General features: G+C 39.0%; 5 protein-coding genes across 6 annotated transcripts; 4 read left to right on the top strand and 1 right to left on the bottom strand.

Annotated features, from left to right (window-relative positions):
- Window positions 1-17,491: 17,491 nt before the first annotated feature.
- Window positions 17,492-46,827, top strand: myom3 (myomesin 3). The gene is made up of 25 exons (XM_022764236.1): window positions 17,492-17,537; window positions 19,537-19,664; window positions 22,763-22,946; window positions 24,142-24,316; window positions 24,519-24,640; window positions 26,834-27,021; window positions 30,209-30,335; window positions 33,028-33,209; window positions 33,401-33,515; window positions 34,266-34,422; window positions 35,192-35,298; window positions 35,724-35,768; window positions 35,927-36,063; window positions 38,396-38,540; window positions 39,450-39,509; window positions 40,233-40,300; window positions 41,417-41,527; window positions 41,879-41,966; window positions 42,216-42,254; window positions 42,540-42,645; window positions 45,215-45,378; window positions 45,509-45,545; window positions 45,760-45,782; window positions 45,891-45,946; window positions 46,161-46,827. The coding sequence occupies exons 1-25, from the start codon at window positions 17,492-17,494 to the stop codon at window positions 46,428-46,430; spliced, it is 2,880 nt and encodes a 959-aa protein (XP_022619957.1). The 3' UTR covers window positions 46,431-46,827.
- A 1,288-nt stretch (window positions 46,828-48,115) lies between these two features.
- On the top strand, window positions 48,116-49,388 carry LOC111235784 (fatty acid-binding protein 10-A, liver basic-like). The gene is made up of 4 exons (XM_022764333.1): window positions 48,116-48,320; window positions 48,551-48,723; window positions 49,036-49,125; window positions 49,289-49,388. The coding sequence occupies exons 1-4, from the start codon at window positions 48,254-48,256 to the stop codon at window positions 49,337-49,339; spliced, it is 381 nt and encodes a 126-aa protein (XP_022620054.1). The 5' UTR covers window positions 48,116-48,253; the 3' UTR covers window positions 49,340-49,388.
- Window positions 49,389-50,639: 1,251 nt separating this feature from the next.
- On the top strand, window positions 50,640-56,069 carry LOC111235715 (serine/arginine-rich splicing factor 10-like). Its single transcript, XM_022764227.1, has 6 exons — window positions 50,640-50,813; window positions 52,709-52,813; window positions 53,738-53,841; window positions 53,957-54,125; window positions 54,944-54,994; window positions 55,074-56,069. The coding sequence occupies exons 1-6, from the start codon at window positions 50,749-50,751 to the stop codon at window positions 55,345-55,347; spliced, it is 768 nt and encodes a 255-aa protein (XP_022619948.1). The 5' UTR covers window positions 50,640-50,748; the 3' UTR covers window positions 55,348-56,069.
- Window positions 56,070-56,258: 189 nt separating this feature from the next.
- pnrc2 (proline rich nuclear receptor coactivator 2) lies at window positions 56,259-60,205 on the bottom strand. The gene is made up of 3 exons (XM_022764228.1): window positions 60,021-60,205; window positions 59,287-59,505; window positions 56,259-59,047 (listed from the first exon to the last, which is right to left on the bottom strand). Exon 3 carries the CDS (start codon window positions 59,022-59,024, stop codon window positions 58,554-58,556), a length of 471 nt encoding a protein of 156 aa, XP_022619949.1. The 5' UTR covers window positions 59,025-59,047; window positions 59,287-59,505; window positions 60,021-60,205; the 3' UTR covers window positions 56,259-58,553.
- Window positions 60,206-66,482: 6,277 nt separating this feature from the next.
- Window positions 66,483-71,136, top strand: LOC111235750 (cannabinoid receptor 2-like). 2 transcript variants are annotated; one of them, XM_022764275.1, is made up of 4 exons: window positions 66,483-66,566; window positions 68,129-68,178; window positions 68,434-68,528; window positions 68,679-71,136. In XM_022764275.1, exons 3-4 carry the CDS (start codon window positions 68,459-68,461, stop codon window positions 69,767-69,769), a joined length of 1,161 nt encoding a protein of 386 aa, XP_022619996.1. In that variant the 5' UTR covers window positions 66,483-66,566; window positions 68,129-68,178; window positions 68,434-68,458; the 3' UTR covers window positions 69,770-71,136. The 2 variants fall into 2 exon arrangements, with proteins under 2 accessions (XP_022619996.1, XP_022619998.1); XM_022764277.1 differs by having other exon boundaries at window positions 66,489-66,566; window positions 68,129-68,172.
- The last annotated feature ends 331 nt before the right edge of the window (window positions 71,137-71,467 follow it).

Below are 71,467 nucleotides of genomic sequence, written 5' to 3'. Positions count from 1 at the left end.
CCTATCCTGATGATATCAACAAAGGCTAACTGGAGTCAGGCGCTTCCAAACCTGGAGTCCAGCCAGTGAAACAAGAGCTCAAAGGGTTACAAAGTCATCTCAAAGAGTTGAGATATTCATCAGTTCACAGACAAACTGTCTATAAATGGAGATGGTTTTAGTTCTTTGACTACTCTCCTCTGAATTAGGTGTCCAGCTGAGATGACTCCATATGCCCAATGCAAAATGATCGGTGTGGTAAAAATGAACTCAGAGTAACAGCTAAAAGCTTGAAATAACCATTAGAACTGATTAACATCTCTGTTCATGCATCTACCAAAAAGCTGGAAGCTGGGTGATGCAGTAGGACAATGACCCTAAACATCAAGGTAAATCTACAACAGAATGACTTCAAACTAAGAAAATCCTGTTGGAGTGACCCAGTCAGAGCCCAGACCTTAATCCCGAAGAGATGCCGTGGAATGACCTGAGGAGAGCCGCTCACACCAGACATCCTGAGAATATGTCTGAGCTAAAGCAGGTCTGTAAGAAGAACAGTCCACAATCCCTCCTGTGCACGTCTGATCCATAGCTGGTGGAAGTGCTTGTTTGAGGTTACTGGTACCAAAGGAGGTTCGACCACTTATTAAATCCAAGGGTTCACTTACTTTTTCCACCAGCACTGTGAATGTTCAATGGCTATGTTCAATAAAAGACATGAAAGATTATAATTGTGTGATATTAGCTTTGGGACAGTGTTTATCTACATTTGTGACTTAGATGAAGATCAGATCACATTTTGTGACCAATTAAACCAGGTCATTCCAAAGGAGTTCACACACCTTTCTAGTTATTGTATTAAATACTTTGTGCTCTATTCCACCAGGGAAATTCTGGAGGAAACTCTGGCTGCTGAGGAAGAGTATTACAGAGACAAGTGGACCATGTTTGGAAACGAGGCTGAGAAGGTGGAGGTGGACGTGATCAGGAATCAGCATGTGTTGCGCACACGAGTTGACAAAATGGCCCTTCGCAAACAGGTACAAGTCAAGTTTTGGCCTCAGCTCTGCCTTAACACACTTATACATGCAACCTTATTCATTTTATTATCAACCATTATGTTCACTGCAGCAGGAAATTATTGATTTAAAACTTGCAGAATCCTAGGCCTCATATATAGTTGAGAATCACTTATTTAAAATAACTTTTAGCACAATTAGTGTATAACATTTTCAGTATGAGAACTGACCCACTAACTATATCATGAAAGCCCATGTAATTACATTTTCTTAGCATCTGTTCTGTCTGATTATTGTGTCTGGTTTATCATATATGAACTACCTGGTATTTAAAGGATAAATTCCCCTGTTTGATAAATAAACTATTCAAACTATTATCTGGCATTAACAATTCCAATTTTTAACAAGTTGTATGAGATAAGTATGAGATGAAGGCTTAGCTTCAATTCCAATCTTCAAGGTTTGTTATTTGGACTCTTCATGTTTATTTAGACATTTGCCTTCTTAATTCATGCATGCTGAATTAAATACATACAGAGCGAGTGTCTGCAGTTTCTTTGAGATGAGCAGTAGAGTGGATTTTTTAAAAACACAGCATGGAAAACAAGGTCACATTAATGACCTAGTTTAATCAATTGTGATTTATCAGAGATAAAAATATGAATGCTTCGCTGGAGTGTTGCTGCAGTTCATAACCACTATCTAATTATTCAGGGTTATTCACAGTTTACAGTTTTTTGTGTTTCCTTACTTTACTTGTTTCTCTCATTCTATTCTAATGACTTGTGAAGCACTTGGATGCTCACTGTAGAAAATAAAAAGACACAGTATATATTTATCAGTATGTTACTTTTCGTCTTACCTGAACTATTATTTATAAACTTTGCCTTTCCTGGAACTCTCTCTGCTCCAGGCAGAAAAAAAGGCATCTACCCACATGAAGTACCTGGAGCGTCTGAGTCAGAAGGCCCCAGACTTTCCAATCCCTCTCAGGGCTCACACTGTCTGGGAGGGCATGACAGTCAAACTGTCCTGTACCGTCCAGGGCTGTCCACCCCCGAAGGTCACGTGGTAAGAACTCAACTCTCTGCAGCACTCCATTCTTTTGGCCTCCATTGCCCTACTGTGAATCCTTTTAAAGAAATTTCTCAGGAAATTCTATTGCTGGGGTCGTAGTACAGATTGGTGTCATTTTTAATTTGGTCTCTTGCTTGGCTTGAGTGGGTTAGAGCAGAAAACGTGTCATGGCCAAAAGTTATAACTCTCAGGGAACAACTATATATGGTGTATAATGATATGCGCTCCTGATATATCATTCTTTAACAAATAACTTCCTGAGCTGAAATGATCAGCTGATTCACCAAGCAGTCAAACAACAAGAGATTAATCAACAACAAATTTGATAAGTTATTTATGTAGCAAAAATACAAAATGTTCTGGTCTCAGCTTCTTGATTGTGATTGTCTGCTCCTCCTCTTTGTTTTATAATCACTGCAAACTGAATATATTTGGGTTTTGGACAGTTGGAAGATGCCACTTTCAACGATGGGAAATCAGCAAAAAGCTGAATCGATCTACCATAAAAAAAAAATCAACAATTATCAATAATGAAAAAAGTCCTTAGGTGAAGCCCTATATTGTATCATTAATTCAAAAAAAAAAGAGTCATGACACTACAGTTCTGAACCATGACTTGAATACCAGCCTCCATATTAATATGAAATTACCTGTGTTAATTCAAGCAACGTGCCAAACTGTCGACCTTGATACTTGAGCTGCTGAGAGACTAGCTGATGAAAAGACTGTGTGCTCGGTATTCATGAAGCTTAGCTGAGATCCAGATAACCTGCGGCTCATGGGTTTCACCATCCCATATGGGACCCATCAAGCTCAATGAGGTGCAAAAGGCTGCCCTCAACAATGCCGCGCACAAGACAGAATGAGAGATCAAAGGCCCCCTCTGGCTACCATAGACTCAGCCAAACTAACATTTGATTAGTCAAAGATGTGCATAAGTCATCAGTAGGCAAGCACATAAACCACCCAAGTGTAGCCTGTTATTCAATGTTGCTTTGATATTTTAAAAAAAAAAAAAAAAAAAAAAAAAAAAACTAAACTTTTAATCACGTTTCAATCTATTTTTAACTTTTCACTTCAGGTATAAAGATGGTGCGCCACTGAGACTGTCTGACCAACCGTGGAATTACAATCTTCAACAAAAATTTGGTCTCAACTCACTGGAGATCAGAAGGTAAGTCACCAGCTCAAATCCCTGATTGCAGCTGAAAATCTGTGCTTTAGAAAACTCTATGATGTGTGTGTGAAGGTGCGTGGATAGCACGGCCTCGGCATTGAAAATTAAAGAATTAAACATTTAAGAAGCTTGTGGATAAGATTAGGGAATCATGTTGATATCATATAAAACGTGGCTGTCAAACTGAGAAAGAAATGCTGGTGCAGTTTTGTATGTTTTCTCCATCATGTTGTACTTTGGGGGGTAATTTAACAGCCAAAAGCAACAAATTGAAGTAGGTTAGTGCAAAACAAATATGCAGTGAGGGCCCCAGCTCTGTAACTCTACAGAAACATCCTTTCAGCTACAACTTCAATGACTATCACCTTTCACAGGCAAATAATTAACATGAAATATCTCTACAAAAGGTGCTCTACTGACGATGCTGGCGAGTATAAAGCGGTGGCCAAGAGTCACCTGGGTGAAGCAATGACCTGTGCAACACTTGTGGTGAACTGTGAGTAGTTTCTTCTTTCATATCGGCTCCAACTTGATGGAAAACTATTATTAATAATACAAAGATTGGGTTACAATACTACTCCCTCCCAGGATTGAAATCTTACACTTCAGTTTCCTACATTTAAGTGGTAATTGGACACTGAAACACTAAGGAACAATATCTGCAAAAGAAATCATCTAAAGAGCTAATATGGGACAAGAGGCCAAAACAGCATTTAAGCCACAGGATTTCCCCCAGAAACAACTGGTCCATTGAAACTCAACACACAACCTAACACCTTATATAGTGATGACCCCCAAATGGCCTTGTTGGCTTCATAAAGGTTCAAGCATAAAGAGACAATCCAACCTACTGAGTCATTTTGTACACAATTACTAATGACATAGAATTTGTTTTAATGAGTAATGTTCCATATGAATATATTCTTCCTATATATAATACCACAAAAAGATAAAATTATCAGATAATCAGATAAAATCATTTACTGTAGATGGGAAAAACAGCACTAAGGGAAGAAGTTATGAGGAGTTAAACTGAGTTAAACTGTGCAGCTTTAAGTACTAGCCATATTTCATACTTATATAATAGATCTAGGAGTACTAATTATTTTTATGTTACATGAAATGTATAAGGAAACTGTCTTGAAATGGCACTTACTTTTACTTTACTTACTTAAAACACATGCAATCATAACATTGCATTCCACATGAGAAGTCAGTGAAAGGATAGTGCACACAAAACTAAAGTGCAAAGTGACCAAGAGCACTGACCAAACCATAAACCAAATTACTGATTACACAACTACACACACACAGTAGCAGCACAACAAAAACAGCACCCTAACTCTTCCACAATTCAACACCATTGACAATGTTCAGAAAACAAACAAAAGCAGGCAGGTGCAGACGTTCGCTATGCACAAACTTGCAGCAACAAAAATCAAAACAAAACCGCTTCCAAACAAAAAATAAATAAATAATACTCTGACTCACCACTTGCTGAAGGCAGTGGATGCTGGTGCTGAAGAGCCTCGGGACAATATCCTTCAGTCAACGGTGCTCTTGCGGGTAAAGTCTCTCTTGAAGGCCAGCTAGTAACGGTGAGTCCGTACGGATCCTGATGTTCAGTGAAAATGGTCCCGAGTCAAAACTTTAGAGACAATCTTTGGCATCTTTCTTGACACAATATTCCAGGAAGTCTCTGTCCTTATACCATCACAAGTGACTGGTTTTAACTTTTGTATAAATATTTTGGCAGACGCTGTAAATAAAACGTATCCCAGGTGTAACATGGCAGCAGGGAAGCCCGCGGGGACGGAGGACTGCAGCTAACAAGCTTCACCTGTCCGGCGTTAATTAGCTGTTTCAGTGTAAGCTTCAGGGGGCAGCGACTCGGCTGGTTTTCCTCACTACCTCCGCTCCACGGGGCCAGAAGTGTTTCCACAGGTGCATCTACAATGACTTCCCAACTGTGAGTGTAGACTTTGAGTCACGAGGAAACAAAATACGATAAATAACTGACGAAATTAAAAGTTAACTGAAGTTCAATTATTTTCAATTAGCTGTTCAGTGAAGTAGAGCTAGTAGGCCCACCAGTGTTGCCACTGGGTTGGGTTGAAAAAAAAAAAAAAGAAAATAGCGGAGTCGTCATAAAGGTAGCACAATTTTTAATTCCTACTCGCGGGGATTTCTGTTCATCATTGATTCAATTCCTAAAAGTCTTCGTTTGACAAGAAACGGGAAGTATTATGTTGCCATGGATTCACCAAGTTAACAAACATGTTGGGCCACAAATTAAGCCCCTTTGTGTCGCCTGTATTTGTTTACATTTAGAAAGAGTTAGTACGCTGAATTCCCTACTGCCAGTTCCAGGTTGCTATGTGCCATTGGATGTTCAAAAAACTATCAATGAATACTTTTGATACTGAAGAAAACTTGATGATAATCAGGCAAGCTCTGGAGTTCTAAGGAGCGCCTTTTGTCCATGATTTTTAAGCTTGTTCATGAAAGCCATTTCACTGTGATCCTTCAACAACAATGGAGAACTGATTGACCTAATACAACTTAACTGGAACCATGCTTTACAGAACTAACACGTCTGCCCAGTCTGTTGTAACAAAGAAATAGTGGCCTACCTTTTATAAAACTTTAAAAACCTAAATGCAATATTCATATGGATATAAAAAAGTCCATTATTTGAACTGAAAACACAAGATTAGAGCCCGTTATCACTCTCAAACTGACTATAGCTCTAAAGTCTGTTTTAGATACAAGAAATAGTCTGTTTGAACTTATTTATTCAGCCAACAGTAATAGTTTACCTATAATGCTACTGATGTCAAATGTAAAATTTCAAAATTGCAGATAAAAACAGATGTGTTAAGTTCCAGGTTTTGAGGGCTGTCCACATGTGTAGCCCTGGGACACTTACACTATTCCCCTCACTACTAGGCCCCTGGTTACTGGAACAAGAAAGGGCCCGGTAAATGGTATTACCATTTGTCACAAGAACTGATCTCATATAAAGCTGAATCATGTCCCAGGGATTTTCCTACCATATTCTAAGCTAAATGCTTGGTCTCCCGTGGGGTTTTATAGCAGAGGTGAGTCACTTACACTGTTGCTGAAATTACAGAAATTAATTAGCTTTTATGGAATGAAACATGATTCATTAGAAAAATAAATTACTGTGCAATTATCTTATCTCAACCATATTGGTGTCAGCATAACCTACAGTATATGTCAGCCAATAAATAATGAGATATTGCAGTACGGAAATATGTTTGACATAAATTTAGAAGTGGTTTTGGCCATAGATAGCTTGTCCATCAGACAAGTTTATTTTTCAACTGTCTGACATTATTGTATGTGTTAAAGTTTGAAATGTGAATATCAGATGAATATATTGTCAGATTTTTATCACTTTTTTTTTTTTTACTTTTAAATATCAACATCGGTAATGGCCTCAAAAATCCAGTATCAGTCTGGCTATTAAATGAGCATTTCAACTTTTCAGACATTCATTAATGCCCTCTGGGTGCTGACACTGTCTTGGCCAAATAAGATCACATATCCTCCAATCTTGTCATCGCTGAAGACAGATATATTTTCTTTTTTAAAAGCGCCCAAAGGCGATGATTTCTACTTTGAATGCTATTTTCTGTTTTTGTCACTCATGCACGGTGTCGTTTTCTAAACCCATTATCCTTGTTTCTATTTAAATGTGATATTTGAATGAGAATCAACACCAGACTAGAATGATCAGAAAAACAGATCCCATTACAGCACTCATGCATAATGAATTACAATGAGGACAGTGGGTGTAGTGGTGACTAATAACATCTACAGTGAGCATCATGGCCTTACAGCTCTGGCAGAAACATTCATAATAATACTGTGGGGTTTTTTTTCCTTTGCACCTGTTAAATGACCCACCCTTTCTTGAAAGTGCTCAGTGCCAGGCAGTAAAGTTCCCTAACACTGTAGATCAATTAGGTGGTCAGGGCTTTAATGAGACACTTCAAGGCTTCTCCTTGCCATCTATATTTCACAGGCTTTTTTCGGTTGTTAAAAATAGATTAAAGGGAGTATTAGATGTGACTTGCATAAATGTGACATCACTAGATTTGATTTGTCTGCTCTCTCTCTCTCTCTCTCTCTCTCTCTCTATATATATATATAGATATATATATATATACGTATATATATTTCTTTCTCCTCCAGTTTCACAATATCATTCTCTGTTTCTGTCTCCATCTGTGACCCCCCCTGCCTTTCTCCAATCTGTCGTGCTCTGTCGCTCTCCGATTCAGCGCATCAAGGAGCCGTGGCTGGTTCAGAGTGCTGGCAGACCCCCGGTAAGTTTCACGCCAAGGCCTAATGAAAAGTGTCCCCTTTCATTTTCCTCTGCCACCCTTTGAAGTTCTTCCCTCCACCAGTAGACGAGGGTGGGCTGGGTGGCTTTGAAGACTGGGACACAACACTGAGACATGGGGATGGAAAGATAAGGGGATTGTGTTTGTATTTCTGTGTGGTTGTCCGTGGATGTACGAATGTAAGTAAGACTGTGACAGTTCAGTGATTTTTGGACCCAAATGCGGACACACATGAGGGCAGGAAGGTGCAGGGAAGGTACTTCATAATAGGCAGAGCAAAACACACAAGGGCAGGAAGCAAAACAACAATAGACAAAACATGAGAGATTTCAGAGTAAAACAGGAAGCGTTAAAAAAGTCCAAGATTGACAGATTGTGACAAAGACAGAGGATAGTTATTATAGAGGTAGAGAGACTTCCAAATGAGCAGACATGACAGTCACGTATGTGTCATTCGAGCAACAGCATGGGATTTATTCCGTTTGGTCCAAGCTGTGATGCATCTCATATTGGCTGTGGGGATTCTTTGGTTTAGATCAGCCTCCATCTCGTGTAAGGAGCAGGACATTTTCATCCAGAACTTGCTCAGTATCTGATCAGGCCTGCTGTTCATAGCTCTACTGGAGCTATGCTGCTATTCATCTTAGAATGAAGGCACAGTTTTCATTAGAAAAACAGCATTTGGTTATTCAGATGCACTAAAACAACCTTTCAGGTTAACCTGACAAGGACCTCCAGTGGCCATGTGAATTATAACTGTTGTCTGTCAGAGTCAAAGGTGGGAGAAGTGTGATGTTGTCGCCTTGCCCAAATCCTCAGGGTGGATGGATAGGTGAGCAAAGCATGAGAGTGTGACAGGGGAGACAGCTGTTCACGTCCAATCTCCTGTTAGCAGTCAACATTGATTTCTTTTGACAGTGAACACAATAGGCCAACTTAACTAAGTGGTTCTTTCTTGTAATCATGACTGTGACTGTTCCTTAACTTAAACTAAACCAAACCAAGATCTTTTGCTAATCTTTATCAAATAGTTGTTTAATGAAAACCCTAGTCTGGCTCACTAAAACTAGCAACACAAGAAAGATTTCAGCCCAAACCCAATCAAAACTTAACCACTGCACTGTCATATAAATCATTTTCCTAAAGGTCGTATCCATTTTGGAGGTCACTAAGTGATGTGAACAGATCAAAGATAAAATGACAATGACAATTGTATTTATTTTTTAAGGGAGTATTTAAAATTTGGGTCTTATTTTTATAGTTTAGCTATACCATTCCTGTCAGTTATTGATTCTGATTATGACATCTACTCACCAAGTTCACTGCTAAATGTGGGCAAGCAGAGGCTTTAATCAGACAATATTTTAAAGTCATTGTTGAAGCATATAACCTGCAGCACTGGTATTTGGAAGTAAAATCAACCTTTAAATTATTTTCCTAATGTTATTGCGATGCATTCTGGTTCATCTTGGATACGATTGTAATTGTCTACCTATGCAAACTTGCAGTTTTTGTAAAGAAATCAGTGAATCACATATATTTTGGGTGTGGTCACGTTGATTTTCACACCCAAATTAGTGGATTACATAACTGGATTAAAGCAGAGATATGTTAAATGTTAGTCTGGTAGCCTGACCACTTGTTTTGCTTACCCTATTGGATTCCTTTGCAAAGCTATGTCTCATTGTTACATTAAAATCGAATCAAATTAGAGGCTGCAGTTTGTGGTGCTGTTGAGCCGTATTGCTTTATAAAGAGAGGTGTATTATAAACAGCAGAACATGTTACATATATCTGATTAGGACAGATAAATATACATTAAACTTTCTTATGCCTGGGTTGCTTTTTTATTCTACATTATATTTTGTTGGTTTGATCTTTGAAGTCATGATTGAGTGGACACCCACATTTTACAACTACTCGGCTGCTTCTTCAGAATTGCTGTGTAGGCGCCAGCCAATACATACTCCACACACTCGGAAATAAAGTGTCAGTCATTTTGAATGAAGCTTCATCAGTTTGTAATGGAATCAGAGCGTCATCGCTGTAAAGATGTGCTTATTTTTATGTAACTGATAATTGATGATCTTATATGGAGCATATCATATTTTCAAGTGTGGTGAATTTATCACAATCACAATTGCGCTGAGGGAAGCAGGAGTTTGAGCGTTTGAATGATGGGAAACAGAGATCTAAGTGGTGTGTTTTAATAAAGCTACGCCACATTCCTGCGATAAAGTGGCCTGCTAAGCAGAACTAGATCATTATAAGAAAAATGTCACAGTCTCTCAGACTCATCCCTGAGAATGGGATTTGACAAGACCTCCTGGCACCAGATCTGTCACTTTCAGACTGTTTGCTTCAGTGCTTTGACAAGTGAGAGAATGGTAGCAGAAAGACTAACTTGTCAGGAATTGTTCACTTTCAAAAAAATAAGATCAGCATCTTTAGCTTTTCTGCTGTCCGCTGTTATTTCCTCCAGGGAATGCCTCTCCTGACTGTCCTTTGTCTCTGTGCGCTCTTGGATGAAGCAGAGGGTCTTTGTGTATTATGGATATGTCAGTCTGCATGAAATGGTCTCTTTTAGTTAATTAAGCTCCTATGGTTTGCTTTGTTCAGTTTCACTTCCTGTCACTAAAGTTATTGAGTAAGGAAGAGCTTGTTACTGCCAGCTTGCAGAGAACAATGAGAAACTGATTTCATAGCACAAAGGCACTTGATGGTATAGAGACATCAGAGACTTTTTTTGGTTTAGGTGACAGATCTTGGGAAATGATGATGGAATGAGCTTTTCTTTTATAATCAGGAATCAGCATACTGCTTCCTCCCTGCCACTTACCTCCTGCACATCCTCTGCTTTCTGATTCCTCTCCTCTTTACCTATCATGCTCCTTGCCTCTGTAGTGATCCAAAAGAGGTTTGCTCAATTTTCTACTGCAACATCGACCCAAAATTATTCCTATCTGGAATTGTTTTTTTGTTTTGACTGACTTTTCAGAATCAATTTTTATCTCTGCCCTGTACCAGTGAGGAAAGTGAATATGTGTACAGTATATTGATGCATCTCTCCTTTTCATTTTTCTTTAACCCTTCTTTTTACTTTTAGTCGACCAGTTTTCTTTTTGTTTGTCATTTCCTTTTTACAACATATTTCTTTCTTCTAATTTTACATCATTTCTCATCCTTCCCCTACCTTTTTCCTTTTTCCTTTTTCATCCTCACTCTTACCTCCCAACTTTGTTCTCATCCTCCTCCGCCTCTCTCTAGCCTTGAAACTTGAGGAGGAGGCCCAGTTTGGCACCTCCTTCCTTCCAACATGGGTGAAGGAGGGCGACAGCCTCACCCTGCAGTGCACCTTCACCTCAGCTCTGCTGCCCTTCCAGCAGGATGTCAGCTGGTTCAGAGATGGTAGGTACTATAAGAAATGAATCAAATGCGCCTGATATTTTTTTTGGCAATTTAGATAGGTGTTGTAGGTTTCCTTTTTCTTCATTTTCCAGGTATACAGCTGCACCAGTCCAGCACTGTGGAAATTAAGTCGGTCAACAATAAGGCCTCCATCACTTTAAGGGCTGCACACAAGGAGCATGAAGGTGTTTACACCGCCCGGCTGAAGACCTGGGATGCAACCCAGGAACACAGTGCTTTTGTCTATGTCAAAGGTGAGGTTTCTATTCAAATTGATATCCCTATTCTGACATTTTATGAACACATTAGAATCCATGTATTAGTGCTTTTGATGTGAATACTTGATCCTTTATTTATTTAGCTTTTAAAAGGGAATAATTATAAAGAAAAATGTTTCCCAAACATCAGTTTTTTTTTGCATACTGAATTTCTACTGGTATTAATTGTGTACACAACAAAATGTTTGGTATGTTTAGTTCAGTTTTGAACCTTGGAAGTAGAATCCTAGTCTGTCAAAACGATCTTAACACATGATTCATTTACTACTTTCTCTGGAGCTTTCAACTGCATCTTATTGTCTACATCAGCAGGAGTTTGCTAGGTTGTCATGAGGACTGAAGCTTCTCAGGTCACATGGCAACTGAGCAAACTCCATCCTCTGATGAAAATGGTGACATGATTGAAAGCCCAGGGAAAATATACGTTTCCACTTCATTGCTGAGAGTTATGTTAGAAGATTAAGAATATACAGCCAGCCTCCTACTAGCTTAGCTTAGCATAAAGACTGAAGACAGAGGGGAACTGCTAGCCTGGCTCTGTCAAAAGGTAACACAATCTGCCTACCAGCACCTCTAAAGCTTCCAAATTAACATAGTTATTAACAAAGTTATATGTAGTTTGTTTAGTCTAGCAAACATTGCACTGGTAACATCTGATGGGGATCCAAATAAATAAATGAATAAACAAATGTCAGCTGCAACCATTACTACATATTGCAGATGCATTACTTCACCACTACTATAGCTGTTGCTTTAGGAGCAGGTGTTCTTTACTTTATACATCTGCTCATGGACACTATGTCCCCCTTGTAAATATCTGTCAGATCATATCAGAAACTCTTCAAATACTAAACATCCCCTCTAAACAACCTGTCAGCTTGCCTTCTAAGTGATGAGCTTAATTCTGAAATGATCCATTTTGTGTGTGAAAAAACCTGACGAATGCTCAGGAGTCACCTTGAGACCCTTGTATACAGAAGTTCCTGTGATTTTGAGGATAGAATCATCATTTGCTGTTCCAAGCAGGATAAATTGTATTTTGACCGAAACCTTTGCTCAAAACACAATTTGCATTCAGCAGATTTTGACTCTACTTTAATTTCCTGTCAGCAAACTATCCTGATTCATATGGGGAAATTACACCATCAATCATGCTAGTCTGCAGTATCTTGTACATTGTTTTCAGCATGCAAATATAACACAGAATAACTCCCCCTTGACTCATCAAACATTTGAAATGTGTCTGCGGAGCTCTGCAGGCATGAAAAATGACTTATAGTAGTTAAATAGTTGCAGATAAATTTCTGCAGGTCAACCAGTTGATTAATTGACTAATTATTTCAGCTCCAATAGTGTGCAGTGACCTGTTGCTCTCTCTACTTCCTCTTGTCATCACCTTCACTCTCTGGTCCAAATATTGTTATTTAACTATCTGTGATTGCATGAGTTAGATTACTCACTCCCTCATCACACCTCTCCATCATCCTGTCTTGTTTCTACATCTCGCCTCATCAATTTTCCACCTCATTTCTACCTTGAGTTAATGACTTCTCCTCTCTAATAGACTGTCTCCCATCTGTCCTCAGATGCAGCGGCTGCAGTGGTGGGAGGTCCTGCCTCTCCTCTGTCGGTCCAGGTATCTGACGTCAACAAGGACTACGTCTTCCTTACCTGGCAGCCGCCTAGTGCTGATGGAGCCTCACCTGTGGAGGGTTATTATGTGGAAAGGTGTGGATTAGTCTGGTGAAACGAAACAGCAACTGAGACTGAAGGTTGATTCTTGACCTTGAAAACAGTACTTGACAAAACATTCTCACCACAAGGTCCAGATTAGTAGCTGCTCAGCAGCTTTTGATCATATGATACAATCTTCCCAGATAGAGATTCCTCAGTTGTCATAGAAATTTAGACGTTCAAAGTTCAGTTTTTCTGAGTATTTGAACGACTTCTCTTCCTCACTTTTCTGTCAATTAAGACTAATGATCGATCGAGATGAGGGTAAAAAATATGTCTCTATTTTATCCACTCCTCATGATTTCATATGCTCATTGAGAACACACTCTTTCAATAATGCAAGACTTTCAACCAATAACAGCATCTGTACCATCTGGAGAATGTCTGACCAGAGTTTGGGTCAGCAGAGAAATTTAAGATTAAAATGTTTTTTAAAAAAGGCAGAAGAAAAATCTAACACAGAATAATAATATTAGCAACTAATGATTAGTTTCATGATCAATTAATCTGCAGATCATTTTCATGATTGACTGAGCAATCATTTGATGTATAAAATGTCAGCTTAGAGTGAGAAATGCCACCAAACTGTCTGAAAACCCATGCTAAGGCAAAAACTGTTTTATTTTGTCTGATCAGCTGTACAAAAACTCATTATTAATATTTACTTTGCCATCACATTAGACAAAGAAAAGCAGCAAATTCTCTCAAATGAGAAGATAAACCAGAGATTGATTCGCATTTTTGTTTGATTAATCTGATTAATTTATTGATTTATTTATTTTTTTTAAATGGAGTGACTTAATTTCAGCCTTATTATAATTCATTTTATCACTTGATTAATTTTATATACTGTATATATAAAATACATTGTCAAGCCATCCAAAAATATACATTTTACTTTGATTAATTCCTCGATTTTTATTATTTTTCAATTTTTCATCTGGTCAGTTGGCTGAATAGGATAAGTATTTAATGTGTTTAGATTATTACTCTTCCTATTCCTGTTACACTAAGATCACATTAATTAATTGACTTATTTTACATTGAAATTAGACCAATTTCCTGTATTGCAAGTCAACAATAGACCTACACTAAGACTACAGCACTGAAGCTCTGTGTGCTGCTGGCGCGGAAATTGGATTGGGAGAGATAACGATGGTGGTGGTGGCGACCAGCAGTGGTGTAACATCCCTCTGGCAGAGTTCACAGGAGATGGATGGTACACATGGTAATTATCAGCCCTCAACACTATGTTAACAGCAGAGTCAAAGACTCCCACAGGAGAACAGGTGCTGCATTTATCACCAACACCAATCAATCTGGATCATCCTGTACGTGTGTGTTTGTGTGTGTGTGTGTGTGTGTGTGTGTGTGTGTGTGTGTGTGTGTGTGTGTGTGTGTGTGTGTGTGTGTATATCAGTGTGTGTTGTGATAAGTGTGTGGAAACAGCAGAAGAAAATATGTTTGCATTTCTGTAAGTGTCAATGTTCATTACTGCGTAAGTGTGTGCATTTTCATGTGTGCGTGTTTTTGTTAAATGGTATTCAATTGTGTTTTTATGTGCGTTTTTGTGCTCTTGCATATCCTCTTTATTCAGTGTAGAAGATACAGCTCTACTGAATGTTATTGGTTATTGGGTGAGGAAAGAAAAATGTAGCATACCTCCCAGTTCCCTAGCAACCCCTTATGGTTAGAAAACTGCACTCTTTTCTGTCTTTGTTTACTGCAAGTGGCAACAGTTTGTTATTGATGTTGTATAATCTGAGCTTGTAGTCTATTTTAAAAATCTGTTTTCTAGTGTGTTGGGAGGCCCATTATTTTCACATGATGGTCTCTGGTCACAATAATAGGCCTTGGTGGGGTATTTACTGACTTTGATGTGTTGTTGCGCAGGCTTAAATGTTTAACAATTGGTTTTATAATGTTGCACCCTGCAGACTGCACATAAAGTGGTTTGAACATTATGCATTTGGTTTACCTCTTCAGATGTCTTTCTTTCTTTCTTTCTTTCTTTCTTATTGCATAAATGTTGCATCTGCAGGATTGATTTATCTCCCTTTTTCTTTCACTCTCTCTCAGATATGACCTAGGTCAGGGCGAGTGGGTGCGCTGTAATATGCATATTCAGAAAATGTGCCACTACCCAGTGTTTGGGCTGAAGGAAGGCATTCTGTACCAGTTCAGAGTTCGTGCTGTTAACAAGGCTGGAGCCGGACGCCCGTCCAAGGCCACAGAGCCCGTCCTCACTGCAGACCCCCTGGAACACACCAGGACCACGGGTAACACATTATACACACTGACAGTCGAATTTTCATATAAAAGCACAGCTGGAGAAACACAAAAGCGGTTCAGTTCAGTTCGTTTGTGTGAAACCAAAACAGACCAACTACTGGATTTTGTGATAGAAGATATGTGAGAAAGCTACACCACTGTTAAATCTATATACTGATCATGAACTCTCAAGAAATCTATACATTTATGTAGTATCACCTGGTAACCAAGGTAACATGATCAATCAGAACGTGGGAAGCAAAGTTAAGCATGTGTTCAATTCTGTGTATTTCTATCAGTTCCTCATTTAAAACCAGACTGAAAGGCCTCTTTTCCCTCTCGATTCCACCTGTGATATATGAGATCCACTTGCAGTCTATATTGCTCATAATGAATAGGTTCTCTGTGTCCATGTATCGCTAATAATCCAGGATGACATTCACCCGCACTGTCCAATGAATGTGTCACCTGTCAGTCTGTATAAAATGATATTTACAGCTCTTGGTTCATTTGTGAAAAGCAAGTGTTGAAGGGGAACTCCACTGAGTAGCACTGCATACATGTAGCCTTCGTGAAAAAAGTCGTACAAAGCCTTTTGTGGCTCCAGAGGGAGTTGCGATAAGTGACATCCTTGAAGCAGCATTGGTTGGAGCTGAAGACTAGTTTGAAGTTTGCAATCGAAAGTAACACTGTGTGGGTGTGGAGTTTGAAAAAAGTGAGTTTGCCAGACCTCTGTTGCCCTCTCCTCATCTCTGCTTAAGGCTAGCAGCTTGAGGCCTTTTTGATCCTTTTTTTTTTTTAACTTCCATTGTGAGTCCAACAATGTTAGAGCAATGCTAAAATGTTGGAGACCTCTTTTAACATGACCTGTACCAGAACTAAAAGGTATAAAAAGGTAAAACCACTATACCACTGATTTATTTACATGTCATATTCAGATTCAGCCTAGACATTGAAACTATAGTGAACGGTGTCAATTTTATGTAATGTTGCTGGTATGATGTCAATTTGACTAACAACAGATCTTTTCTCTGGCTATTTTTGCTTTGGAAGCATGCACATCAGTGTGTCCGCAGTGTGACGCCTTGTGTCTAATCTAACTCTAATCCATTAACATGGCCGCCAAAATGAAAACACAGCCGCCACCCACCCGCCACACAGTCAGTGTGTTCCCAGCCTTAAGAGAGATGGATACATCGCGATTCCTCAGCCTTGCTGCTAATGAGCCCCAGTGGCAAATCATGGTAATGCAACAAAAAAAATCCCCTGCAGGCCTTTTTTTTTTTTTATCCATGGAGGTTTTATATTTGCGAAACTTTCATTTGCATGACATTTGCGAGTCTCTGAAACGCCACTATTTTTTTCAAAATAGTCTACAGGTGTTCAGTTTGTATTGAGGTCTGGTGACTGTGAAGATTAAAGCATCTTATTCACAACGTTTTCACACTCATCAAACCATTCAGTGACCCCTTGTTCAGAGGCATCTGCACTTGTTCAGTCAGATATTTTTTAATTTGCCACTCATCTCCTTCTGTAAACAGGAACAACAATTTGTTAGCAACTCATTTGTTCTGTTAATTCACCTCGTCTACCTCAGTGTTGATGTTCCACTTGCGAAGAAATTAGCTCTAACAGAGAAAACAGATGTATAGGTGTGTAGCTGTAAATCGCAGGGTTTTGCTGTCGTCACTGCGACAGCTTCTTAATTGTATCCTGGAGTGGACCGCTTGGTTACTTAGAATATTACTTTAGGCGATAGGTTTTGTTAAATACTTCAATCAGTGGAGGGATGAGAATGATCCACTGAGATGTAAAGTAGATAACTTAGAGTGTGTGTGTGTGTGTGTGTGTGTGTGTGTGTGTGTGTGTGTGTGTGTGTGTGTGTGTGTGTAAAGGGGAGGACAGATGGGCTCTGGTCAGATGCTGTGGATCATTAAACACAGATGAAGGACAGACATAAGACTGACTTGCCTCCGGCCTGCTCTCCACCCTTCCATGTCGCTCTCTCTCACCTCTTTGTGTGTCCCTGGCTTGTGGCTGTCTTACCAGTGGCTGCTCCTCTAACATTAACACTAATAGTGTTATCATGGGCTCTCATATAACTTCATTACCCTGGTATCTCTTCCTTCTTTTATCCCTCACCCCCCCCTCTCTCCTCCTTTCTCAGTGATTAAAATGGATAGAGGGAGGACCATCACCATTACAAAAGATGAACTGGAAGGTGAGAATGCTGTATTTTTATTCCAGTGTATAATTTTGTCATAAAAACGTGCCATTTGAACATCGTCGTCACCCCTGATGTCAAACAGCATCCGTGTTTTACTGGCACACAGGGTGCTGCCTCCTCGCCTGTAGGTTGCCTCAGGCTCGTGGCTTAATGCATCTTCATATTATATTTAACTATGAGCTGCAGTAATTGTATTGCTGAGGCGATGAGCATTTGTTCCATTTACAGAAGTGAAAAGAACGGACAGTCCCTGGTGGTGTCCTGGTAAATGCACATAATATGCCCGAGGTAGTGTGAATGGTTGTGAAGAGGCTTGATAACCTTGGCAATGTATCTCACAGACAGAGCGATAAAGGAACAGGGATCTGTGTTTGAGAAGGCAACCAGAAAAGAAATGTAGCACAGGAAGCGCGTTCATATGTTTAGGTTTAGGGTGAAAGAGAAAGCATACATACATTACTACTATACAAGAGGTTACATATAAGTAAAGTGACAGATGCATGTTTTTGTTGTTTTGTCTGTGTATTTCAAAGACACGTGATTTGAAATTAATCAGCATCTATGTGGTTAAAGTTAAAGGGATCAGCTGTAATCAGAGGTGTTTAGATGAGCATCAGAGGAACAATGAAGGAATTACAGCCCAGTTTATAGACAGTGTCTCATTTAAAGGAACCAACATTTATACAACAAAATAAAATAAATTTAAACAATTTCATTATTACTTATTGGCTGTGTTAGTTATTTTTGATGCATTACAGGAATAGTTCATCATCTTGTGGAATATGCTTATTCACCTTATTACTGACAGACACTCTCATGTCTGTCTGTTAATATGGAGCCAGAGCCAGACGGATGATTAGCCTAGCTTAGCACAAATACCCTGGAAACACATGGAAACGGCTACCCTGGCTCTGTCCAAAAAAAAAAAAAAATCTCTACCAGCACCTCTAAAGCTCACCAATTAACACGTTATGTCTTCTTTATTTAATCCATACAAAACCAGAAATGTGAAAATGACAAGTTATGCTTTAGTGGCGGGTTCCGTGCTGTAACTATCTATTTTATGCCAAGCTAAGCTAATCGCCTCCTGGCTGCAGCACCGTACTTAACGCACAGATATGATAGTGATATCAATCCTCTCATCTAACTCTCAGCAAGAGAGCAAATAAATGTATTTCACAAAATAAAGATATAAATCACAACTTTAGGTGGTCGAATACAAACATCCAGTAGGCTATTTTTTGTGTCAGCACACAGGAAAACATAACAACATCATGTTCCAGCGTCCTGTCTTCACTTGCCTGTCATGCCTGAAGGTCTAGCACTGAAACGTCACAAACGAATGTATCATTGCGAGTTACACAGTGTGCGGACTGAGATTTTGTTTGCTTCTTTAGATCCATTCATCCTTCTCCTACGCGCCTGTCTCATGAAAAAGATGTGCAAAGTATTCTTCTGTTCTGGCCTTGAATAACTCTCAGGTTACTTGATTCTTCATAACAATGAAAAATGCTTCTCTACTTACAGACTACACTCACACAAACACGCAGGCGTGCAGGCTTTACCAGATCAGCTCTGGAGTTCTTGTCTGATCCACGCTGCAGCTCTGCTAAACTCTTCAGGGAATACAGACAGAGAGAAAAACCTGCCGAGAGAGAGGGGCACAAAAATACTAGACTTCAGACTGAATCTGAACACTTCCATTGTCTTGGACTGACTTGGAGTGTCACTGAATGTGTGGTGCCTTTTCACCATATGTAATATGTATTAGGAATGGAAGTTAAATTAGGGCAGTAAGGTAACTCTCTCCCACTCAAATCCAGCAGACATAGCATGAAGATTCCCGATGCCAAGATTTTAAGACAAAGAGAAGCAAAAGCAAAAACTCAGCCAGGTCTTTTTGGACTCTGCGTTCATTCTCACTGACTTTGTTCTAATTTCTGTCTTCATGGTCCTCCACCTCCTCCTCTCCCTCCTCCTCTTTTCTCTGAAGGTCAGGTCAAAACTCCTTTCCCTCCCACAAATGTCCATGCCTGCGAGGTGAGCGACACCTACGTGGTACTGAGCTGGACTGAGCCTGAACCCAGAGGCAGGGAGCCGCTCACCTTCTACGTGGAGCGGGTCAGTCTTTCCTCCCACACATTTACACACACATACACAAATGTTCATATTGCAATAACTCTGAGTACCTTTGTTGACTAGAGTTATCCCAAAGCCCATCAACTCAACCCTAACCCGTTTTATCCTAAAGGACTGTTCCCAAGGTTTTAGGACGTAAGCTACAAATCACATTACTGCTGACTATTTTCCAACACACTGCAAGGAGTGCAGTGCAAGGGGAAATTAACTTGCAGAGACTTGAAACTGGTTTGGAACAGGTAATCCATCACATGTAGTCCAAATTTACATTAATGTTGAATGGTAATGGTGTTTTGAAAGCGCCTTCTTTCCTGCTGCGTTCATGGAAACTCAGACATCTGAACTCAGCATATGATGAAATAAGCAAACATTTCAGGAGGACTTTGGTGATTTGTTGTCTCAGATCCTGGTGCTTTCTTGTATAAATCTGATTACGTCATTATTTTAAAACATTCCCCTAGAAGTTTCAGTCTCTATTTGCACAAATCGTGCAGCGACATGTCTGTGAAGGTTCATCTCAGTCATCTAGGTTGTATAATGTCTGGAGAGACCTGAATCCAAATCACTAGGCTGGATTGTTTAAGTATTTTTGGGCATTGGAGTCTTTTTTTCATTTTTCATTTCACATTTACTTGAGCATCTAGGTAGCTATAGATATTGTACAAGTCCTAACCAAAAGGCCACTATCATGACCCTGGCTTGGAGTTTTGACATTAAACTCTTGTGTCTTCAGTTGCTTCTTCGGTTTGTTTTCAGGACTGAAAAAGCCTGAACAGCAAAATGTCTTAAATGAAACCTCCAGTGATTTAAATTCAAGTCTCTCCAGACATCAGACCACCTGGATCACTGAGATAAACCTCCACAGCCATTTCTTAAAACACTCCCTCCTCACAAGTGCATTACCTCACCAAGATAACTGTGACCAAAAATAGAACAGACTAATTGATTATCCCTCTCATGCAAGTTTTAGCTCTGTGCACGTTGATTTGCAGACCATATTGAAATAATGAACAGAGAACAATTGCAGCCTTGAAAGTGCGAAATTAGTCTAAGAATTTATGGTGGCTTTGGAAAATGGGCAGCAGCAATGCATGATTTTTAGTTAATGGGCTAAAACATGCAACCCTTACTTGTATTTTCTCCAAATCCAAGTCCCTAAGTATCCCCTTAAGAATAATCTATAATCAATATTTTGGGACAGAACTACTTGTAAGTGAAAGGGGTTGCTCTTGGTGATAAACCAAATTGTCACACTTGAGTTTGCAGTTCCCTTTAGCTCTGTTAAGCATTTTAACATCTTTGCTTTTACAAGCAGCAGCTTTACTGTTCCAGTTCATTCTCTCTGAGCTCTCATAGTGTGGTTTTGTAGGTGCAGTGGGCGTCTGTTTTACAGCAACAAAAAAAAAAAAAAAAACTCCAAAAATCTGCTGTACACCATCACACACATACCTACAAAGAGATATGAAAAAGTATTCACTATATTGTATACAATAAGGTAACGATAAAGCCCTCTCTCACACACAAACACACACATACACAGACATAAATATATTCAAACACAAGCCACCACTCTAATTAGTAATACATACACTTCCACTTAACACAAGGATCAATGTTCTTGCATCGTCAGTTCCTCCACTCGCTTGTTGGGTTTGTTCGGTCCGATGCTGGAACATGAGCCAAATTAACAGCAAGCTCCTGACCATGGTACTAATTAAAGAGACAGGAGGAAAAACACACATACACACACACACACACACACACACGCACACACACTTATACCACTGTGTTGTCAGTTTAACTGTGAATTTGTGGACTCATTAAAGGCACACAGACCTTGATGTTCCTCTTTCATGCCATGCACTTAGGCATTAGGGGTTAGATTTTATGGCTTGAATACTTATAAGATTTTTCTTTTTTTTTTTAGTGCACTAACTGAAGATTTAATTCTACCTGGATCTGAGATTTGAAGGTTTTGTGGTTTAAAATTTGTAAAAACTACAGTATGTTCTGGCTTTGACTTATGTAGCAATATTTCAATTATGCATTCAAAGTAATGTCTGTAAAGGAAAATACAGCTAAAATGAAAAAAAGGTGTGGTTGTTTTTTCTCCCTCAGGACTAGATACAAAGTTCAGAATGATGCTGAAATAACAAAAGTTTTCTTCCAACATACCAAAGTGAGAGGACTGCCCTATTCTTTACAACAATAAAGGGCCTCCGCTCTCCAATATCAACCCAGACACACAACAGCTTCTAGCTCCAATAATCAGAAAACTGCCACAGGAAATAGATTTTTATTGGACTTTTATAACTTACTGAGGTAATAAAACTGTCAAATCTGTCAAAGGCATCTGAAATTACTAAAGTCTGCTGCTTCACTTCCGCTTATATAATGAAGGGAACATTCAAATATCCCTTTCGCCCTTGAGCAAGCACTTTATAATCACTGATCTCTTTGACATGCCCCGCTCTATTGTTAGGTTTTCCTCCTCAAACAGGGAGCTCCAGCAGAAATAATGGTAATACATAGCGGAGGAAAAATAAATTTAGAATATAAAATAGAGAAGATTAGTTTTACTGTATATGTATATCATTGGTTGAAAGTAACTAATTGACAAAGATGAAGAAAAGGTGTAAAGATGAGTCACTGGTTGTCCACAATTTACCTGCGTCTCCATTTTTTGACTATATCCTGGCATATCTGTCTTCTGTCTCTCTCTGCTTGTGTTTCTGTCTCTCTGAGTCTGGGGATCTATTGATATTTCTGCCTTCGAGTCTCTCTACCTATCTCCCCAAACTGCTAATCTTCATTCCTCTATGTCTGCTCTTGTCAGGACGTTAAGTGGTTTGCTCCAAAACTTGACAATCGCCAGTTAAGTACAGAGTAAGGGATGGTACAAAATTAGAATGAATTATGGGACTTTTTAAAGCATATTTGGAAGTCTTGGCAGTCCCTCACTCTTGCGCAGATTGAATCCTCTAGCATATTTGAAGGATACTGAGTAATGAACATGTCCTTGAGGTTGATAGTGCTTTTGAAATCATATTTGTGTTTTTCCAATCCTGTGCTTGGATCAGTCCCTGGCAGGGAAGAGCAGCTGGGAGCTGGCCAGTCTGGACATGGTGGTGAACTCTCCGAGGTTCCCGGTGTTTGACCTGGTCAAGGGCAAGCAGTACTGCTTCAGAGTGCGCTCCATCAACAAGTACGGTGTCAGTGACCCCTCCGAGCCGAGCGAGCCAATCTCCTTGGGAAAGCCACAAGGTGAGACAGACTGTGCTATGTCATGTACCCCTGCCCATTTATTACTTGGCCTATTGTAAAGGTCAGTTTGATTTCGAAGAGCTACATCCTAGTTCAGCATTTCCCTCCGGCGCTGTGCCTACTGTATAGTTGTTTGTTGATCAGCTGTCTCTCAGAAGGATTATAATTTGGACACTTAGACCTCAAATTGTTTTTAAGTGATATGAATATCCCTGTAGTATGTTTTATTTTTCAGAGCTCGTCGGTTAGGCAACTAACTTTAATTTTGATTTACAAAACAATCTGCTGAATATATTTTTAGGCTAATCAATGATGGTTTGGTCTCTATAATGAGACCCAAGATGACATCTCTACAGTGATTGTTTTGTCAAACCAACAGTCACGTAACCCTGACCCCAAAACAAAGAAGAGCAGCAAACCATCAAAAATGAGATGCTCATACTTTAATTGTAAACAACAGAAACAATCAATTATCAAAATATTTGCCAATTAATTTTCTGTAAACTGACTTTCGAATTATTTTAGCTCTCCTGTCAGTTATTTAAGGCTTTTTTATAAAGACCCTTAACCCTGTTTACTCTTGTAAACAGGCAGACAGACAGTTACGTTTACATTCAGTCTTTCTCACCAAAACACATTGTGTACCCTTGAGGTCTAACAAACATGTCGAATACAAACTTCTTCATAAAACATTTTCAGCACTGACTTCTGTAATCCTTAGCACATTACTGTGACGGCTGAACATAGAGACCGGACTCAAAAGCAGAACTCGACACTCAGCGGGTAAAGAAACTAAATACACAGGGGCAAGGGAGACAATGACACACAGGTGCAACACATTAGGGCTGGGTCAAGTAATCACAGGAGGGAAGCACAGGAGGGCAGGAAGTGCAGGGACCTGGAATGAGACAGGAGGTGAGTCTCAAAATAAAACGGGAAAACACGATGAGACATGAGGGAAGAAGACAAAAGGGACTTGACTGACAAGATGTGATAATTACTATCACCCGCCCATCAGTGTAATAACGTGAAACCATGGGTAGGAATGTGTATTACGTGACACATGCACATGCATACTGTATGTATCCTCGTGTGCGTCCAACAGTTGAATGAATTCTATATGATGGTCAATTTTTCATTTGATGATTTCAGCTTTCATAGTTTTAGCTGACGGTTTTCGTCTGATTCCCCCCAGCTGTGCCAGCTCCTGCTCACTCTGTGCTGGCCATCAGAGACAGAGACACCTCAGTGCTGCTGCAGTGGCAGGAGCCCAAAGAAAAAGATGATATTCTGGGATACTACCTGTACTACAGCGAAGCTGGCAAACAAGACTGGAAGACTGTTAACAACAAGCCTATTACCAAAACCAGGTAACTGTGACAGATTCATTTGTGTTCTAATGTGTTTATTATCGTGTTTCTGGTTGGCTGCAGGAAGAATCGTTAGTACTTTGCTCAGTCTCTATAGTCTGAATAACAGGTAAAAAGTGGTTGCAATAGATTATCATTCTGCATGGAAAAGTATTTCAGATATGAACTTTCACTCTGCCTGAACTTCGTCTCTCCTCCTCAGGTTTATTGTGCACGGTCTCAAGACTAGAAGGGAATATGTGTTTCGGGTGAAGTCTGTGAGCCGAGCAGGAAACAGCAGCTATTCAGAGGAGTCAGTCCCCATCCTCGTCAAAGCAGCCATTTGTAAGTGCAGCTGCCAGCTAATACAGAAAGTAGTGGACATAAAATTTAATTTTCTTTCAGGACACAACCCAAGTATCTGAAACTATTTAATCATTTGATGCTCTTACAAACTGAGCAACACACAGCTCCTCTTGCAGAGGTAAAATTTTAAAAGAGTAATTAATTTTAAACAGTATTTCAATGTTGAGTTTTTGTGAAGATTTGTTATTCTTAGAACCTGAGCTGAGGATATTTAACCATTTTGCTCCGAATACCTTCAAATTCTGAACTATCAGTGTTAACTGAATTGTAAAGTAAACTTCTCAAGCAGACGTATTCATGTTTATAGTTTTCTTTAGCCTCAGGAGCCCTCTCTCAGAAAGCATGCGTGCTCTCCAAAGTGAAAAAGGTCTAAGCATTTAACTGGCCTTACAGAAACTTGTCATTGTCTGTCCTTCATGTTTCCAGCTTTACAAGAAACAAAAAAGCATTTCTTGGGGAAAATAAAGTTTTACTGAAGTCGGACAAAGAAGAAAAGTGTGTGTGGGCAAGACAAGCTTCTAATGCAGTATCACAACACTTCATAGTGCTGCTGGTATCATATTCAAACTGAGACTGTGTTTCTGTCACATGTCAGTCTCCATATGTTTTGTTATACCATCACTCAGGCAATGAGTGCACATTCAACCTGTGTTGTGTTTTCCTATAATGCTCTCTCTGCAGCGTGCACTACCGTACAGGGATGACTCTTCTCGGTTGCCACTCACTGCCAGAATATTCTCATATCTATTCTGTCGCTCTGCCATTAGCTGGCAAGTCCAGTTCTTTGTGAGGAATATATTTTTTATCAAACAGAATATGAGCTGAATGATTCTTTCGTTTTCAGAATGCTTAATATATGTAAAGAGTTATGAATTGGCAACTTCAGACTTAAGTTGTAAAGAGGGTTATTAGCACCTCAAATCAAACAACAATCTAGTCTAGTGACGGGTCATTCATGGTTGAAGCTTTTAATCACAATTTCCTCTCCTCCTGTCTTTTATTTAATATTTCTGCAGATCCAACTGTAGACAATCAGCATATCTGTCCAGTAGAGAGAGTCCCTGGTGCCTCAGCTTCATCTGACTGCAAATTTCCTTTTAGTTGGTTAAACAGTGCAGATGTTTACAAAGCTCTGCTTACATTAAAAGCATACAAAACACTGGTACAGATAATCTTGACCTTTATCTTCTTCATCAAAGTGCCCCATTGATCTGTCCACATTTAGCTCATATCTTTAACCTAACCTTTTGAACAGGTTTGATTCCAGCTTTGTGGAAAATTGCCTTATTAGTATACCCTTGCACAAAGGTGGAGATATCTCTGATGTCAACAACCTACTACCTACTATCCTTCTACACAAACTACATTCTATAGGTCTAGAATGAAGCCACCCGTAGGTGCTTTCACTCCTACCTTATAGATCAGGCTATTGTCGTTTACGATACTCAGTGAAGCCCAGTTACCAGTTGCTGTTAACATTACATATAAATAACATAATTGTTCCTAATCAATATGTCAATGTTCATTTTTTTTATTGATGATATGATTTTATATGCCTTATATGCCTTTGATGCCTTCCAGCTATCACCCCGCCATTAATACTAATTCAAATGGCATTCATATAACTCTTGCTGCGTCATGCAGATACTGCATTTGGCTTTGCAGTAGGCTATCTTTCAAGATTCATATTCAACTATTGATTCAAGAATTAAAAATCAAACTAGGCTCCTTGTATAAAATGAAAGGACTTCAGTCTTTTTCCAACTGTAAAACTATTGTGAAGTCAACCTTTGTGGCCTCAGCACTGTTTAAATTGGAAAGAACAGCAAACTGCCCTCAAATTAGAGCCTTACACGTCCCTTTTTAGATTTTAAAATCTTATTATCTGATGTTTTTTGTGGTTCTTGTTACTGTACTGTTACTTTTTTCCTTGTTTCATGTTGTGTGTAGTTGTGTAGCCTCTGTTTTGTGTTCTTGTGATCATCTTTTGTTCTCAGGTCTCTCTTGGAAATAGACCTTAATCTAAATGAGACTGCTTGATTAAAAAAAATTAAATAAAAAATTCTCAGTCTATTTAGCAAGAATGTGTGCCTGCTGAGATTCTCTCCTCTCTCACGTATGATTTCTGTTGTTTCTTTTTTTTTTTTTTTAAATTCCCTCTGGTTCTTCCAGGTGTTCCCTCTGCTCCCTCTGCCATCGCCCTGCTGCTGTGCACCGGATCAGAGATGGTGCTGGGCTGGAGGGCCCCCACCTATAATGGGGGAGATCCTGTACGTGGCTACTACTTGGACCAGGTGGAAAAGGGCATGAAAACGTGGAGAGAGGTCAACATCAAGCCTGCCAAAGAGCGGCAGTGTAGGGTCAGTAAATCTCTAACATTATACAGTTATGGTGCAGTGTGATTTTTCGTTCCCATTCTGACAGCATTGCTCTGAGATTGGTCGAACGGTCAGTCCATCTCTTTGGTCCAGACTAATATCTCAACAGTTACTGGGTGGACTGCCACGAAACTGTTGACAGATATTCATGTTTCTCACAGAATTAATGATTTTGATGAGCCACCAGTTTTTCTTCTACTGCCGCCAGCAGCTTCACATTTTTTGGCTTTCAGTGAAGTATCTTGACAACTACCGGATTGATTGGCACAAAAATTGGAACGGACATTCATGTTTTTCAGATAATGCATTGTGATGACTTTGGTGATCCCCTGACTTTCCCTCTAGCACCATCACGTGCATTCAAGCCTCTCTTCAATCGGTCCAATAATTTGCTTTGGAATACTTGCAGAGCTAATGACATTCCCTTTCAACATCAACTGTACTTAGTGTTTTGTTGTCATTAGCCAATGTTAGCATGCTAACACATTAAGCTAAGATGATGAACAAGGCAAACATTAAACCCTCTAAATATCAACATGTTAACATTGTTATTTTGAGTATGTTAACATTTATCTCAGAGCACTTCTGTGCCCTAATACAGCATCATACAGATGCTAGCATGGTGTAGCCTCTTGTTCTTGTTTTTAAACGTAAATTATTCCTGAAGATGTTCCTTTCTCGTCATATGCACAGCACAGTGTAACAAGATGTTTTGTATAGTTCCCATTTTGAACTTGAAGTAATTATAATATACAATATATGGCTTTAGATATATATATATATATATGTATATACATATGTCACATGAAAAGTATCCACAAAATAACGTGTCTTCTTTATTCACTGTCATAGTATGAGAAGAAAACGTCTGATGAAAACTTAGTGAAAAGAATGAATATAAATTCCTGCAGATATTTCTAGACATCACTACCAATAAGGACTTACTTTTAATATAATTATACTAATAGAAGTAATTTTTACATTTAGCAGCTGCCTTTAAAATAGTGGCAATATTGGCTACAGCTCCCACATTGGCTGTGTCACTAGGCAACACGCTGTGTCCATGGAGACCTGGGGGGAAAGTTAAATCTTTAACCTGTTTCAGGTAGATTACAGGTGCTCCGTAATTAGACATTGTGCAAATGTGTTATGTGTGAGTGGTTGTTTTTAGCTCCAGGGAAAAACAAAGACAAAGCCAATTAGAAAGAAAATGACAATGCCACTGTAAAGCCAAAATACCAATACAACACTGTACATGTAACACTGGTAATTACCAGCAAAAGTCCTTCATTTAAAGTCCCACTCAAGAAAAGTACATATCAGTAAAGTGTACTTAAAATATAAAAAAAGGTACTTGTTCCACAGAAAAAGGCCCCTTTGAGATAAACTAAATATTATTATATATATTTATGCTATTATTTATATACAGATTTATATTCACTTTTTGGACTTTTTATCTAATTTTTGCTTTTTTATGAAATATTTTCACATCTTTAGCCTAAACCAGTTATTTTACTCATACATCTGAAACATGATCAATAACCCCAACTACATGTTGACTATTTGTTAGGGGGCACAAGCCAAAAATGTTGGAAACCATGGGTTAAATCTCTAACACTGTACTGTTTTATATGTCATATTAGTATAGAGAGTACAGTGTTTCCCTGTGACATGTAGTGGAGCAGAAGAATGAAGTACAAGTAGCTCCAAACAATCCTCAAGTACAGTACTTATATATATTCAGTATTTAGTTAAATTCCTATAAATAGGGCATGAGCATTATTGGGATTAAAGTTGATGAACCATAGGTAATGCAACAGTCAAACTTGCTCATGTTTCTGTGAGCATGACACTGAACATAAAGGTGGACCCTGCACTCTGAGCAAAGGCTGACAAAAAGAGGATGAAAAATATATGTCAGAGTGATCAAATGCAGCCTTTTCGCCATCTAGTGGATGAAAGCTGTACTTCATTTGGCTTATTTTGGCAGACAGCCTGTGCATTTCTCTGAGTGGACTGTATATTGATCTGATAAGAAGGTTGTCGTTCTACCTAAATGTGGTTAGAGAAGGATCTATAGATAATGAAATGGGTGGTAGGTGTGGGGAAATTGGTTTTTAGATAGCATTTGTTATTGCTCTGATATAAACTCCCTCTGGTTGTGTCAATTAGTTGCCAGGAGTGAGCTGAGACCAGCGGCAGAAGTTCACAACTGTCCACAGAGGCGATAAGGGCCTTAGAGTCTAAGTGGCTGTGAATAGGAAGATCATTGAACAGATCAATGAGGCTGAATCCCGTCTCTTCCCAAAGCAAAAGTGTCCCAGGGACTCAGCAAAATGCTGTGGCAGCAGCAGAGCTAATACCTTTATAAAATACTGCTTGAGTCAGGAGGAGTGTAAATGTACAAGCAGGGAACTTTTGCTCCTGTATGATGTGACAACTGATCCGTGTTTTCCTGAAAGTCAGCCAGAATACCAGTATGAACTGAGTTATTTTGATTTATGCAAATCAATTACATTTTTATTTAAGCCAGATACAGAATGCTTCATATACTGTACGTTATTAAAAATACTACAAAATATACAAAAAACAAAGAAAACCAATTCAAGTCAGTCCTTTGTTATCTACAACAAAAATAATACATCACTGAAATATGTTGTGTATTAGACTGGAGATATCCAAATCAATACAAATTAAATAGCCCATCTTCCCTTCTCTTTCAGGCTTTTGAATAAGCAAACAGGAATACATCAAAGTTGAACAACCTTTCCAATTTTTAATCATCTGTGCACCAGAATATTTCTCATTTTTGTCAAGCCATTTAATGGATAATTGACATTCTGAAATCGTCACATAGTACTATGTGGAGTTCAAAAGAAAAAGGCGACTCACTTTCTGCTTCATCCAAATCACACACCTTACAAAATCTGTTTTGCTCCTGAATACTTTTGAATTCAACATCAGTAGCCAGAGAAAGAAAAACCTGTTCAACCGTGCAACTAAAGTTCTTTGTTAGATGTGGAAAATGCTTCAGGGCAAAAACTTTTCTGTAATATGGATATGTGTCTTTAATTTAGGTATTGACAAGGTGTTTTCAAACTCCTATTATTATTATTCTGCACCTGTTTGTCTTCAGCTCTATCCCTCTATCCCTGATCCGTTTCCACAGGTTTGCAACCTGTCCAGTGGGCACTTCTACCAGTTTCGTGTGTTTGCTGCCAATGTGGCCGGTGTCGGGAAGCCGTCTGAGGCCAGCGAAGCTTTCCTGTGTGAGAAGTGGACGATGCCAGAGCCAGGTAAGGGAGAAAATGTCAGTCCACTTTTAAATCAGTTCATTCAGGAGGGATGATTTCCTGGACAATCCAAAGACATTACTGAGAAAAAAATGTCTCTGCACATCTGAATGCGTGGAAGATGCATCAGAGGGCAGCTCAACTTAAATAAAAGAAACTGCATACTGTCTTGCTTACTGCTGGTATATTTATTTGAAGATCCTTCCAGACATGTTGGCACATAAAACACTCTTTTAAATAACAATCTGTTCCTGATATGGTTTTTCCACAAAGAAAGTTCAATGTCCTGGTTAGAAAATGCCATCAATCCCTTCTGCCTCATAGAAACCAGAATCTATGAGCATACAGAATAATTTCAAACTACTGGGCACAAGATGTCATCTACTTCACTCCAAACAACAACTAAAACACCATAGCCAACTGGCTTCCAGAGAAGTTATGACACATACTGTATGTACACATCTGAAATTCAAATTTAAGGTGGGTACAGAGAAACAGTGAAGTGAAGCTCAAACAACAAAGTGAAGCAACAATAAGCGAAACATGTTTTTTAGGGGAGGTGGACTTTCAGGACTGAATCATTTTCAAACTTTCCAATTATTTCTGATCATTGAGCATCTGACTGACTCACAGCTTCTACAGAAGGCTGTGAGTTCACATAACAAAACGTTTATTGACTCTGGTTCACAAAGGGAGGCAAGATTGATACAGAGACCTTCCATCCAGGACCCATTACCATTCACTAGAATTTTATTTAATTTAAAATGACACCATTAAAGGTGCATATGGTCATTTCACAAGTAAATAGACAGGTCGATATGAAGTACCATAATAAAAACTGGCTATTTGCTTATTGTGCCATTAAAATGCAGAGTAAAGGCAGAGGTCAGCAGTCAAGTGCATAATGCGATGGCTGAAATAATAACTAGAATAATAGTCTTGAGTTAGAGGTAGTTAGTGGAATTCATTATATGTTATATGTGTATGCCTTGTCCTCTAATACTATTCAAGTGTCCTTGAACAAGGCATTGAATCCACTATCAGCTAAAGAGTCAATATGTGTGAAACTGGTCTGAAAGGTGTCAAAGAAAAACTGACTTTCACTTCAGGAATCAGAAGAGAGTCACACGGACAGTATATTATTACAAGGGTGTAGGCTTGGTTTGGGTTTCAGGAATATGAATAATTTAACCTGATTTTTAATTACAGTTACACTTCTACCAATATAGCACTAAATAAGTCACAATGAAATTTGTTATTGTGTTTTCCATGTAAATGATAGTGTATGTTCACCTCAGCTGTATTGTAAATAACAATACTTAAAATCCTGTTTATGAATTTAATCACGTAGTGTCCTTTATAGAAATAACAGGTAATGTTTTATTTGCATCTTTGTACTGTACAAATTGAACTCCGATGAACAAGTAAGGATCAACACTAATACAGACACAATCAGTTCACAGTAAAAATAAATAATTAGCATATTCAGGATCTGAAAGGAGAAATCAATTAAAAAAGCAATTAAATTATTGAGAGGCAGGTAGGTCTACAGTATAAAAAAGAGACTTGATATTATTTCGAGTGGATTCTCATTTCTCAAAATCTTTGATAAAAGGAAGTGATGTTGACTATTTATCTTGACAGTGTCAGTTATGTGATATTAATTCTTACCAGCCCCTTCAAGATGAACCATCTGTGAAGGATCTGCCATAACTTTATTCACACTGAGCATGTCCTATCATAAACTTCAACTCCTTCATGTCTGTTGACTGATGTCAATCCTAACACCACCCTATAGGCGCACTACCGCCCACGTTACCGGACTGGTGTGGAGCAGTACACCGTGATGAAGTGTGGGATACTTAGCTCTGAAAAGTGTTTCAAAGTGGTATTACAAGTACGCAGCATGTGTCGGTTAAATGTGCTGTGTGTATTTCTGATGAGGGGCGCACTTGCCAGCTACCTGGTGCCATGTGAACATGTGTGGGTATTTGGACAAACCGCAAAACCTCCGCCAACGAGTAAGGGCAGCCTGCAAGCAGCCTGAGAGTCAAAATTTCGGGCGAAAAGTACACGACATGCACTGACTGGACAGAGAGAGGACAATATTTAAAAATCAGCCTGAAACTATAAGTTTGGGGGATATCAATAAGATTTTGAAAAGTGATTGCATCATTATTACAAACACACAAGCACACGCACACAGGAGTCACACAAAGTCATTCCAGTATGCGGTGGCTCAGTAGACAGCCTGGCAGTCCTGGCCGCGCTCATATCGGCCTCTCGTGACATTAATATTGAAAATGGAGAGAGGCTCTCTCACACATGCCACTTTTAAAGCGCAGCTCATTAATCTTGGCAAATGGGCTTTCCTCTATGTCGTTAATAATTTAAAAGTGACTGAAAATCATTTAGCAAATTAACTACTATATGCCACCATGAAGTCAGTGGGGGTAGATTAAGGAATGTCACTGTACTCCTTTTGACTTTACTGCTATTTCTGGTTTGTTTTGCTACGACTTCCCACTGTGACAAAAAAAAAAAGTCCTTTTTGGTTGGTTTGGATATGATGACTGAGGACACTGTTTTTATTTAATATAAATACTGAAAAACACACACTTTTCCACTGCAGTTCCCCGGCACAAAAACATTGACGTTGATAGGTATGTCAATGACCTTTGCTCTTCTCTCTCAGGTTGTACCTACGACCTGGAGTTCAGGGAGGTGAGAAACAACTCCCTGGTGTTGCTGTGGGCAGCTCCGTTGTATGAAGGACAAAGCCCTGTCACTGGCTATTTGCTGGAAATCAGTCAGGGTGACCAATCAGACGACTGGACGGCTTTAAATGCCGAGCCCATCTCTGACACACATTACAAGGTGAGTGGAGCTGTAAAAATGTTTACAAGGCTTCAGTATAATATAACAGAAAGATAACGTTTTTTATGATTAGGATTCGTCCATAACCTCATGTGCCATACATACATACCTAAAAATGTTAATGTGCAAATAATCATAATGAATTATGACAATGACCGGTAAATATTTGATGTGTTTCTTATGACATCCAGGTGTCAGGTCTTCAGGCAGGTCAGACCTACCGTCTCCGTGTATCGGCTGTCAACGAGGCTGGAGTGGGCTGTGCCTCCCTTCCCTCTGAGCCAGTCACAGCTCAGACTAAACCAGGTCAGCTGTCATGGTTCCAAGATATATAAATATTATTTTAAAAAATCACCTCCAAGGCTTGTTGGAGGTGCTGGACCAAAGATGCAATATATAAGGCATTTAACCCCTCGCTCTCAGTGAGGCTCTCTGCCTCAATCCCTCAGCGTCTCTGTGCTTTTCACACTTTTAAGTGCCATCTCTTGTTTTTTCAGCAGCGTCCCAACAAATGCTGTTTTCCCTGCACAGTCCCAGCAATTATGGAAATGTTTCAAACTGACCAAGACTGTGGATGTACAAAATATGATAAGACAAAAAGATTGATACCACATGTCTGTCTGTTAAATATGAAGCTTGACACAGGACCGTTTACTTAGCGTAAAGGCTTCTGACACCAGCCTCATGTCACATGAGCGTGGTGTCAAACCTCTCATGTAACTATCATCGAACTATTCCTTTAAATGCCCATTTACATTTCCACCTGAACACTGAGAGCATCAGTTCAAAGCAGTGGTGAATAATAAGATATTGCAAAGACATTTACATCACACAGCACATGCAGTGTGTAATTTGGTGGTGCAAATGGCTAAAAGAAGAAATAGATTACAAATGAAAATAAGAGCATATTCAGCATAAAATAAGTGAAAGTGTAGGGGGTTATTACCTTTTTTTACATACAGAGTTTTCTTCGTCTGCATTATATTGCTATAATTATATTACCTGATGGAAACCCATGGACCATACTGCCACCCTGACAGATTTTGTCTTCCTCAGGGACTAAAAACATTGAGACTGGTGTGGATAATGATGGCTTCATATTCTTGAGCTACGAGTCTGATGAGATGAATGATGACAGCAAGTTCCTATGGAGCAAAAACTACACAGAGGCCATCGACGCCGGGAGAGCCCGAACAGAAACCAAGAAGAACAGGTAGGTTGATCAAGTGCAACGTGGCCTCTGTGTTTTTTTTTTCCTGTTATTTGGTGAATGACAGGAAATCTGTGACAGTGTTTGTGAACTCAGTCAAGTTGTTTTAGATATCTCTTTTTCAGACTCAGTGGAGGCATTAAACCCCTCACTCTCAGTGAGGCTCTCTGTCTGTCAATCCCTCAGTGTCTCTGTGCTTTTCACACTTTCAAATGCCATCTCTTGTTTTGTTTTTTTTCAGCAGCGACCTAACAAATGCTGTTTTCCCTGCACAGTCGCAGCAACTATGGAAACGTTTCAAACTGAACAAGAATGTGGATGTTCAAAATATGATGACAAATTAGCCTACTTCTGTAACACTTTTAAAGAGTAGGATTTAAAAAGAGGCCATTAAAACATGAGATGTGGTTTGAATTAATTGAATTCACTTTCCGAGTTGACATTTTGGGAGTATTTCTCACTGGATTCCCAATGAATGTCAGCCTCTTTGGATTATCCGATTCCTGAGCTTGAGGGAAGCTTGCCTGCTAGGTCTCACATTCACTCTTTTCCCCTCATTCATAGCATGTAAAACAAAAAAAAAGGTTAATTTTAAGTCCAGTTGGCTTTAAGGCGTTTGGTCTAAGCCACTGGGACTGGAAGCACAGTGAGATCTGATGGCTGACAGCACAAAGCAACACCTACAGCAGCTTTTGCTGCAGGGTGGACGGATAAATACGAGGCTGAAGTTGCTGTCTAGATGCATTTGTCTGTTTTTCAATTCATCCCTCAGGTCAATCCTCACCTTCACCAACCCCTCTGAGGAGGATCTGGGTCTTTACACAGTAGAGATGAGTGATAACGCCAACCTGTCATCCAGCTACGACTTCACTGCTGAAGGTGAACTGAAACCTTTTAGTTGTTTAAATGTGTGAAAGAAGTAAAATAAAATAGAGTGGAAGTTTCATGTTAGTTAACTATCTTGTCCAATTCATATTCACCTGAAACAGACCAGTTCAGCTCAGCTGTCTCTAGTGTTATTGAAGACGCTGATGGCAGCAGGAATAGCATTACTTTTAATTTTAAGGGTTATCAAGCTTTTCTCTCAAGCAAATAATTATGCTCCTCACAACCACTTCCACAAGGTCACTCATCCAATGAAGCACATGTTCTCAATCAACTTTCCAGCTTAGCAGCTTTAAAAATAGAGCCGTGCAAGCCATTGTTGTACTTGCTGGTACTTTGACAATATGTAGGTATTACAAAATGTGACTGCTGATCAAAGTGTAATTAACCTTCAGCTGCTGTTTTACTTTTTTTCGCAGACCTTGAACGACTCAAAGAGCTCAGCTGGCAAGTCAGAAATCCACGTATGTACCACAAAGATGCTGTACTGTATGATAAGTAGACCGCCTGTAAGCAGTCAGTAGTTTAAACACACATTAAGTATTCTTCATTGATTTAATGATCATCTAACTAATTCAGCTTAGCCTGTAAGACTCTGCTGTGTTTAATTTCCATTTGGCAGTGATAGCTCTGAAGTCGGGCTGGCAGGTGGAGGTTTCTGAGAAAGGCGACGTACGTCTTTGGCTTCAGACTGAGAGTCTGAGTAACGCTGCCGAGCTCCGTCTCATCTTCAATGACCGGGAAATCACCAGCACTCCGGTAAGAAGCCGTTGCACAGGCTATCCTGTGGTACAGCTGTTCAGAAAGTTCAGCATGTCACAAACCCTGTCAGGGTTAAAGGATTAGATTCCCTCTCTTGCTAAGTATGTTTGATAAACGGATACACCAACGGGATGTTGATATGTTATTTTTATACAGTTTCATTCATCATTCATGTTTTAGAAAGGTTACTTATTGTTACCCTAGTTCTTTGAGCACCTGCCAGAGCCTCTTAATGTTGCCGCCCCCTCTGAACAGCAATTTATCTCACGTACACACATGACTCCTAAGGGGCTGCAGGACTAAGATTTGTTGGTGATCCCTACTGGCCCCCACTGTACAGGGCAGTTTCATTATTTCCCCAGGCACCCAGAAACTAACCTGGACTCAAGAGCAGAAATTACTTGTTGATTGATCAATTAGTTGATTGACAGAAAATTAATTGTCAAAAAGTTTGATAAATGATAAATCATTTAAGTCTTTTTGTAAAGGAAAAATAAATTCACTTGTTCCAGCTTCTTAAATGTGAATATTTCTCTAGTTTTCTACAATTGTAGATGCAGAATCTTTGTATTTTTGACAGCTGGTCAGACAAAACAAGAAATTAGAGTGTTACCTTGGGCTTCAGGGAATAAAAATGGGCATTTTCACTATTTTCTGACATTTAATGAATCACTTTTATAGACTTGTTGATAATGAAAACAGTTCTTTTCAAGCTCTCCTTTGATGCAATAAAGTTCAAAAAGTAGGAAAATGTCATGAAACTCTAGAAGGCTTATATAACATTAGTGTGTTGCTGCATGCATCTGTCTTCATGACAAGTCACTACGAATCAAACACGGCAATTAGTGTTTCAATAAATATCCTGGAAGGCAGGAAATTGAGGCTGCCGGCAAAGATGAAGAGCAGGTGCGCAAGGCAGCAGGAAGGTCTACGAGCTGAGCTAATTTCACAAAGTCTTGGAGACAGGAGGATCAACCGACCTGAAGGTGAAGAAGGAGCCCACATCTGGTTAATATGTTAGTTCTGGTGAGATGCAAAAGAAAGGCAGAGGTGGCATAAATGGACAATGTGGACAGTTTTCTTCAAACAAACATTATTGAGGGGTAGTAAAGCAACAGGATGTCAATACCTAATAGTGGGTCTTTAGTACTGGGTGAAATGGCTTGTTGAAATTGGAAACTGTAGACGTATAAGGCATGATGTGTAAAATATATTAATGATAAATATACATGCCTTCTTTTAGAGCCTTTCCTATGGCATCAGTTGCACAAGTAATGCTGAAATGTGTATACCTGCACTTAATATGCTGTTCACATATCTCAGAAATGACCTCCAAATTCATTTACTTTCATTAAAGAGCTCAGTGAAAGCAAGAGCTATTTGCAACAAAAACAAAAGGCATTTTCGTAAACATCCTTCCCATTATCACTGACAAAGTAATGTAATGCTATTGCAAGAAGTAATATGGAAAATAGAGACGGTGGTGATTTCACCTGCCGTTTTAAAGTTCAATTTGCACTCAGATGACCTAAAATAAAGAAACAGTATAATCATTGAGGAACATAAACTGAATGTGAACAAACCTCCTCAACACTCAAATATGTTATGACACCAAGATAATCAGCACTGTCGTCAAGGTTATTGAACCATGCACCAATGTGTTCTCACCACAGAGAGGAAAAACAAATACAACACAATATATTTATCGTGGTTTTTGACTTTGTCTGCTGATTTTTGTGTGTCTGTGTTTGTGTGAGGCGGGCGACTGCTTTATATTCAGCAGCTCCCATTTATCGCTCGTATTTCATTTTCATTTATTCCATTATTTCCCAATATCAGAGTTCCATCTGAACAGTACTGATTACACGTTATTTCTAAATGATCACAGCTGAGGTTTGCAAATTCAAAAGCCATTTAGCTGATTAAAACCCTTAGGCCTGCCATACATCACAAATCACATCCACCACTGAGGCCTATCAACATGCAAGGCATACACTTATCTTGATGAACATAAAAGCCATGAAAATGAGCTCAAAGGCTGTTTCCTCTGTGCACTTGTTTGTCTGTGTTTCTTTGTGTGTGTGTGTGTGTGTGTGTGTGTGTGTGTGCGTGCGTGCGTGCGTGCGTGCGTGCGTGCGTGTTCAAGAAAAAAAGGAATATTTCATTTGCAGTGTGCTTGTCAGTTCAGACTCTTTCATGCACTGCTCCACACTAGATTCCCTCTGTATGACTAACCATATACTGTATATACTATAGCAAAGAGCATGTGTGCCTGCCATCTGTCATCTGTGTACTGTATATGTGGCAATGTTTGTTTGCTCTTCTGCAGCACCGTAAGATCAACTTTGACAAGACCAAAGGTCTGGTGGAGATCCTGTTTGACCAGCTCTCTCAAGAGGACGAGGGCTCGTACACGGCTCAGCTGAGAGACGGCCGCGCCAAAAACCAGTTCACTTTAGTCTTTGTGGATCAGAGTAAGTCATTCACTCACCTCCCACTAAGCTGTTATACTGCTGTTACATACCATACAACAAGCACAAAAGAGAAAAAAAGAAAACAGTAGCTGTAAATTTGATATCGCCCTAGCTCAGTTTTTTTTTCTGAGTATTTAGGGGTTTAAGCTACTTTAGCAACCATTCTGCAGTTAAGAACTGACATATATTTTATAGTCAGTCTATTGCAATTACTATCTATGCAATTACTTTAGGCCAATAAATCAATAATTGAGTATTTCCCCACCACCCCAACTCATTTCTATTCCACTCGTACCCCAGAATGAAGACGGCTTTCAGCATTTAGGTATTCTTAATGTCGAAATGAAATTTACAAAAAATATAAGTGAATAATAACAGGGCGTTAGCATGGGCCCAACTGCCATTATTTCTGGATGCTAAAGATCTACTCTATTTAATTGTATCATCATCGTGCCATCATCAGCAATTAGAGGATCTGATTTGCGCCACAATAACTCTTGGTTCTGTAGGGACATAAAACCCAGGTCAAAGTATCATCTTTTAAATCTTGTATTGAAGCATAATGTAATCTAAGAGCTAATGCTGATTGTATTTTACTAGAATTGTTTTTTTACTCTTTTTAAATACTTTTTTTTTCACAGAGAGGTTCCCTGTTTGATTAGATTTTATATTTGAAAAAAATAATTAGCTGTCTTGTGTAAAGCACCCTTTGTATAAAAGCAACAACAGCAACCAATGCTCAAACTTGATGCATATTTTGGTGCTTGACATTATTTTGAAAACAACAGGTTATCATCACCTCTTCCCATATGGCCTTTGTGATCCCACTGCTGTGCAGCATATTGGGGTCTGCTTTGCACTCGATCTGTTATTTATAATCTCTGATATATTACTTTCTGTGTCTGTCAGAGTTCCGTGAGACGCTGGCGTTGGCAGACGCAAACCGGCATGACCATCAGAGGAAGTCCGGTGAGAAAACTTCAAACATTAGAAACATACAGTAAATACAATCAGAGCCTCTGCTGCTCGGCCCGGCACGGCTCTACTGTGTTCAATTCAAAGTCACACTCACTGTAGTACATCATCTGTGGGCGTTTAACCTATTGCTGAAACAATACTTGTGTTGCATCAGTTGTATAGTGAGTGAGTGATACCACGCAGCTTAGAAACACATAAACACGACTCTCTCATCTCATTCCAAGGTGAATGTTATATCTAAGAAATGCAGAAGCTTTTTGAGGATTTTTGCATTGAGTGACACAGCTGCTTTGTCTTGTCACATAAAGAAAGAGAGGAAGCTTCCTGTGCCACTGAACTCCACAAACTCCACATCACCCACAGTTCAGGAGTGATAAGGAGAGGCTATACAACTCTTTTGTGTGTAGAGGCCAGTGTCCTTGTTCAAATAGACTACCTCACACCATGTCCACTATTCAGAGTCCACATGAGACTCAAAGTCCATATAACACTTTTTTTTTTGATTGGTGATTTGCAGAATAATACGATGCACAAGAGATATTTAACCAAGTGGGACACATGTTTACTACTACTGCATGTTGTTTTACATAGTCATAGTATTGACATATTATTGTGTATTATGGCGTCATCGGTCGCTCTGAATAAATGATTGTCTCAGGGTCACTGTTTCTATGGTTCAGTGCTGATGAATAATAATTTGTTCTGTTTTCATAGGACCCTATTTCCAAGAATACTTGTCATGGAAGATAAATGAGGATTGTGAACTCATTATACAATGCAAGGTACTTTTATATTTTATAGAATAGATTTTCTAATGGCAATAACAGAATATCATAATAGGAAAGGTTATACTTTTACTATTACTAACCAAATCATAGCAATAATAAAACTATCATCAGAGTCCAGGAAATGTTCTACTTTTCTTATTACTTCTTAAAGCATTTCTGTATTTAAAAAAACTACTGATGATAGTGATTCTGGCTCTTTTAATCCATAGCACATAATCTGAAATGCTTTATCACATAATTTCCATACTTTTATTTATGTTTTTATTCATTTAACTGTTAATTAACCAGGAATGCCTTAGTAATATTAAAAGGTCTAGTGCCCTAGCCAAGATAGGCAGCAATAGCAATGATTTACAAACAAGTAACTTAAGACAGACGACACATGAAATGTGCCACAAAATCAAAATTTGACAGAAAAGATAAATCATTTCAATCATACAGTCATGTAAAAGCCTACAAACAAACTCAATGCAACCTAAGACCAATCCAAAAGAATAACTTGAACTCAATCAGAGTTTCTGCAAATCTTAGTCTTTGAATTTAGTCTCCTAAAAAAAAGGCCTGAGAAGATTTAAAAAAAAATCTTCATTTACAAAAGTTTTAAAAATTTTCTTTTACCAACCCTTGGCAGTAATGTCAGTTCTACAGTGTTTTTATATCTGATTGTGATCTGTCTGTCTGTAGCAAACACTGTCACTACTGCTGCCACATTAGCTAGAAAACTCATCTAATCATAACGAACAGTGTAGATTTTAGCAAAAACTTAAAATGAACTTAAATTAATTAATCATTTTTCATTGATTAATCCATTCATCTATTTTATGCTGCTTATGTGGATTCAGTTTGCCTTAATTCCGTTGATTATATCATTAAGAAATTGAATAGGTGTTTTTGTGAAATGGGTATTAACTTTTGATTCAAATTTAAATTGGTGAATTCTGCAGAAACCATGTTAATGAACTTAACACATCCAGATTTTAAGTATCAAAAATTATCATCAGAGGAGCGGGCACACAGTTTCTGCAGAGAGTTACACTGTGGTGCTTTTAAAGAATAGAATAGTCCTTGTTTTTTTTTTTTTACAGATATGGTACATCTCTCCTCTCACAGGTGACAAATACAAACAAGGACACATCTCTCAAGTGGTTTAAAGACGGCATGGAGGTGACCCAAGTTGTGTACGAGCAGTCATCCGGGGTCAGCAGCCTCACCATCTCACAGGTACCCGAAACGATTCTGCCCCGATCTGTTTCCAGGCTACAAGATGCGAGGAGGAGAGTTAAGGGCTCAAATGTGAATCAGCATTCATAAATGGCAGCCAGTGTAGTGAGAGGAAAACAAAATAAACAGACTGACAGACAGTTGATGTTTATAGGATTAAGTCTGGACATGTCTTATTCTGTGTTATTTTTGAAACGCTCCCAGGTTCACCTTGATGTGTATTTTAAGCTTGACCTGAAAATAAATTTGAAATTGAATTCAAGTATTTGGGTGTTCTCCAGAGATATCAATATTTCATTTGAGAAGTCATGAATATGTTTAACTTTAATACGTTGAATGGTTTTTCCTCAGGTTACAAAGAAAGAGGCAGGCTCGTACAGAGCTGTGGTGTCGGATAAGAGAGGAGAGGACGTGAGCACCTTAGACTTACTGGATAATGGTGAGACGTGACCTTGTCAACAGCAACTATCCACAAATAATAACCCCCATTTGTTCCTATGTGCATTTGAGCTAACACAAATCTTCTATCAGTAATAGAACAGTGATTAATGTGTTTTATTTTTTTCCTTCGTTTCTCATTAGGTGTTCTCAGCATCCAGCTTCCCACCTCTAATCTTGTGTTTAGTATTTGAGTGCCAATAGCCATATAAAAGACTGTATGAAGCTTAATTGTTCTTTTTATTTACAGAGTATGACAATCTTCTCCAGCAGCTGAGCAAACAGTGTGGTGAGTTATTCACAGTTGGAAGCTCTACTTTACAGAACAACCTTTGCGAAATGTGCCAATGACTTGATTTTTACACCAGCTGTGCTGTGTTGGGATAAGGATAATACAACTGAAAGCTGTGATAATTAATTGTTGTGTGTGTAGTTTCAGAGAATATTAATGTGTTGAGCTCCCCAGATAAAAAAAAAAAAAACACTTTTAAATTGTGAGATAAACTGCAATGTATATACAGACTATAATATTATATAATCAGGAGCAATGGCTTCTCTCTGTCCATCTCTGCAGCATTGTCAGCCGGACCACTGAGCATTCAAAGCACTGCTGAAGGCTTCAAGCTCTACAGCTCACTCAAATACTACATCAGCTACCTGAAGAACAGCTGGCACTTCAAGTGAGTCCACATGCAGAGCGCCTGTCTGATCGAACATCCTCTGTGCAGCAGCTACAGGGAATCGAGGATTCAAAACTGAACGTGAAGTCTTCTAACTTAAGTCCTGAATACAAATGTTGAAAATCATCATGCTCAGAAACACCTGCACAGGAAAGCAAATGAAAAGAAGCTTAAAGTTTATTTTGGCTTGTCTTGGCAGTGCGGTCAATTGTTTACTGCGAGCCACAGAAGTGCAACACTGGAAATGCCGCATCAAAGGACAGAAAGATGTACACGATACTCTAACAGTCTATGAAAGTCATCAGCATGACAGCTGTCTCATAGGCTGGTAAGGTACTGTGGCTAACCAACACATGCACACAGCTGCAGCTAGTGTGCCTGTGCACAGCATAGACCATAAAAAGTAACCACTCATACCGGACTGCTGCATATGCTCCCACACAAAACCCGGTGGAGATGAGACATTAATGTAAATAACGACTGTACCGAGAGCGGCATACCCAACATTTCCATGGTTACTATAATAATGGTCATGGCTGGGTTAGGTTTAGGTGCAAAAACTACTTGGTTAGGGTCAACATACATCAGATGATCTTTGTTGTCATGGTTGCAATAATAACAACGAACGGTCACGGATAATAGAAACAATATAAACCTCTGATTTTTGTTGACCCATCCATCCACCCCAACTTCCTCCTAACGCGGACTTTGTCACTCTTTATACTACGTCACTGCACTTTTCCCTTTGCTCCCGTCATAATTACTTCGACCACAACATGTCGCCTAACAACAAAACGTAACTATGGGTCGAAATAAGTTGCAGCACAAACAACCTGTGGGCTCGTTGTTCACTGGAGGACAGTCTCGAACATTTGTTTTCCCCTTCTGGCAGCGAGAGTAATTACACAAACACTGTCGTTTCCAGAGAGGAAAAGCAACACCAGTGGTAATCCATGTTTGTCCTCGCCGTTGATGGTTTTCTTTTTTAGACTGTAATCCTTCCTCTTTTTTATCTGGAGCATCATAAACTTTGCTTCAATGCTTTATTTGGTTTTTCAGGCATAGGCCCCGCCATACTCCTAGTTGCTGTATCCTAGTTAGTCTCCGTCGCTGTGAATGCTCCCCTCTTTTGCTCCGGCAAAACAGTCGTTGCTGGTTGACGTAAAACCCATTGCCATAGGTGGGCCAGTGCAGGAGTGTCACCACAGACACCAGATTTAAAACTCTCTCAAGAAATACACAGAGATTTACCTGGTGCTGATAGGCTTAATCAGCACTGTAACAGATGTTCATTTATATGTACAAGCCCCACACTCCAGCTTTAATCTACTGTGACATTTCTCTTCTTGGTGGCAGAAGTGTAAGACTCCTGATTAAAGTTCAGCCTCTGAAATGCTTATTAAAGTTCAACTCATAACAACTTGAAAAGTTCAGTGTCTAAAATATGACAGTACAGCTGGATCTTGATGTCTCCATGCAGATGTTACTATGTGGCAGCTGGGGGCACATCTGGGCACTGAAACACCTGGTTCATCCTACTTATCTATTATAATCAGTTCAACAGAATGCTGCACATCACATCACGCTCTGCAGCCAAACTTTGTTCGAACCTGAAGTTTCCAAACATCAAATCTGTCAGGCTGAATTTTGGGGAAATACTGTATGTCTTACATGATGCACATGCGAAAAACGCAAAGAAACCATGAATTCTTGGATTTGTTTTCCACAGTCGAGAAAATCGAGAACAAGCAGATAGAGAGTATGTTATTGTCACGTTGTTATAAGATGTGTTTTTTTCCAACCTTAAAGGTATTTAAAGGGAAAATTAGCAATGCTAAGGAGAGATACCAACATGCTCTGAATTTCCATTCTGAGGCAGAGAAAGTCAGAGTTTAGCAGAGAGAGAGAAAAGAGAAAGTGGAGCTGTTGCATTCGACTAATTGTTGGACAGAAAACTGTTTGTTAGCTGGTCAGCGTTTTAAAATGCTAAAACATGCATGTGCATTTCGTCAAATTGAAAAATTCTGTGATAATAGCTTTAATGCCTTTGCAATTATTTAAAGGAACTACTGTATGTATAGTAAAACATGATTATGACATGCTTAAGGGTGTAGCCAGTTTCTTTAGTCAGGCTACTAGCACCATCTGCTGAGGCCTTTAAGAATGGCCACTGAAAATAAACTATAATGCCGAGTGACTGGGATAAAACAGTTAAATATGATTCCAGTCTGAAATGTAACTATAAAAATATTTCCTCTCAATTTTCTTTTCCACCTTTTATGAGTTTCTAACCCTCACTCACTTTCATCTGACTAAAAAAGGTTGGGATTTTGTAAAGATTACCTTGCATTTCACCAATTATAACTACTGGAAGCTGTGGGCAGCCTAACTCCGGTGCCCATTCGACCATCTGTATTGGACTAAGGCCAGTACTTTGGTCAAGGGCAAAAGCAGGAGAATACATTTCTTGACGAGGATCTGGCGCATCCAAATGGGGTGAGGGTAACTATATCTGTCTAAAGCATACACAGCAGTATAAAACAGTATATCTGTGCTCCTTGCCCTGTAGGGAGAAGAGGATTGACGAGGAAGCCAGGACAAAGACTGGCAGCAGCATGCAGAAGGTCTGGATTGAAATCTTTAACCCAACCGAGAATGATAAAGGCAAATACACCTTGGAAATGTTTGACGGCGAAGAGACACACAAACGGTATCTTGACTTGAGTGGACAAGGTGAGTGGGAATAATATTGAGGTTTACAAGTTTGATTTAAATGGATACCTTGCACAATTCCAGACTATGCAATTTCAGAGTAAATGTGATTCGATTTTAATCGGTCAGTCTATGTCTTGATCATTTCCAGCCTTTGCTGATGCCTTGCTGGAGTACCAGAGGTTGAAGTAAGTGTGGCAACATATGCACCTAGCATGGCTTGCTGTGACACTAACAGAAAACACAGAGGAGTCAGAGGTAACAGATTGTTTTCAAAAAGACCTACACAGGGGTGGTTGTTTTACTTGAAAACTATTCACAGAACACCATCTGAACTCAGACTATTGTTGCCTGACACTATACAATGTTGTATTGATTTGATGCTTTATTTTCATCCCTCAGGCAAGTGGCCATTGCTGAGAAAAGTGAGTCACAGATTATGTGTTAATCCTGAGAAATTTCTGTTTTACAACAAAGATAAAGACATTTTTACAGTGGATACCAACAGTGAGTTGTTGCTTATTTTGTTTCAGATCGGGCTAAAGTGACAAAAGGTCTTCCTGATGTGGTAGCCATCATGGAAGGCAAGGTATGTCATTGTCAAGAAAGCACTGCAGACACTTCAGTATTACTTGGAGACACAGTAATACACATTTACACTACATTGTGACATCGATGTCAATTTTTTGTGTGAAACAGATGTGCATGAATCATACTGTGGTTCAGTTACATTTTTGCAGATTTGATCCTTTCTATTGCCTATTGTTTAATATTTTCATGACTCCTCTCTGTCCTCTCCTCAGTCTCTGTGTCTGACATGCTTCATCGAAGGTGACCCAGCCCCAGAGATCTTTTGGCTGCATAATGACAGGGAGATCGTTGACCAGGCCCAGTTTACCATCACTAAAGAGCCAAAGTGCAGCTCCATCACTGTCAACAATGTCAAAATGGAAAATTCTGGAAAATACAGCATCTTTGTGCGCAACAAGTACGGTTCTGAGACGGTTGATGTGACTGTGAGCGTGTACAAGCATGGGGAGAAGCCTCCAGCGAATGCAGTAGAGATGGGTTAAAACTGCACATTGAGTCATAAAGTAATTTCTGCAAGGATGTTGTGATCCTGATAGAGATTTTAAGATAGAGATAGAGCGCTACATAGATGGATAGATTCAATATACTCGCAGTATTTGCTGCTAACTTTAGCTACAGTAAACAACTGGATGTTAGTTAACATTAGCTTATACTAGCTAACATTCACTACCAGCTAAGAATGCTGACTTCTCTCTGACTTCTCTCTTTACTTGTGCTACTGTTGTACAACATATACTATATTTACCGTTATCTGATAATTGGCTACAGTGACCATTGTTCAGCAAACGTAACTCTCTCACTTCAAGTGCTCACGAAGCAGCTGTCAAACAAAAACAAAAACTACAGAAGCCTCAGTTACTGGACTGAGCTTTTGGTGAATCAAATGTGTCATCTGTTTGTTTGTGAAATGAATAAAGCAAATTCAGTAATACATTTTCACTGGTGTATTATTTTTATTGGCACTTACTGTTTCATCATCATATTTACTCCATGACTTTAATTCAAATTTATGATCAAATATTGTTGCAAATGTGGACTTCAGCTTTGTATATGATTTTGCAAACAGAAATTATGTCTTGCACTTAGGCCATGTTGATTTTGTGGTTTGTACACATCGACACAGAAAAGAAGGAACTACTAGTACAATGGTGTACAGTATCCAACTTCTTTAGATACTGATCAGATGCATTCATAAAGAGCAGATCACCATAATCCAATAAAGGTAAAAAAAAGTTGCCATAATCAAGTGTGAGAGAGAAACAGGGTCTGTTTAATAAACTTGCAAAATGTTGCTTTGCCATTATGGGGTATTGAGTGTAGTGATGTTTCTTTCATTTTAGCATTAGGCTGCAAGATAGTAAAATGTGAAAAATTGAAGGGGTCTGAACACTTTCTGAATGCATTGTATTTCCAAGCTAATTCTGTCTCATTAATGAAAGAGATCATGTTCCACTCAAAGTCCCACAAATCATGAAGACAAGCTTGTTCATAGAAATGCTTACTTTAAAAGCAAACTGTCCGTAGTGTCAATAACCCTATAACCAGGTCCCAGTCAGTCAGGTAGATTCACATGAGGAGGTTCAACAGCAAAGAGGGAACCTTGCAGACGTGAATGAAAGTTCATTTAAGATCTCATGTTAAATGAAAGTCCCTAAATAAAATACATGTAAATGTGGCTTATAGTATCTCAAATGAATCAATTAAGCATTTTCTACTTTTGATCCTTTAGGTTACCATCTTCAAACTGCACCCTGAGCTCTGTAAATCTTACAGTAAATGACGATTATTTTTTATATGTTGTTCATGTGCTGTCTGTTTTCTGTGCCATCTGCATCCTGTCTTTCATCTATCACAAATAACAACAATACCAAAAGGCAGCATGTAAACAATTGTCTTTTTAATTATACAATAAACCATATTTCTGCATGCAATGATAAACATAAAATATGTACATATATAAATAATATATAGAGATAATATGAATATAAAATAGAACAGGAAATATGCACATATTTCCTATCAATGAAGCTCTTGAATACACTCAGTGTAAATACATTTGAAATTCATATTCAGTCAAAGTTGCCATTTGGCCAAACAGGAGTGAGTGAACTTCAGGTTGTTCAAACAGCAGTGATTACTACACAGGGCTTTGTTACTCATTACACATAGCAATGGGACCCGTTTGCCTGCTAGTATAAGACGGTTTGGGGGCACATCCACATTCTCCACATTGTGTTGAGCTTCGCACAGCTGTCTCAGCCTCCAGCCCACTTTGGTGAAGGAGATCCCAGACCTTCTAGAAAACATGGACTTCAATGGAACATGGCAGGTTTACGCTCAGGAGAACTACGAGGAGTTCCTCAGGGCAATGGGTGAGAAAAAGACGAGGGCCTGCAAGGCTTGGCATATAAAAGAAAACTACATTTGGTAACTAAAGACAAAGTGGCTATTTTGACTCTGTTAAAACCTCCTTCCCTAACCCTAATATCTTTTGTAACAACAAAGACAACATAGCTTTGCAGCCCAGAGATTGATCAGTCCTTACTTTTAAGTTCCACTGTGAAAGAAGTAACAAAAACAAAAACTGTACTTTTCTCAACAGAACTCCCAGAAGATATCATCAAGCTGGCCAAGGACATCAAGCCAGTTACTGAGATCAAGCAGAGTGGCAGTGACTATGTTGTCACCTCCAAGACCCCTGGAAAGTCTGTGACCAATTCCTTTACCATTGGCAAGGAGGCTGAAATCACCACCATGGACGGCAAGAAGCTCAAGGTTTGTCATTCTAATTTGCCCTTTATTTTGCAAGAAATATAGCTTTTGAAAACTACTTTAATGTAATGTAGTTGATTTAATGTATCAGTCTTTACTATATTTTTTTGTGAAGTATAAATATTTAAAGCAAAACTTATTTTCTGAAAAAGTCTTAATAATGAGCCTGCGAGTGTGCAATGTCACGGAAACTCCACTAATGATAATGTTGCACATGTCAGTGTTTTGTTCTGGTTTCTTTTTTTTTTGGGGGGGGGGGGCTGAACCTGTTTTTGTGGATTCATGATATGTATTGTCTCCTCCTCTGACCACCAGTGCATCGTCAATCTGGAGGGTGGCAAATTGGTCTGCAAGACCGGCAAGTTCTGCCATGTCCAAGAGCTCAAGGGAGGAGAGATGGTTGAGGTGTGTCCTACCAGAATTCCCTCTTTCTTGCACACATCTGAAATCAAAATCAAAATTGACTCGCTGTTTAATGGCTCACCTTTATGTATCATCAGCTTAAATAATGTAATTTATCTCCTGTCCATATATTAAATGTGTTTACTTTTCTCTTATGCCTTTTCAGACATTGACCATGGGCTCAACAACTCTCATCAGGAAAAGCAAAAAGATGTGAACTTGGCAGTGAAGTAACCAATGTCTAATAAAAGTGTTGCTTGATAAGAGTGGTTTGTTTCATCATTCTGTGCAAATGCCCACACATGCCTCTTTTTGCACTGGCCTACCCTGCTCTATGCCTGACATCTACTGTATAAAGATATATGAATTAAACAAAAAGTGAACTAGATCTTTGCAAAGAAGCATTATAGCAAAGGTTTGTTATAGTTTGATGCCAAACTAGGTGTATTGAGACCCCTATTGGTGCTGAGTGAGTGCAGGGTATATAGGCTACAGGTTTCAGAAAGTCTTTAAAAAATCATGCAGTGCCCTGAAATAACAATGATAATGAAGCCTTGGAATGTAGGCTAGTAAAAAGTTTTCAATTTCATTCAGAGGATTCTTGAATATTTTTTCTAGGCTGCTGTAGACACTCACTAGGAAGCTTGTCAACTTGTGATGAACGTAGTGGATTTTACCCAAATTTAAATAAAAAAATAACCATTTTTTAATTGGTTAATCAATTCATAATTTTTGTGTTGCTTATCTGGGTCCAGGCATGGATTGATTATAAAACAATGGGGCCCTAGGCATAGACAAGTAAAAGGTCCCTGCATGTTCTGTATAGAACCACCAGACTCACAAACTTAGTAGTTGTTTTGCATCTATTTGGGGTCATTTTACATCTCTTTGTGGTTGTTATTTGTCTCTTTGTGGTGGTTTTGCATATCTTTGTAGTTATTTTGTGTCTCTTTTGAATAGTTGTGCCTATCTTTGTAGTCTTTTAATTGAGCTTTGACTTAAAAAAAAAGAAGTATTAACAGCTACTTCATACAAAGGCTCTGACCCAGGGGTCAAAGGGCCCCCTGGGCTCCGTCTTCGGTAATTCATATATAGTTCCAGTTACGTGAATTACATTAATACTCAAAAGTTTTGGGATAGTGTGACAAAAGGAAGTACTTGCATGAAATACAAAATAAAGTAGGAGTGGTGACTTGAATAGTAAACTTTCTATCATAGGGGAACATCCAACTAGCCATTGTAATCCGTGTCAAGAAACAGAGACAGGAAAGCATGTAGCCTACTGATTTCATGCAAGGAAGAGGAAAGAAAAGTCAATGGGCTACAAGAGGCGATGATCAGTGGGAACCAGTGTTAGAGATCTGCACGAGTGTGGGGACATGGTTAAAGGGAGAGAATGGATATTCGGGTTTAAAGCCAGAAGGAGGCGGTAATGCAACTTTAAGGATGCCAACAACTCCCAAAGAAGAAGAGTGCCTCCGTAGCAGCGCGTGCGCAGTGTGACGAAAACGCTTCGACCACGTAGCTACTAGCTAGTATTAGCTGCAGCAAAGCATCAGGGTTTGTGAGAAACAGCTGTAATAAACAAATTCACGGCCACCAATTTGTTGAAACGGGCCGTTGAAAATGGCGAGGTACCTGAGGCCTCCTAATACCTCTCTCTTCGTTAGAAACATCGCTGATGAGTCCAGGTATGTATCATTTTTAACCCTGCTAGCGTGTATGTAAGCATGGTCAAGCTAACGGAATGCTAGTTTGTTAGCAAACATATGTGCTACCACCAAAATGGCTAACTAGGAGTGATCCCAAACAAGGAGACAAGAGTGTGTGTATCTATTTTTAACCGAAAATTGTTCCAGATAACTATTACAGCTATCATTAACACATTTCTCTACATACGATGATAATATCTAGCAAACGAGAATTCGAAAGACTGTTGTTGCAGCTTAAGTTTTAGCAAGTTGCTTTATATACAGCGCATAAATCCATGCTCTAGAGTTACTGCAACAATTGCATGATATTTTGTTTGAAGTGAGTTACTTGTATGCAAAGTGAGCTAACTGCCGGCCAGCAAGTCTATTTTTCACCAGTGTCTTTTAATTAACTGGCTAATTGAAAGGTTTCATATGTGAACAACCAACACATTCTTTGTGCACTTCAGCATCTGTTGTTACTTTACTTTAAGTATTGCATAGTTCCCGGTTCACAGCCTAGCCATCAGGTCCCAGCAACTCCTTGGGTATTTTCCAACAATGTCTTGGACCCAATTTATTAATTTCAGACCACAATTTCTTGGGAGTTGATGTTTGAATTTTAACAGCCAGTTAACAGTTCTTTCTTTGAAAATGCTTTAAACTCTTAATCTTTGTCAAAACCGTGTTTACTATTCTTAAAAGGTTATTCTTTAATGGTTTATTTATCCTTTTATATACTTGGACAGTTGGAAATTTAGTGAGCAAATTTACCTGTCACTGCAATTGTCTCTTCAAAAAAATTAGTTATTAACATAGTACTAAAATATAAAGCAAACTTTATGTATGCTAATATCTTTTTAAGAGTGATACATTTTCTGGTTTTACAGTAAGATCCCACAACATACTTTGAAACCCTTTTTTGGATTTAGAATTTAATGTAGAATTGTGACACCACTGGGCTGTTGTTGCCTGGGAACCCATTGAAAACATTTGGTTGCCTTGACAATAGCATGCAGTTTGTGACATAGTGCATTTTGTAATTACAGCTTATCAAAATGAACATGTTGTAGTTGCTCTGATACATAAAACTGAAATTATACAATGCACAGAAGTTCACGCACATCATAAAATAAATAGTCTATCTCTTTCCTCAAGTGGTATCTACCCCTGAATATAGTGAAGATAGTTTGGGATATATGTGCCAGGGTTTTTAGACTCATGCTACTAACTCAAACAATGGATTAGAATACAATTTTGTGCTTGATGCACTCAAAATGTAAAAAACTAAAAAGTTTTGTAAACCATGCTCTGAATAGTTTTAAGTGGAACTGTTTTCTACACAGGAAATACTTCCCAACAATTTATGTACATAATTCCGGTTGCATGAGATAGTTTCACCACTGTGCCAGTTATTTGACATTGACCCCAAAGTGTACCCATGTCCAAAATACTTTAATTGCTAACAGATGAGAGATAGTAGACAGTCCACAAAACACAGCAACCACTGGCACACTTGACAAGTCTTTCTGTTACATCTATGACCTTTTCTTGCTGCCTCTTTTCCAAGACTTTGACTAGAGATGTTACTGTAATAAATGTTGCCTGGTTAACCCTTGACACTTTGTTGTTTCTTTGAATAGATAATGCATGCCATTTCTGGGTTTTATGGCTGCTGTGGATGTGTTAAATTGGATTTCTGGGGTTTTATTTGTACAATTACACCTTTAAATGAGACTTCCCTTTGAAGTGGGAAAGTGATAAGATTTGTGTGCCAATAAGTATTGTCATATGCTGTGCTGGCACCTGTACTTGTGTATACCTTGCACTCTGGGCTCCAGCTAAATTGATATGGTAGCCAGCAGAATAAATGTGCTTGTTTCATGACACTTTAGGCCAGAGGATTTACGACGTGAGTTTGGTCGTTATGGGCCTATTGTAGATGTCTACATTCCACTTGACTTCTATACACGGCGACCAAGAGGATTTGCTTACATTCAATATCCTTTATTCCTTTAATTTTGAAATGGCGTTTTCACTGATGAATCATAAAGTGTCTAAATCTAACTATCTGGCTACAGTGACACCTGACCTGACATTTATTTTTTTTGAGGGGTCACTTTTGTTTCAGAAATGTTTATCCCATTGCATGGGAATGTTTTTATGTAATTTTATTTTTAAGTGTTATTTGTTATCTAGTATACTGTATTCAAATTTAAACCTATTCCTAACCAATATTTCCTCTGTTGTTGCCTTAGAATGGTAAAGATACTGTTCTGGAGACCCCACACCAAAGAAAGTTGAAAGGCGGTTGTAGAGTAGATTCAAGCCAAAGACACCCAGGCGACAAGCAATAGTGGAATTGGGAAAATAAAGAGAGAGCAAAAGCATGAAGATACAAAGAGGAGAAAAGAGAGCACCCAGGCTTCCATTTGTCTACCAAAGGGAGGAAAAGCAAAGTGTTTATTGGGCAAAGACAAGCAGGAAACCTCAAGTTCTTCTGCCAAGACAATAAAGATCAAGCTGAAGGTCAAAGGTCAAGCATGTTAAAGGTAACAAGCCAAACTTTTTGTATCCTACCGAATCTGATCACCATCAATATTTGTCTTGTCTTGACAATCTGAAATCACAAATGGGCCTGTTGATTCAGTTTTATGTTATTGTAATTGCAGTAGGTATCACTGAAGACAATAAATTATGAATTAAAAAATTATGCCAAGAGAATGAATTATTATCATTTTTACTGTTACCTGAAATAACTGATTATTCGTCACACAGATCCAGAAGCTGTGTGTTTTCATTTGGAGCTGTCAACTTGTGTTGCAACCTTTTCTTTGTAATTGTTGTGCATGTGTGAAGCCTTCTGTCCCAGCTATCCAACAAAAAAAAAAAAGAAAAAAAAAAAGACCTTAACAACACAGCATGTTTGAAGATGTTCGGGATGCAGAAGACGCTCTTCACAACCTGGACCGTAAGTGGGTTTGTGGACGTCAGATCGAGATCCAGTTTGCCCAGGGAGACCGCAAGAGTATGAACAATCTGCATTCCTATCTAAGCATAGCTACTTTAATGTTTCATGCAACTTTGTTTTGGAAATACAGTTTATTGATACCTAATGTTTGTATATAAATTTGCCCATCAAGCCCCTAACCAGATGAAGTCCAAGGAGCGTCATTCCCCACGCAGTTTCTCCCGCTATGATGATGATCGGGATAGCCGGCGAAGACGATCTCGGAGCCGCAGCTATGATCGCCGCAGGTCCCGGAGCCCTTCCTATGAACGCCGCCCTCGGAGGTCTGAGAGCCCTAGAGAGTGAGTTGTTGGCAACCTTGCTACATATACAACCTAAGTTTCCTAAATTTTTTATTAGAACCTGTGATTTCTGGTGCTGCAAAGCTGTGCTGTATCAATCACTGTAAATTAGTCTGCTTAAGGATAACTATGTGCTAAAAAGTGTGTAGTAATTAGGGGTATCAAACCTGAATACTTTAACAAAGTACCAGCCAAAATGTGTCCATAGCATCAAGTATCAAGTTGGCATTGAATGCTTGGTCAGATTCTAAGGAAATATCAGATCAAAGAATAAGTGAACAAATCAGATCTAAATATATTTATATTAAGTTCCTTATAAAACAGATGCTTTGAGCACGTGACATATTTTGTTAAAAGTAAAGAAAAAAGGATTAAAGCGCCAGAAGATCTATTTAGTCAGTACTGAAATACTGTGTCGTATTGGCAATGTCATTTAAAAGTTTTAAAGGGTCCCCAAGAAAGGGTAGTGTATTTAAGACTTTTTGACAGACCCACCACAACTTGGACACCTAAACACAAAAAAATCATTTTCATTTAGATGGAACTCTCATTTCATGATTTGTTGGACGCCATAGTCCTTTTTCTGAGTGTTATTTGTCCCACTGTAAGACAGTCTATACAGGTTTCATGTGATGTGAGAAGTTCCTGCTCAATCTTTATTCTGACTATTTAAACCGGGAACTGGTTTAAACCAGTAGTGTCAGTGAATGAGTATGACGCCATACACAGCCTACTTACATGAACCCATTGTTCTCATATCCTGGAAATATTGCTGGCTACACCCTGAAAAACTGGTGTTCTTTTTGTTTCCTGTACAGATCTCGGTCCTACAGTCGACACAGACGTAGCAGAAGCCATGAAAATGACAAGTAGGATCATTTGATATCTTGCAGTTATTAAATAATAAGGATTACTCTCTTATGATTAATAATGTTTTTATCCCACCAGGTACAGAGGTCCTCCCCGTGATCATCACAGAACACACCATGAACCAGGCTCACGAAGCCGCTCCGCATCCCGCTCCCCTTCACCCTCCAGATCCAGGCCCAAAGGTAAAAAGAGCCAGTCCAGGTCCCACAGCCCCACTGAAGATTTCCACCCAACCTCAAGCTCCCAGAAACAGTCAGTGGGACGATCTCCATCCCGCTCCTACTCTAGATCCATGTCTCGGTCACGCTCTCGCTCCAGGTCCTGGGCTGGACGCAAGTCTGGAGGTCACTGACTGCCTGGTCTTCCAAAGCCCTCTATTTATCAGTCTAAGGATGTTTCTGTTCAGCTTTCAACCTATGATAACTAGAGTGTTATGCTCTATATTTTCATTTGTTTATCATCACATTATGGTTGCCAAAGGAAGGAGCAGTAGCAGGAGCGGAGATATTTTTTCAAGCATATTCAGAAAAGCTTTTTGTTCTTAAGTGAGTCATGAAAGCACAGCTGATCCCTGGAAAGTTTTGCCAGGTTGTCTTTTTTGGACTTGTGTAATGTGGGTTTTTGAAGGTGGCGATAATGTTGCGGTTTGGCTTTGCCAATATTTTTTTTACTGAGTTAGCAATATTTAGATTCATACGTTTGTTAATACAATGCCTGTCTCAGTTTGGTATGTTATGTGAACGTGAATAAAAATTTAATTGAACTTCAGGCCAGTATTACCAATATTTGTATTTAAGTGCCCCAACCATACAAGCCTGGTTCCAGGGGCACTGATACAACAGGCAAGCTGTATACTGTAGTAGCAGTTTCTGTAGTTACTATGGCAATGGAAGATGGATGGAATGCAGTCAGTTGTTACCTGATACTTGATCAAATATTTCATGTGACAGTATGTTCAAGGTGAGCTGCACTCGTTTACCATGTACTTCAGTGAGTCAAAGTCAAGTGTTCCTTAGTAGTTATCATTTTAATGGTTTTACTTGGTTTGCTTTATCAATAAAGAAATAAATTCTCTCTATTTTTTTTTTTGAACACCTAACTTGTACAGCGACTAGGATAGTAAGGCCTGAGAGTTCAGATTGCCATAATTGGTTTTGATGGTAATTGAAGGCCTACTCTTGGACTACACACATCATATATTGCACTAAACACAATCAGAAGATACTCAAACACAATCAGAAGATACTCAAACACAGACAAAAGTGGGGGGAGGGGGAAGGGGTTTATTTTTTTTGTCATCAAATTCAGAGAAATTTGCTTTTTTTACAATTCATACCAATCTTTAAAACGGGGCATATTACTTTTCCATTTCTTCGTGACATTGTATCAGGGGGACAAATTCATAGCCAATTCATTACAAGTTTAGTTTACAAATTTAGAATAAGGAGACTCTGCTATGCATGGCTCAATCAGGGCAGGAAAGAAAATCTACATGAACAACCAATAGAAGGTAATACTTAAACAGCATGGGGCCAAATTCAATTGTCAGCTGGCGGAAGAACAGCAGAGAATTGAAAGTGGTTCTGATAAAAACATTTGGTCAATTTGTGGCATTGCCACCTAATGAAAATAATTTTGTCATGGTTTCAACTTAGGCACAAACAGGTCAACTCAAGATTAAAAGCATCAGGCTTACCTACTGAAAGCACATTCAGAACTCAAATGCATACATATGCAAGTCTCCTCAGATCCAATTGATATTTGTTGCAGTCTTAATTTGCACTTAGCATCTTTCACCCTACACTGCATAATACAAAACAATAAAAAACATGTGCAAGATCTCTGGAAAGATAACAGTGCAGGGTACTGACAAATGCTATAGGCAGATTTTTTTAACAAAAATATTCTTCAGTATTGAAGTCAAGACATGTCCTTAGCATGTCTTATACATTCAGTGTTATTACTAAAAATACTTTTGTCAGGCAGGCCTCAAACTTGGTCTGCAAATGTACATATGCTACAAGTACTTTATACATTTCATTATTTACATGGCTCTTGAACTCACTAACAAGCTCATACTTTGTTTTGTCATCTTTAGGATGGCCATATACAGCTCCAATTCTGCAAAGGGAAAGCAAATAGTGCCTCAATAGAGGACTGAATCACAAAAATAGAGAATCCATAGGGAGATAGTCATTTACGCCTCCATTTCAATAGCATCCTGGTCTGTAACTTATGAAAAAAAATTTGATTGCAGTGCAAGAGGGTAAACAAGAGGCAGAGACAAGAGGCCACAGGTGCCTGTTGATTATGGTGTGGTCAAACAGACCTATTTTGTAAACACAAACACCAGCCTCCTGCCTCATGTTGAGTCCCTTGGGCCACTTCACTTCAGAAACCTTCCTCAGCTCTGCCTTACCTTGCTTACAAGTGCTCGCAGCAAACAGGACCATGTCATGTGTCTTAGAAAGTGAAACTCAATTGCCCCACATCTAAGCTTGGCCCTCTTCCGCATGTTCAAGCTGCAGCACTGTCTTTAATAGGCAGAAACTGGGGAGCAATAACAGTGCTGATTGGACAGTTAAAAAGGTAACCCTGGGGACTCTAACCCATTCACCTCTTTGGCTGGCATGGTCAAAGTGGCAATGCCAACCACACATAGAGGATGTCTAAAGTAAGAAAGAAAAAATTACTGCAAAAACATTGCTTTGGTTACACACAGCACTTCATACATGTTTCAACCACAACAAAAAAGGACTTGTACAAAATAATGCTTTGATAGAGTGTTGTGGGCCTTAGACAAGTGCAACTCCTATAGTGCATGTGCGCACAGCGCAATAAAAAAAAGGTACAGGAGTTGACAAGCCAAGACCCGTGTGCCATGGTCTCTTATTACCCTTCAGTTTGAGGTTATACTTTTGACCTGTACTTACTGACTACAGCTTATTATCTACAGTAAGATAGCTTTTTTCCCTGCAGAATTGCAGTTGAATGTCTTTTCTGACCCAAACAAGGAACATAACACATAAGAGTGGTGGGCCCTTTTCATAAAATGCTACAAATGTGAGTTTGCTTTAGCACCTGAAGCTTCAGAAGTGACTCCAAAGGCTGTCATGAAACTTATGTAAATAAAAAGGCTAGTCTGTCCAAACAAATGGACTGTAAAAGTGATGGGAACTTACCTGACCTATACTATAACCCTTGTTTGGAAAAGAAAAACACACTCAATCTGCTTTGACAGCCAACATTAAAAAGAACAAAACAAAAGTACAAAGGATATCCAGTTTGTCATTCATCACAGACTCCATTAAAGGCATCACCGACCAACAAGGCTGCAGGGCTGTAATATTTTGAAATATTGGTTTTAAAAAAGGGTATAAAAATCAGAAGCAACATATCGCTGCAAATGCCTCCTAACCCTTAAGGTAGTCAATCTAAAAAACAGCTAAAAGTATTACAGCACTGCAGTGTTCCTGGTGGGTGGGTGCCTTCAATAGAGTCCCAGTTCGTGCATTGGCTTTTTTTTTTTTTTTTTACTATCAAGTGTGGGTATCCCTCTTAGGCCTGCACTTTGAGGAGGCTCTTGAGCTGGAAGGCCATCATCTCCCTGTTGTCGCAGGAGCCCATTGGGAAGGACACCCAGTGACTGGGGGGTTTGGGCAAAACGCTGGGCGAGGGTGGCTCACTGAACTTAGGCCCTGCGTAGCTCGGACTTCCCTGGGTGGCCAGGAGCGTGTTGAGGTGAGACACTGCACCCTCCCAGTTCTGATCATAGTTGGTGGCAAAACGGACAGAAGCATTCTTCTCTGCAGACGCGGCCTGCCGCGCCTCTGGAGACCTATGGTAGGCTGCGCCTTTGTCACTCCGGCGGTGGCCATGATGGTGAAGGCTCCCTGCCCCTCCTGCAGATGCTGCTGCTCCGTTCTGGTCACGGCTTCTCTGCTTAGCCCGGCCAAGTTGATGGTTCTTCTTGGGCAAAGGGCGCTCAGGGTGGGAAACTGGAATGTTGTACCTCTCTCCACCTCCCATACTGCTTTTGCACTATGTGTCACCTACACGATGGGAAAATATCATTACTTAATATATTTAATTGAATAATCTTGGAACATATTGCGATCCACACATTAAAATGACATGCTATTTATCGGCACGACTGCTAATGCCTAATCCGTCAGCACGCACAGTTCCACCACCTCAATGAAAACAAGTACAGACTACGTGCAGAAACACCAGACAGGCCTGCGTCTCCCCTCCCCCACACACAGCCCGGAGCAAAACAACCCCCGCTCACCTCTTTGTTGTCAGAAAGTTGATGAAGCAGAGATCTCTCTTCAATCTTTCACCTCCAATCGGGCCCCAGGTCCTCGAAGTAGTTTTCTGTCTACTTCTCGCTGCACGTTTGTGTCCAGCAAGGTCTGAGGTTTTCATGTGCCAATGAGCGTTGTTTTCTCGTGGAGCCGAGCTGAACATCAATTCACCTCGGCGCACGATGCTCCAAGAAGCCTTAGACCTTTTGGGGTGGAAATTTTAATTAGAAATACAAAGTAGACATCACAAATCCGTGTTCAAATGTTCTTTGTCGCTGTTCTTTGTTCGCTGTCGATGAACAGCGCACTCAGAAACGTATTTCTGGGTGCGTCATTACGTGCTGTACAGCAAAAGACACCAATAAACGACAAAACGCCCGCTAATCATCTCTTCATGGAAATAATATCAGCGTATAGAAAACTGTTGGCATTAAAACAAAATGTTGCATAAGCAAACTGTGACGTTATCGCACTTGTACTTGTGCGCGTCAGACTAGGCTTAACTGCAGTCTCTTTGTCCTACCAAATGGCTTAGCCAATATATTAAGCATATAAACTACGTTGATATTAGCAATCTCGATCCAAGTGACCATTGGTTACTGCTACTGGTTCAATAAATAACGCGTACACAATTTGGGTCACAATACTTTGGCACGAAACCAAAACAAAGGAACAGTGGGCTCAATATGGCGACGAGGCATAAAACTGCTTCACTTACCGACTTCTTCAGGCTCGGTTGTTGAAGCCTTTCGTCAAAAGAAAAATATGTAAATAGCCTCTGAAATCTCACGGCGGACTATGTAGGAAGTACAGCAAGCTATATTTCTTACAAATCCGTCACCCTCGAGTATTATGTGGTGGTAAAAGTGGCCGTAAACAGACGCCACTTCTCTCTCCCGACTCCGTCTGATTTGCAACAAAATGGAATCTACAGCAGAGATATGTAGCTCGTTCTTGCCCAGATCTGACCAATCGCACATCGAGTACAAACTGAACGACCAATCAGCAAAGAGACAGACAGACGCAGTCACGCCTGTTGCCAGACTGGTGACGTCAATCGCCAACCCACCTCTCCTGTCCTTTGTTGGGGTATGTGGTGAGAAATTAAAAGAAAACAACCGCTTTCAATCAGTAAAACTCCACAATTTTCAAACTACATTACATGGGAAGTAACTCTAATGTTATATACAACATCGTATGAAGGTTTAGGGTAACAATAGGGATAGTTTGGTGTTATGTAATGTCAATTGCTTGTTCAAATAACTTGGTAAACACGTCCATAATTTTGATGTATTGAAGTACTTAATACTTTTTCTGAAAGAAGAAAACAGGTTCGTCGAGGCATCCTTCCTATTTCCGTGAACTAAACCTGTTTTGCTGGGTTGAAACCACAGTCTATGGTTGAAACAGCTGCAACAGGCTGTGATGATAACAGATCGTCTGTAGCTGCCCATCCCCCCACCTCTTCTGTCTTGATAAAAACAAAACCTTGACCATTTTACTGAAACCGGTCATTTAGACCCAGTGATTGAGAGGAACTACCTACTTTTACTACTTAGGCTAATTAACAATTTTGAGCTGCTAATTTTGTGTTTTAGGCTACTTGAGTATTTCAATGTTATGCTAATTTATTCCTCTACTCCACTATATTTCAAGGGACAATTTTAGTCCACATTTATTTTCAACTATTTTTCAGATTAATGTAATAAGATTTTACATTAAAGAACAATATCATAAGCTCATATAATACAGTGTTTTCCAAAACTAATTACCAGAAAAACAAATGTCCATTTGTGGCATATTGTCACACATGCCTGTGAGTTGGTAGCAGATCCTCTGAGTGACTGATCTTCTAAACTTCTCAGATGGTTTCATTTAAATAACAGGAATCATTCAAAATTTCACAATAAGAGAGAAGAGGAGATTAGAAAGAGGCAAATGGTGGAACTTTTTCTTCTTTTCTACCCCATTAATGATCTTATGTTCTCTCAGATTCATCTTGTAAACCCAGATTGGGAACCACTTTACTAGACTATAATAAATGAATTTAAAGTAGATACTTTGATATAAGTATTTTACTGTTCAGACATCTGTACTTTTACTTAAAATTTTGAATGCAGGGACTTTAATTGTAAATGAGTATTTTAAACTGTGGTACTGGTACTTTTACTTAAGTAAAGGATCTATGTACTTTTTCCACTGCTGTTTAACCCTTATGTCAATTTCTAACCAGTGGAAGAATGGTGAAATTAAAATGGGAAAGGTAGTTTTTTTCCTAACATTAGATCAGTTTTCAAATAGTGATATGCAGGTTATTTGATGAATAAGATGATGTTATTATATCCTCTGTAACATACAGTAATTCAGTGTGATACAAAGGCCCAATTCAGAGTAAATGAGTAGGCTACCACATAGATGTCGTAGATCTGTAGCAACATGTGGGCAAGTCACTGAGGGTAATTGAGTGTGAACCTTCCTCCCTACAATGTTTTGTTGAATTAACCTAGTGTCACACACACCACACATGGTTTACAGTGGACTCCAGTATTCTTGAGAGCAGATGTGTATGGCGTTACTAAAAAGAAAAGAATGAACAATAGCTGGTAATGTTAAAAAATAATTATTTAGATGCATGACATGCATCTCCACTTAATTTAAAAGTTAAGGAAACATTTTGAGCCATTTCAAATAACTGAACTCTGGAATTATGTGTTAAGTGGCTGAATCTGGTTTTAAACAGTTTAACTTTAACTTATAATTTGGCCTTTGTGACATTTGACCTGAATTATTGTGTTACACTGGGGTACTTCACTTATTTCTTTAAATTTCAGTTTTCTACTTTCTTACAGCAGCAACTTAATTTTATGTTTGAAAATGCTGTTCTTACTTTCCTCTTAGCCTTTTAAAGACATTACCAGTGGCTTTTGTACTGTAACGTCTTCCAGCAGGTTTTATGGGAGCCTGCTAGTCCAATTCTGAAGAATACAAAACAACTACTGTGACTGATTAACACAAAACAAAGTCCACGGACCACGGTCAATGTTACCTTCCCTACCCTGTATGAAGTCTGGATTTTAAAAGAGTTGCACAACACAGTGTGTCAGCCGGTGCTCACAGCTAAAGGCCATGGAAGGACACTCCCCAAAGCAAAGCAACATGTGAAGGGGGTTGTGCCCATAAAGAGTCAGCTATGTATGGAAAGTAGGTCACTGAGAGGCTTCTGTAGGTCGTACAGAACGTAGGAGATTTACAACTTTCCATATTTGACCGGTTGCAAAAGCTTAGAGTGTAAACAATTCATAGACATAAGGAATGTATCGTAGCATCGTGGAAAGTTTAATATAAATTCTTTAAAAGGAAAAGCTGTACAAACGTTGCCAGTTTCATTCACAATGGCATAGATAATTGATAGCCTCTCTTGGACCCTCTTTCTCTGTCTTATTGGCCATTTGCAGTAGATATTGGGTGTAAAAAGTCAAAAGGAAATGATGAACATCGCATGAATTTGAATAGCCTGAAATGTTTTGCAAAACACACCCACAACGTGAAGTTGGTAAGAACGGAAGTAGAAATGGTTTCACACCACTCAGCAATAAGCTGGGCCAATATCAAAGACAGTTTACACTTACAGCAAACACAGTCAAAGGAAATCTTTTCTTTATTGCCAGTTTTTTTAAATTCATTTTTTCCCATTTGGTTTGGTGGCCCATTTTCTCAAAAACAGACAGTGGACTGAATACACTCATGCAAGGAACATACTCCATGATTACATAGCTGTATACAATCTAGTCTAAAAACCACACAAGATGTCCCCAAATCTCTGTTTTTAAAACATTAAACCTTCAACTGGCAGACTGGCAACACAAATACAGACCCAATGCCACTACCTACCACTTATACCCCATGGCTGCATAAGAAAGAATGAATAAATGAACAATTAAAAAAGCAGTCTCAGTACTTCAGTTTCACCTACCTACAACAAGGACAAGCAGCTGGAGAATCAACCTTTTTACTGGCCGACAGCACAATGATAAAGTTCTTGAATCACTCACTCAACATTTTGAATTTGAGGTGCTGAGATGTCTGGCCTTCTAACTGTCTTCTAGCTGTCTTTCTAACACAAAATGCCCTTAACACATTTTGAAATTCCCAAACAACACGCTTGATGTGTTTTCAACTTCTCTTTAATGGAAGACAGTAAGAGGCTTTGAGAAAACTTGACCGGGTTGTTGTTCCTTACATCAGTACAAGCAGAGCCTTGACTACCATTGAGGACACTGAGTTCAAGTCTTTGACAGTTTTAGCACTTTCTTCTTCACTATTGTATTGTAGACACTATATTTTTGACTAGGTGAAAAATGCCATGCAAAAGCATTCAGTCCTTTATTTGAAGTAAAAAGAAGCGAGCAATTTATATTATGGGTCTGAAATTTCCCAAGGCATTCTTTGGAAAGAACAGTGTAATCTGATCTTAATTACAGGGTAAATAAGCAATGCTCTGAGTCAATTCAGTTAGAGTTGTCTTTACGAACAGATGCTTACTTTTGTTTGTGTCCTTAAAATAACTGCTCTGTTTAATTTAAATCAAGTAGAAAACAAAAATGATCAAATAACTCAATCATTAAAATAAAACCAAAAGTATTTGGGACTTGGATTCATGACATCAGAATTTTACAAAATCCTACAGCTCTGAGTACAAGTACATGTCAAGACAAGTCCTTAATACCCTTTAAAATGTAGTTGATAAATGCTGAGTACAAAAACAAAAGATCAGGTCTTGTACTTTACTGTTTACTAGGCTACTTGAATATTGCCAATGGAAAATGGAAAAGGAAAAAGAAATAAAAGCTTTTATTATTGTAAATTATTTAAATGGAAAGTTTGTGCAGCTTTCTATTCGATCGCTTCTTTATATTTTCATGTTTTGATTTACCTTACTAAATTTCTTACACTTTTCTTTCACTGTTACATTATTTATTATTCTAAATAGTACAGTAAAGTACATAACTGAGCATTATTAAACCATTTAGCAATAAGTAATTTGATCAGTGTTTTTCAGTGATCTGATACTGCTCTCTGAAGGTCTGGCGATCTGGAAATGAGGAGAGGAAATCTGATTAATGGATTCCGCCTGAATCAATCTGAAACAGCAACAGCAAAGTGAGCTCTCATGTTTGTGTCCAGGGTGATTTCTAAAAAGGGATTGTGTAACAGGATGATGCAATCCAGCTGATAATTGAACATTTCAGGCTTTATTCTGTCCTGTTGTGCTGCACCTGGCCAGACAGTGACTGAGAAGAAATCTTATTGAAGCTGTGCTGTCTGCTCCTAATCACATTTCCTGTCTTCTGGTTTGCTGGATCTGTCAGGTCAGAGGAGAAGACATGGCCAGTGCACCAGATATCACTGACTTATTTCAGGACCAGCTATTTTCTGTTTTTGCATTTCAAATCAATAATTTACTTGAATAATGTCTAAACATAACCACGTCACAAAACATCTCTTTCTGACCTATTTTCTTGTCATGTCATTTGAAATATTTGTTAGTCCCTGTTACTGTGTTATTCAGCAACTGCTCTTTAATTGAGAGGCTAAAATAGTTTGCTAATTTATCTCAGAATGCCTCAGGTATGTGATTTTTGTGGCCTGATTAAATTGTTATTGAAGTATTAATGTATTTTACTTTTTACCAGAGGGACATAAGCTAAATTAATCGTCCTTAATTGTGGAGCAGACTGCTCAGCAAGTTTGAATTTGCATCTATGAAGAATAATAAAGATTCAAATACTGGATGACCTTTTAGTTCAGCACCATCATTATGATGTACCCTGTCTGGTTAATGAGGCTTCACTTCTTTTGTCCAATTGTTCAGTGTTGCTTAGCATTGCCCCCTATTGTACTATAAGCAGTATTACGCTTATCCACTGAAACTGTAGCATTAGTGAATGTTTGTCAGTAATAATGACTAGTGCAAAATATAAAAGAAAAACATAAAAATCCTTGTGAACTTGCAATTAAGGCTGGTTTATAGACCACAGTGCTTACTTAGATTTAATATATAAACATGTTTGACTTTTTCAAATTCAAAATATCTCATTGAACATTTGAAATGAATGAGCATGTGTTGGTAAAACACAGATATAGCTTTCAGGACAGACATGAGGGTAGAAAATTATGACAGTGAAAGCATCAAATGGCACTGTCTCATTATTGCAAAACAAGTATATTAATTGTCTTTGCTAATGCACACACATACAATCTTTAAACTAATGAAGCAGACATGATTAAAACCCCCTTTTTATTATCCTCCCAGTCATTCCATGTAGAGAAGGCGGGCAATTAAGGTATACTTGCAATCCCTCAAGCAGTGTGATTTAAAAATAGCATAAACCTTATCATCCTACAAGGAAAGGGTGTGTATGTGCATGCGTATGTGTGATGGTAGATCTTGTCTGTAAGATGAAGATGGAAGATGGTGGAAAGTAATTAGCAAAAGAGGTGGAAGGAAAAACTGTTGCTCCAATGGCAAGACTTCTTTAGCTACGTTGAGTTGGAAAATATATATATATGTATATATAATAAGGTTATGAATTTGAACATGAGAGTTCAAGTCTGACAAGATTATCTAAACTCAAGGTTCAGCTTTGGAGTAATGAAGTCATAGTCAAGCTATAGTTTTTCAAAACTCATTGTAGGCTATGATGTGTTTTTCCACCTTTTTTATCGACATGTTTTTCACACCTAGGATCCAACACTCTAGTACCATTTCTAAGTGCTCTTCTCTCCAGAGTCCATGACCCTGACTGCTTGAAGGACACAACACTCAGAAGTTTGTGATCACTACATTTGGTCTCTGTTTCTCTACGGAAACGTTTGATTTGACAAATCCACTTCAGTCTGGATTTGTGATGGATAGTTGAATATAATTGAACAGATCAAGAAAAAGTGGACTTCACAGCTATCATTTTACCCTGTTTCATCACAGACTCCAGCTGTAGTCATAATACTTCAAAAGAACATAATTTGGTGTCTTCCATCTCTCTCTCTCTGTCTCTCTCTCTTCTCTCCGTTGTCTCCCCCTCCCTCTACATCAGCCCCCCCCCCCCCCCCCGTCACCACACAGCCACCCTCCATATCTTCTCTTCTCTCTGACACTCTTTGTCACAAGTAGAGGTTGTGCAGTCATGCTGTGGTTGTACTACCGCTTAAAGACAGGAAATCAGCACTATTAAACCAGAAATCCACAGACAAAACAGATTATAAGGTAAGTGTTTAAAAGTTTTTTTTAATTAAAGGTTTGAAATTTGAACTGGTGTTGGATGTCTCTTTGCAAATTCGTTTTAGATATGCCTTTGGAAGTTTTAAGGAAATGCCCTCTTATTCTTGAGCAACTTCACTTATTCAGTAGGTGTGCAACAAATGTGCTACTTTTGACTAAGTGGATCTTTGTCTGTTGCTACAACAAAACCAGAGATTTCATCATAAGTGATTTCATTACTTAGGCCACAATGACTTTTGATATTTTGAAACAAAGTGGCATGGTGCAACAGCGACACAAGGGGTTATTGCTACAACATATTTCAGGGTGCATGTCGCCAGTGATGTGACTGAAATGGATTGTCCGTATGTTTTCATTACTATAAATGAAGTTTTCTGTATGCACTGCTGCTGCTGCTTTCTGCTGCTGCTGATTTCTATAAGGATGCCTGGTTCTTAAGAGTCAAAACAGAACACTTTGTCAATCCACAAGGGAGAAAAGAAAAACGCCTGAGGTGGTGTAATATCCCCAGTGCATGCACCTTCCATAGTGGAATTGAGAAATATTGTCCCTCAGGTCAATAAGAGGCTTTTTGGAAAGTAATTTACTTCAACCACTTCTGCCCATACATATTTTATATGCTTTCACAAGGCAATGATATATTTGTGATGAAAAATATGGTCACTGGAAACAGAATAAAGGGGAAAAGGGCACAGTGACCTGATTGGGTGAAAACGTTCCCTTTAGTCCACCTCCGAGGATAGTTATATACTACATCATACAGTATAAGCTGACTACTTTCCTTGATCAATTTTGATGTATTTTTATGTGTTCCCTGAACTTCTCTGAGAACCTTTCCTTCAAGAGTTTTGTGATTTGCATGTATTTTATATGTTGTTGCATCATGTAAAGAAAAGAAGAAAAAAAATCCTCATGTTTAAGCCGCTCTGTGCAAACAGATATAGGTGGCCTCTCCAGTTTATTGCAGCATTATTTACTTTAATCAAATCCTCTGACAACAGCTTCCCACACTGAGTTTAATCTATTAATTGCATACAGGTGGTGCACTCTAAGGCGGATTGTTCAACTCAGTGGTGACCTTCACCCACCGATTAACTGTCCAGTTAAAATACAATCCCATCTAAGTCCAAAAGGGGGCAGTCTTCATCCTATCAAATATTTAAACCAAAGGACTGAGCTCTGTAGGTATAGTGCAATGCATTTACAGTAAAATCCCAGGTCCCATCATGATGTAACTGGTTGTATTATTTTTTTTCTCTAATATACATAAGGAAAGAGATGAAGAACTTTGGATTTTTAAACAAAATGGATCTTGGTCCTTGAGGAGAGTGTCATGGTTTGCCAGGCATTTTTCAACTATCTTCCCAATATAATCATCAGCTGATACTATAATGATCTTTGTCTGTTTGCCTTGACCTCTAAATGACTTTCTGTCTTGACTCACAAATGTTAATGTTCCTTTTAAGCACCAAGTTCAATATTGACAAAGAGAAAAAAGTAATCACATTTTCTACTTAACCACATCATCCACATTTTTTTGTCAACAGGAAGTTTCCCATCTTTTTCCACTTGATGTAAAAACCTCAAGAAGGTGAAGGTTTGTTATCAGTCATATAATGACATTTGAAAGTAACGTTCTAAGAAATTATTTTATTCATAGCAGTTAAGGTAATAATGGAAAATTTGGAAAAAATACAATTTTACTTTTGAATTTTTTGTTAATGTTTCTTTGTAGAAACCCTGATGAATTCTTTCATTAGCTTTATTTCAGATGCATTCATTATTGTTATAATAATTTTCAAGAACAACAGATTTAAATGATGATTTACTTTACTTCCTAATCACTATATAGCATTAGCCCAGAGGTAATACTTGAGATGGAGGAATGGGAGGTTTCTGCTTCTTTAGAACCCACAGAAGCCAAAGGGAACAGTTCATCACCAATAGGTATGCTGCCATCGGTAAATTCATTACCATGTTTCTTCAGAATATATATATGTATTTTTTTAATCAATTGCAATAAACATTGCAGTTGTAGTTTCAGTTCACTTGTCTACTAAGATTTCTCATAACATACATTTGTGTTTTTCCTCAAAGTTGACAGGTCTTGTGAGAATCTGGAATGCTACATGGTCCTGATTGAAGCAGAGAAGACAGCCATTGGCTCCATCTGTTTCCTGGCAGGTCCTTTCACACTGCTTGAAAATGCTCTTGTGCTGGGTTTGATCGCTGCCACAGCGTCTCTACGGCAGCGGCCCTCATATCTGTTCATTGGCAGCCTTGCTCTGGCTGATGTCTTTGCCAGCTGCTTCTTCACCACCAGTTTCTTGGACTTCCACCTCTTCCGTCGCAGCGATGGCCCCACGGCCTACCTTTTCAAATTAGGTGGTGTCACCATGGCATTCACTAGTTCAGTGGGAAGCTTACTACTGACTGCCCTGGACCGCTACCTTTGCATCTACCAGGCCTCCAGCTACAAGGTGCTGCTGACCCGCCGGCGAGCTCTGCTCAGCCTTCTGATTCTCTGGAGCACCACCATCTTCATCTCCTTCTTGCCTCTAATGGGCTGGAGGTGTCACACAGACCTTACTCCACCCTGCTCACGTCTGTTTCCCTACATCAACCAGGGTTATCTGGCCTGCTGGACCAGCTTCATCCTGGTGCTTCTGGCTCTTATTTTGGGAGCTTACGCTCTCATCCTGTGGAAGGCCCACCGTCATGAATCCTCCATGACAAGCCTCCAGGGAGCAGCAGGGACAGGCCATGCCCGAATGAGGATGGATATCCGGCTGGCTCGTACCTTTGGCCTGATCCTGCTCATACTGGTGGGCTGCTGGCTTCCTGCGCTTTCTTTCATGTTAGCTGATGTCTCTGTGATCCTGACCCACACCCAACAGAGGGCCTTCGCCTTTTGCAGCACCCTCTGCCTGCTTAACTCTGCAGTCAATCCACTGCTGTATGCCCTGCGCTGCAGAGAGCTCAGAGTTGCTCTGCTGCAGTTCCTACAAAGGCTGTGTGTGATTGGGAGGTGTAAAATGTCTTCAGAGGACTTAAGCCCAGAACCACCATCCACAGAGGACAACAACTTCACTGGCATCTCTGAGGAGGAGATGCCCAGAACCAGAACCACTCGTCTCCACTCAATCTCAGAAAAGGTCAGCAATCAGCAGCTAAATGTCAGAAAATGAAGGATGTGGAGAGTTGAAATGAAGAAGTAGCTATACAGATGGAAAAATGTCTAGGAAATGTTAATGGCAGTGTGATCGTGGTGAAGATGTTGATTAAAATCAAGTTACTGGAGATTAAGAATCAAATCTACAATACCCAATAGTAGGATTCATTGTCATCAAAATATTAGAGCTGGCATAACTTGACTTTTTAAACAAGACTATTGTGGTAAAAACTGAATCACAGTCCTGAATATTTTTAGTATAAGTGATCGGAAACATTCTATGAAATGTGGGAATTGTGGGACATTTTGTGTTTTACATGCAATTACAACTGTAAAACAGTGTATGTAAGGAGAAAACATTAACCCCAAGTATTAGTTTGTCATCATTACACATTACTTTAATCATAACAATTACAGCATTGGAAATTAGTTAGATTATGTGAACTTTTATCTAATCAATTAGTATGATTAACATGGTGTGATTTCAGTATATAATTATCTATTTGCAAGTAGGACACAAGGAATTTTGTTATGTGTTTTCTGATGATAACTAGGTCTGGAAGGAAGATTAACTAGTAATATAATTCTGTGGAAATACACCGTTATGCATTTGTTTAGGTCAAGCAAAAGATTTACTCTATATTGGGCTTTTTTAAGTGAGCTGATGAAATGTGGCCATCTAACCCCTAGCTTTTGACACTCTGCCTCCCATGTCATTGCTTTAAAGCTCTCACTCCTATAATATTGTGTCCTGTGAACTGAACTGCTGACTTAACTTTTGAGTCCACAACTAGTTGTTCGTATGCTTGCTTATGTTTGAGTGTTCGTCACTGATGTGCAGGAACAGAGGACGCTGTGGGTTGCCTATCCTATCTGCACATGAATGCCAGGACTCCACAAAAGCCCCATGCATGGGAGGATTTCACACAATGTTCACCACATGAATCCAAGCAGTGTGCTGAGGTAAATGAGGCACATGCCAGGAAGAGAAAACGAGCACAGACACTAGAACACTCTTTGCAACAGAGACAACTGGCAGCTGCAGTAAAGCACACACTGACTTAAACTCACAGCTGCACATAGGGTTACAAAAATAGAGAATCACATAGGTCTTGTAACGCTTACTGATTGTAGGTCAGTGGATAGTATTCAGAACACCTTTAAACCACTGTATCAACTGATTAAGAATAATACTTGACCATATCCTGTTTTGTCTCTTTATGTATTCATATTCAAGCAAATTCCATTAGTTTTACCCATCTGGTGTGTGCAATGAAGTGTATCTGTCTCTGTACCAATCGCGTGAGTAGATCTTTGCTCCCAGAGGTTACATGTTGGATACTGGGAATTTGTGATGCCAGAATTTGGCAAAAAAAAAAAAAAGAGCAGGAAGATATACTGTTTGTCAAAAGTTTTGGAGCACCTCATAATTCAGTGTCTCTGAAAATAAAGCATGGAACCAATGAATAATTGATTTTTCAATGACCTTTCAGTTTTTGGTGACCTAAACTTTTTTTTATTTTATTTTTTTTAACCTCAGGCAGTTTACTGCTTACTTTTTGTATTTCAATAAAAATCTGAAAATTGGGGTGTTTGGGGCAAGAGACTGGAGATGAGGAACAGGAGTACAGTTGCATTTTCATACACACTGTGCTCAAAATACAACATAAAGGATGATCATACCAGTTTACCAGTAGAAGTTTTACCCATGTAG

The sequence above is a fragment of the Seriola dumerili genome, unplaced genomic scaffold, assembly GCF_002260705.1.
Source record: "Seriola dumerili isolate Sdu_G_001 unplaced genomic scaffold, Sdu_1.0 BDQW01000533.1, whole genome shotgun sequence".
Classification (NCBI taxonomy): Eukaryota; Metazoa; Chordata; class Actinopteri; order Carangiformes; family Carangidae; genus Seriola; species Seriola dumerili.
This window is presented reverse-complemented; position numbering and strand designations above follow the sequence as displayed.

Bases quoted from the DNA above. Each gene is read 5' to 3' on its own strand.
- myom3 (XM_022764236.1), top strand. From the start codon at position 17,492: ATGGATAGAGGGAGGACCATCACCATTACAAAAGATGAACTGGAAG. The intron at 27,022-30,208 runs GTCAGTAAATCT...CCGTTTCCACAG, and splicing joins CCAAAGAGCGGCAGTGTAGG to GTTTGCAACCTGTCCAGTGG. The intron at 39,510-40,232 runs GTGAGAAAACTT...CTGTTTTCATAG, and splicing joins TGACCATCAGAGGAAGTCCG to GACCCTATTTCCAAGAATAC.
- LOC111235784 (XM_022764333.1), top strand. From the start codon at position 48,254: ATGGACTTCAATGGAACATGGCAGGTTTACGCTCAGGAGAACTACGAG. The intron at 48,724-49,035 runs GTTTGTCATTCT...TCTGACCACCAG, and splicing joins TGGACGGCAAGAAGCTCAAG to TGCATCGTCAATCTGGAGGG. The intron at 49,126-49,288 runs GTGTGTCCTACC...ATGCCTTTTCAG, and splicing joins AGGGAGGAGAGATGGTTGAG to ACATTGACCATGGGCTCAAC.
- LOC111235715 (XM_022764227.1), top strand. From the start codon at position 50,749: ATGGCGAGGTACCTGAGGCCTCCTAATACCTCTCTCTTCGTTAGAAAC. The intron at 52,814-53,737 runs ATATCCTTTATT...ACAACACAGCAT, and splicing joins AGAGGATTTGCTTACATTCA to GTTTGAAGATGTTCGGGATG. The intron at 54,126-54,943 runs GTGAGTTGTTGG...TTTCCTGTACAG, and splicing joins AGGTCTGAGAGCCCTAGAGA to ATCTCGGTCCTACAGTCGAC.
- pnrc2 (XM_022764228.1), bottom strand. From the start codon at position 59,024: ATGGGAGGTGGAGAGAGGTACAACATTCCAGTTTCCCACCCTGAGCGC.
- LOC111235750 (XM_022764275.1), top strand. From the start codon at position 68,459: ATGGAGGAATGGGAGGTTTCTGCTTCTTTAGAACCCACAGAAGCCAAA. The intron at 68,529-68,678 runs GTATGCTGCCAT...TTTTCCTCAAAG, and splicing joins GAACAGTTCATCACCAATAG to TTGACAGGTCTTGTGAGAAT.